This window comes from Populus alba, chromosome 8, assembly GCF_005239225.2.
Source record: "Populus alba chromosome 8, ASM523922v2, whole genome shotgun sequence".
Lineage (NCBI taxonomy): Eukaryota > Viridiplantae > Streptophyta > Magnoliopsida > Malpighiales > Salicaceae > Populus > Populus alba.
This window is the reverse complement of record NC_133291.1, coordinates 6,192,851-6,245,177: the sequence shown is the minus strand read 5'-3', so window position 1 is coordinate 6,245,177 and position 52,327 is coordinate 6,192,851. Positions and strand designations below refer to the sequence as shown.

At 34.9% G+C, this 52,327-nt stretch overlaps 7 protein-coding genes and 1 non-coding gene across 12 annotated transcripts; 4 read left to right on the top strand and 4 right to left on the bottom strand.

Moving 5' to 3' along the window:
* The first annotated feature begins 2,776 nt into the window (after positions 1–2,776).
* On the top strand, positions 2,777–4,515 carry LOC118062401 (ubiquinone biosynthesis protein COQ4 homolog, mitochondrial). Its single transcript, XM_035076132.2, has 2 exons — positions 2,777–3,145; positions 3,626–4,515. The coding sequence occupies exons 1-2, from the start codon at positions 2,963–2,965 to the stop codon at positions 4,130–4,132; spliced, it is 690 nt and encodes a 229-aa protein (XP_034932023.1). The 5' UTR covers positions 2,777–2,962; the 3' UTR covers positions 4,133–4,515.
* Positions 4,516–4,926: 411 nt separating this feature from the next.
* Positions 4,927–7,490, bottom strand: LOC118062403 (protein SPIRAL1-like 1). Of its 3 annotated transcripts, none has more exons than XM_035076134.2 (3): positions 7,334–7,490; positions 6,194–6,486; positions 4,927–5,241 (listed from the first exon to the last, which is right to left on the bottom strand). In XM_035076134.2, the coding sequence occupies exons 2-3, from the start codon at positions 6,452–6,454 to the stop codon at positions 5,161–5,163; spliced, it is 342 nt and encodes a 113-aa protein (XP_034932025.1). In that variant the 5' UTR covers positions 6,455–6,486; positions 7,334–7,490; the 3' UTR covers positions 4,927–5,160. The 3 variants fall into 3 exon arrangements, with proteins under 3 accessions (XP_034932025.1, XP_073267195.1, XP_073267194.1); XM_073411094.1 differs by having other exon boundaries at positions 6,194–6,456; positions 7,334–7,477; XM_073411093.1 differs by having other exon boundaries at positions 6,194–6,461; positions 7,334–7,468.
* A 3,904-nt stretch (positions 7,491–11,394) lies between these two features.
* On the bottom strand, positions 11,395–15,170 carry LOC118062392 (putative methylesterase 11, chloroplastic). Its single transcript, XM_035076119.2, has 5 exons — positions 14,146–15,170; positions 13,119–13,340; positions 12,896–13,039; positions 11,980–12,111; positions 11,395–11,894 (listed from the first exon to the last, which is right to left on the bottom strand). The coding sequence occupies exons 1-5, from the start codon at positions 14,503–14,505 to the stop codon at positions 11,598–11,600; spliced, it is 1,155 nt and encodes a 384-aa protein (XP_034932010.1). The 5' UTR covers positions 14,506–15,170; the 3' UTR covers positions 11,395–11,597.
* Positions 15,171–15,308: 138 nt separating this feature from the next.
* On the bottom strand, positions 15,309–22,414 carry LOC118062381 (pre-mRNA-splicing factor ATP-dependent RNA helicase DEAH10). 3 transcript variants are annotated; one of them, XM_035076104.2, is made up of 13 exons: positions 22,167–22,411; positions 21,913–21,959; positions 21,721–21,801; positions 21,417–21,633; positions 20,594–21,008; positions 19,971–20,174; positions 19,422–19,582; positions 18,712–18,897; positions 17,800–18,031; positions 17,015–17,238; positions 16,718–16,852; positions 16,323–16,513; positions 15,309–15,938 (listed from the first exon to the last, which is right to left on the bottom strand). In XM_035076104.2, the coding sequence occupies exons 1-12, from the start codon at positions 22,274–22,276 to the stop codon at positions 16,330–16,332; spliced, it is 2,196 nt and encodes a 731-aa protein (XP_034931995.1). In that variant the 5' UTR covers positions 22,277–22,411; the 3' UTR covers positions 15,309–15,938; positions 16,323–16,329. The 3 variants fall into 3 exon arrangements, with proteins under 3 accessions (XP_034931995.1, XP_034931996.1, XP_073267168.1); XM_035076105.2 differs by lacking the exon at positions 15,309–15,938 and adding an exon at positions 16,125–16,242 and having other exon boundaries at positions 22,167–22,412; XM_073411067.1 differs by lacking the exons at positions 15,309–15,938; positions 16,323–16,513 and having other exon boundaries at positions 16,795–16,928; positions 22,167–22,414.
* A 4,905-nt stretch (positions 22,415–27,319) lies between these two features.
* Positions 27,320–27,391, top strand: TRNAT-CGU (transfer RNA threonine (anticodon CGU)). Its single transcript has one exon. It is a non-coding gene; the product is annotated as a tRNA-Thr (tRNA).
* A 3,216-nt stretch (positions 27,392–30,607) lies between these two features.
* On the top strand, positions 30,608–35,225 carry LOC118062389 (nuclear transport factor 2). Its single transcript, XM_035076115.2, has 9 exons — positions 30,608–30,962; positions 31,935–32,122; positions 32,493–32,787; positions 32,866–33,110; positions 33,195–33,363; positions 33,471–33,592; positions 33,682–33,747; positions 34,626–34,677; positions 34,771–35,225. Exons 2-9 carry the CDS (start codon positions 31,937–31,939, stop codon positions 35,004–35,006), a joined length of 1,371 nt encoding a protein of 456 aa, XP_034932006.1. The 5' UTR covers positions 30,608–30,962; positions 31,935–31,936; the 3' UTR covers positions 35,007–35,225.
* A 6,765-nt stretch (positions 35,226–41,990) lies between these two features.
* Positions 41,991–46,387, top strand: LOC118062394 (ninja-family protein AFP3). The gene is made up of 2 exons (XM_035076121.2): positions 41,991–43,116; positions 45,778–46,387. The coding sequence occupies exons 1-2, from the start codon at positions 42,477–42,479 to the stop codon at positions 46,197–46,199; spliced, it is 1,062 nt and encodes a 353-aa protein (XP_034932012.1). The 5' UTR covers positions 41,991–42,476; the 3' UTR covers positions 46,200–46,387.
* A 661-nt stretch (positions 46,388–47,048) lies between these two features.
* On the bottom strand, positions 47,049–50,910 carry LOC118062379 (LRR receptor-like serine/threonine-protein kinase RPK2). Its single transcript, XM_035076102.2, has one exon. The coding sequence runs from the start codon at positions 50,674–50,676 to the stop codon at positions 47,314–47,316; it is 3,363 nt and encodes a 1,120-aa protein (XP_034931993.1). The 5' UTR covers positions 50,677–50,910; the 3' UTR covers positions 47,049–47,313.
* Positions 50,911–52,327: the final 1,417 nt, after the last annotated feature.

Here is a 52,327-nt window from a genome sequence, read left to right as displayed (position 1 = left end):
ATCCAATGCGCGTTAACTAGTTTTTAAAATAATATTTATATTTATTAAAAAAACTAAAGTGCCCTTAATTAACTTGATTGTAATCATAAAAACATAAAGAAAATACACACAAAAAACCCTTGGATACCATTTAAAGATTTTTTTGCTTTCAAATGTAATTTAGTTATTTTGTTGTGTTTTAAAAAGTTGAAAATTCAAAAAAGCTAGACGTTAATTAAAGGAAATTATGTTTTTTAAGACCAATTTAGTTATTATATTGTGTTTCAAAAGCTTGAATCTAATAATAATTAATTAAACATGTCAAAAGATCTCATTACCCAAAAAAACAAGATAATTCATTCTTTTTAGAATGATAAAATGATAATTATATTGTGAAGATGAATAGTATTTTATATCTAATGAGCACACTGAATTCTCCTTCTTTTTTAGTTTTTATTTTAATATATTCTAGATCCATGACGTATTTAGTCATGAAAACATACATAAATAAATTTTATACACACATTGGTCTTGTTTTCCTTCACTGCTCATATCATCCACCGTGATCTCTAGCTCGTGATTTTCCATCTCCAAGGAGATGAAAATGGAATATTAATATTTCCGTGTGCCGTAATATTCAGTGGTTTCTTGGAGATAAATGGGAAGTAACCCTTTTTATTAATTCTCGTATCAAAAGTCTGTGTGTATTCCTGATTTCTTTAACTTGTTTTCCATTAATTTATTTTTTCAGAACAAAACGAGAATGGAACTGGACAACAAGGAGCAGCCCGAAAACACAAGTTTCCAGCGGAGAAACGATATACCACTCAAGTTTCTTTTACCTGCTCTTTCTTTTTATCAGACTATGAAAATCTCTTAGTTTCTTTTATTTTTATATTATATTATTATAAATAAATATTATTTTGGTAGAATAAATAAATGAATTAGAACATGTTATTAAAAAATAAGATTTCACTCAGATTCGAGCTTATGGTTATTAATATAATTAATATTAGAGATTTATATGATAGTTAATTTTAAAACTTATAAAATTAATCAAGATCTACATCAAATTAATTTAAATATTTATATTAAAAAAAATAATAATAAGATTCCACACACGAAACTAATTTCTTCCCCCAGTGGCAACTGTCACGCATCAATTTAAGTTTTCAAGAGAGAAATTAGTACAAATTAGCACATTATTTGACTTGTGCTAGCCAGGACTTAATTTCTTATCATTCGCTCCACGTGTTTGATTTTCAGATTAACCTCCACAGCTATAAACCACAACTCATCCATTAAACAAGCAATGCCCATAATAGGCCTCTCAAATGCGAATCATCAAGGAAAAAGTCAAATAATGACAAGAATATAATCCTGATTATAAGATGTATTCAAGGCACATTCGATTTGAGAGTAAAACAGGTTCAAATTCAATTAGATTTCCCCGAACTCCCTCTGGTTTGGTCGGGCCATCAAGCCCAGGTCTTGCTACCAGCTTATGCACCGACTGGCCTTCGGCTAAGCCTAGCTTCCAGAAACAGCCCATAGCCCAAATTGAGGTTGGCCCAACCAGGTTTCGGCTTGTGGCATGGTGTGTGCCCAGACATTCCAGACCCACCGCCAACACCTGGCAATTCCAAGGACCTTAATATATTTTTGTATATTACTCGTTGCTACTTTTAGTTTTGTGAAATTTATTTTTATAACAGTTTTATTTATATTTTTTTTATGTTTATTTATTAATTTATTTTTATATTTCAACACCTAAATAAAATATTTTAATTCAAATTCTTGAATATATCATCATTCTTATAATTTAATTTATCTCTTTCCCTTATTTTTTATAATCTTAATTTTTATTAATATTAATAATATTACTGTGATTTTATATCATTTTATAGTCAAAGACTCTTAATCTCATGTCAAAACTTTACTGGCAAAATGAAAATTGCTATAAACTTGTGTTTGTTTGAAGTAAGATTATGTTTGGTATAAAATGATTTAATTTATTTTTTGACATTTTACTCGTTGGAAAAGCCATATATATATATATATATATATAATTGAATTAGAAATAGTTCTTGACTCAGATATTAAAAGTTTGTTACAAATTTGAGTTTAAATATTGATTTAATAAAAGTTAAGAATTTTAACTTTTAACTTGTAAATCCCGACTTATATTACATCTCATCGTTAAAAAAAAAAAAACTTGAAATCATTTTTTCCAAACACTCTTCTAATCTAAAAGTTATTTCAACTTATCTTTATCATAAATTATTTAAAAAAAAAAAAACAAATGTCAAATTATAAGCTTAAGGTAAAAAGAAATCATTTTTCTCAAGTCATGTCAAGTAAATAATAAATGAATTCGATCCACTTTTATAGTAAATAGAAAATTAAGAAATCAACAATGGACCTTGAATCTTTTTGAAATGACGTATAAAAAATACGTGCCTTTGATATTGAATCGTGGTATAAAAAAGGTTGTTCTTGAATAGATAAAAATAAGTTGAAATGACTTTTATGTTAGAAGTATAATCAGTAAAAATCACTCAAAAAAAACTTTTTTAAAAAAATATATTTATAAGAAAATAAATTAATTTGTAAAAATCATACCGGAATCTTTTTACTTCACTGTATATGACAGAGAACTCTGCTGAAAAAACAATACAATAATGTTGAAAAGAGAGAAGAAAGAAACGATAACAAAATGCAAGAAGAGTAGAAGGTGCGAAAGGATTAAAGTGTGTGTATCCGCATGAGGAAAGTCCAGGAACATGCAGGCAATCAAAAAAAAAAAAGCCCGCTCCTGGGCTTGAAAGAACATCCAGGAAGGCCCACTCCCTCTTCTTTGATCCACCTCTAATTAAAGAAAACCACCGTCTTCGGTCTTCCCCTTCCTCCTTTCCCCTTTCTCCTCTCATACATGCGTGAAGAGTAAAGTGTATATATTTTGTATCTGGGAGAATAGCAAGCAATGATAGGAGGAGGTAAAATCCGGCTGAATAGTTGGCAACAGGCGGCGGTTGCGGTTGGTTCCGCTGTGGGTGCGTTGTTAGATCCACGAAGGGCGGATTTGATAGCGGCGCTTGGAGAAACAACTGGAAAACCTGCTTTTGAAAGAGTTGTTGAGAGAATGAAAAAGAGCCCTGAAGGAAGAGTGAGTCTCCTTTTCTTCCCGCCCACATTTCATTTTTATTCACCATCCGTTTCCTTGGTAGTAGTAGTTTATAATTACTGAATTAAATTATTAATCAGTAAAATCCTGAACACATTTTTATGCGATCCAATCTTGTTTAGTTGTGAATTATTCATGGCCGAAACTCTTTTTATGCCAATTAATACATATATATTGTCAGGCAAACTGAATTTGACAGGATCTCTGGGCTCTTCATTTATCATGAAGATCCAAGTGATTTCTTTTAAAAAGCTTTTAGGGAAGCATGTCATGGGTGAAAAATGAATGTAGCTTTGCAAGTCTTACGGGATTAAAAATTTTTTTTGTATCTTTTTTGTTATGACCGTGACTACTTTCAAATGGATGAACAGGCAGGCACCTGATGATTGAACTTCGTATTACATCATAAAGAACCCACCTCACTCTTTTTTTTTTTTTTTTCATTATAATTTTGAATGATAGGCAGTTCTCTTGGAGAGACCTCGTGTCATATCTGCTGAAGTGGGGCATGCGTGGGATTTGCCAGCCAATACATTTGGTGCTGCCTATGCAAGATTCATGGGATCCAGGAACTTTTCCCCGGATGACCGTCCACCAGTGCGATTCATGGAAACGGAAGAGCTGGCATATGTTGCAATGCGAGCCCGTGAGGTGCATGATTTCTGGCACACCCTTTTTGGCCTGCCCACCAACTTAATCGGCGAGTCAGCGCTCAAGGTGATTGAATTCGAGCAAATGTACCTTCCGATGTGCCTGATGTCTGTTGTGGGAGGCACAGTTAGATTTACGGAGAAGCAGAGGAAATTGTTCTTCCAGCATTACTTCCCATGGGCCATTCGAGCTGGCATGCAGAGCACAGATCTCATGTGTGTGTATTATGAGAAGCACTTTCAAGAGGATTTGGAGGATGTCCGCAGAAAATGGGGTATAACTCCCGCTCCCGCTGCTCCGATTCAAAATGTGCCTTGACCTGCAGCATTTGCAGGTGCTTGGGTGGAGGGTTAATGCATCTTTCTTACAACCACCTCGCCGTGTAACTGTGTGTGTATGCGAGATGTACAGGAGGAGGTTTTTTGGAATAATAAAACGAGATTCACAGCGAAAGGCTTCTCCAATATCTTCGTCTTTCCCCCCCAAAACTCATGAAGGACATCTTTAAGCATTGTAGAACATGCACGCTTTCTTAGGCAAGTGAAAACCCAAAGAAATGCACCCTTTTCTTGACCAAATACAAATGCAACTTAATATTAGACCAGGGGGTCTCATCAACTGAGTTCATGGAACTCTTCTCCCTTTTATTTTTTAACAATATCTCACAGAATTCAAGATTTGGAGAGATAATTGGATTCAAACATGGATTGGTATTGTCTGATGTTAGTTATCGTATGTTCGGTCTTGTTTTTACAAGAATTTTGATTACTTTTGGGCAACAAGCACCGCAAACCTGGTAGTGAGTTGTTCTGCTTCAGACAACTTGTTCTCATTGCTCACGAGCGGCAGTTGTCGTCCATTGGATCAAGAGAGGCCAATAATAATGCCAACTGCTCTCAAGTTTTAATATTCTTCTCATCTTATAATTTTATTATTCCATTGTCAAAAAGGACACGCTTAAATTGAGATTCGTCCCACCGATGCATTGCACGAACCATACCCCCTCGCAACACTTGGTATGATACCTGGAGCTATCAGAGGAATACGTTGGTACTGTTCTAGTAATCCAAAAGAAACAACAAAAAAGACCAGTAAAGGAAGTGAGAGAGAGATTAAAAAAATAAAAAACACTGGCTGGGGTATTAGAAACATACAGATGCCCAGGCATCTAAATCCCACGATCTTGATTGAATAGTTGAAACAACAAAGATAACACCTATATATTACACCATAGGATCCCACAAATTTGCATGGATTATATTGAAGATGAAAGCATGGTTTGATTCAAACTACGGGTTCACAAGGATTGACAAACAGAACTCCATATGAAGACATGATGGCATGTGTCAGTTGCTACCACCACCAAAGAGGTATCCCAAAGAAGATCCACCACCAGGAGCAGCATGGACCTTGGTTGAAGGTCGATCCTGAACAAAAGAAACAGTTTTTAGGTTGTTAACAACAACTACAAGAAACACCATTTTGTCTTTCATGAAATACAATTCAGTTATAAGGAAATTGAGCAAGTAGCTTAATTGGCTGTTTAAAGAAAATTCCAGAAATAGTTTTTAGAGCACCGTAGTTAATTTTAGCAATAGCAAATCATGTAGTTCAACTCCACCTTCTTTCAACTTTCATAATGTACCCATTGAATCTAGTTCAAATGAAACCACAAGAATACATATAGCTAACATTGGTCAGAAACATGTAGATTGGAAATGCAGAATGCCAAGAGCATAATTGGAAGTAGTTCTTGCTCAGTTCCTATGTTACCTCACTCTAGGAATCCACACCCAACCTCGAAACAAATGGTTAACTGCCTCTATCCTACCCATCTAGCCACTTCTGGGTCCCTATTTTACAGACGGCTTGTATGAGTATCTATTTCTCAAGCCTTGTCCATTGTAAACCATGAACAATATCTGGTTACCCATTATCCTATAACCCATGCATTGAGAGAGACAGAGAACTGCTTTCATAAGCTTGGATATGCCTAGGGCTAAGAATAGGAGCCCTATCTTCAATCAATGCAGAGGTACTCTGACTCCAAGGGACATCTAAAGGAGGCATGGAAAACCACAAAAAAATCACCCTGCTGGAACTTGACCCAGAAGTATTATTCATTCTTCTTGGGCAACAAAAATGCAGCTTGGTAGTTACAAGGACAATGGCATGCTTCCTTGTATATTTATGCCTCTGAGACAGTTCCTAATCATTCACAGGATATTGCCTATCCATTTCCAGAAGACAGATGAATCCTTTAGAGATCTCATCACAGATAACAGTGGCATGTCATGAATCTAAGCAAGTTTTATCCACCCAAACCAGTATGGACAACTGATACAATTGCACCCAGAGCAAAGGTTTGGAGAATCATACCGTGATGAAGTTGCCAGTGTTCTGACCATCTGCCCTTAAATAGTTGTTTGTAGAAGTACTGTTGATACCAGCAGGAACCTGCTTATTGATATCTGCTGGCTGAGGAGCTGCAGCGGGTTTGGAAGGAGGCGAGTTTTTTGCAGGCAGGCTCTCGCTTGGAGCAGCTTGGGCATTGTTTGTGCCAGGTTTTGGAGCCTCTCCACTCCCAAACAGATAGCCCAATGAACTCTGCCCTCCACCAGCGCTAACTCCACGACCCATATCTAAACTTTACGGAGAAGGAAATTTAAACCCTGTTTCCCAAGCCAAAAACAAAAGCAAAACGCCAAAATGAACAAAGAATGAAAATAAAAAAGAAAATAAATTCTGGGAAATGGCATGTATCACAATATGGAAAAAGAATGATAACAAAAGCATCATGAATAACCCACATCACCTACTCTGATCGCAGCCTGGTAACTTAAAACATCTAGAGACCCATTAACCAATTTCCAAATTGCCAGTTGAAATCAACAAGTTCACCATCACTCTTTTAAACAAACAAACACCATACTTTAATTATTTATGCATTCCTATTTATACACCCCCCCACCCTTCTCAATCCCTTCCTAGGTAGCTAGCTAACACTCACGTCATAACAAACGCGATTGCTTACCACACATAAATACACGATGAAACTAGAGCGCGCAAAAAAACCCAAAACAAAAAAACAAACAAGAATTATGCATAGGCACACCTCACAAATCAACAACCAGACCCAAAACTTAAATGAAAGCAGAAATCACAAACAATTCAACACCAATGTTCAGTGATTTATATCAATCTAGATCCCCCAGAATTCGGGTTGAATAACACCACAGACCATGAAATCCTATCCAAAATTTCGATTTTTTTTTGTTTAAAATACAGTGATACGAAAGCCAGCTAAAACAAGAGAAATGTATGAATCAAAAGCCAAGAAAAATAGCAGATCTTAACAAAACAAGTCAATTATCAACCAATCAACAAGTGAATTTTCAAAATTAGAGAAGAGAATAATATGGCATCTAAGTGAGAGTGGTTAAAAAGGAAAACTCGGCAGCATCGATTCTGTATGTAAGTAAATCTGAGATCTAAAGAGTAAGGGTTTCGCGGAGATACCTTTGAAAGATTTCGATCTGATCTGCGGAGAGAGAGAGGAGCTGCAGCTCAAACAGTAATGGAACTGCTGAAAGAGTGAGGTGGAGAAAGCGATAGGTAAACGTTATATTTATAGACTCTGGATAAACGTTTCGATTTTTTAACTAATAGACAAAATTTAAAAATTGATAGGCCCCTGTTTATTACTTTTTCTTTTCTTTATGTAAGTGGACGTTTTATTTAAAAAAAAATAATGATGCTAAGCTTTTTTATGATCTATAAGTTATTATTTAGGTTTGAATAACTTTATAAAAGACTTTTAAAAAATATTTTTTTGTGTGAATATTATAAATAAAGTTAAAAGATGCGGGGAAACAATGTTTCCTCGCATCCATCAGCATAGTGTTGTTTTTTTTATTTTTTTTGTATTTTAACTTTTTTTTTTGTTATTGATTTTTGTTTTAGTTTAGTCCTTATATAATGTATTTATTAAAATTTAGAGAAGATAATTTATTTTAATTTGTCTTTATATGGTTATTATAATATCAAAAAAATATCCTAACATTAGGTTAGCATCGAAAAATATCTCAGCATCACAATATGGTCTATTTTTAAAAATATTTAGTTAAATTAAATTTTTAAAAAATAAGTTATCAAACTTTGTGAAGTTAATAACCCGGTTTGCGAGCTTTGCAAAATAATCCTAGTTGCTCCTATTTGCGGGTTTAGCGGGGTACCTTTTTTTTTTTCTTTTTTTTCTAATTGAACTCATTTATTAAGTTTTAGAAAGTCCATAGGTTGTTGACGTGTATGAAAAGTTTAATTTTTTTATAAATTCATTTTTTTTAATTTCATTTCTTTATGTTAAACTGTCTGATAATTGAGTTTTATAGTTTAATTTATTTTATTTTCTATGAGATTATCATAATCTTAAATAAAAAGTCTCAATATTGGATTGACGCTCGATTTTGCGATCATCTATTTTTTTATCATATAGCTAAATAAACAATACTTTAAGGGGGGGACAAGTTATTAATTCTAATGGGGTATATTTGCGGGTTTGCGGGTTTGACGTGTTAACCGGGGTTATACAATTTATGGATTTAGTGGATTTACTCGTCAAATCTAATATTGTTTTTTTTTCACTTTTATTCAATATTAAATTGGTTGAAAAAAAGAATTCATAGTTTATTTTTTTCTCCTTTGTATGGGGTTATCACAATTTTAAATAAATGTGTTTTTAGGGTTAATACTCGATTTTAAAAGTATCTAATGTTATCATAAAATTAAATAAAAGTAATTTATAAAAATAACAAAGTTATTAAATTCTTTGAAGTGCATGACTTAGATCGTAGGGTGACCGAGGTCGATTCAATTTAACATCATTTCAATATAAAAAAATTATCTTCTTAAAGTTTTTTTAAAAGTTATGTCATGTTTTTTATGTTCATCTAAGTTGTCTTCGGATATATTAAATTGAATAATTCAGCTCTCGCTTATATCATACAATAAGCTATCTTTCTTTCTTAGAGAATCAACTTACATACAATTTAATTCCAAATTCAAGCTAGACAAGAAATCAGGTTAGTAAGTTTTAAAATCAAACTACTTAATTGGATTTTATAATATTACCAAAAAAATCTTTATACTCAATATTTTTTTTTAAAATTTAGAAAAAAAATAGTCCGATCTATATTGGAGCGCGGACGAATGTACTAATATCAATTTTAAAATGAATGCCTTGTTGTATAAAAGAATAATTTAATTTTAATACTTTATAATTCATCATTAAAAAAATTCAAAAAATAAATTTGAACTTAGTTAAGTCTTCTCCTATATTAGTATAAATCCCATTTGATTTGTTTCTAATTTTGCTAATGAGTCATAGCTAAATGGTATACTGTAGATAGTCACCTACCACACTTGTTACTATGTTTAATAAATTTCATTTATTTACCTCAATAAAAAAAATCTCATGATTATATTTGAGAGTAGATATCCAATATACGATTTTCTCTTTGATTTATCAAATGATCTATTGAGTTACATACCGCAAGAACGGAGTTTTTAATTTCGACATCTCATAATTAATACATACCGCAAGAACGGAGTTCTCATAATTAAATTTTTATAGACTTAAAAATCATGGATGCAATGCATGAAATAGAGATACTCTGTGAGAAAATGCTGCATACATGCACTCAGATTGTAGTATAAGAAATTGTTTTTGTGTTAAAATATTTCTTTGTTATTATAAACATATATTTCTTTGGTAATTGGAAAACATATTGTGTGTTATTATAAACATATATTTCTTTGGTAATTGGAAAACATATTGTGTGAATAAAAACATTTTGTATTAACTATGAGAAGTGTAGCTTAACTAATCAGATCATGAGTTTATTCTCTGGAGATCATTAATTTGAGTTCTACAAACTTTAAGGCAATTAGAAGATTACATGATTGTTAATTTCAGAGCCTATAGAATTAATCAAGGTATACACAAGTTAACCCGAACATCTATGTTAATAATAATAATAATAATAATAAAACATTCTAGGCTGGTTTTACTCCCATTCACTCTATTTTTATACGATATCGGTACTTATTTTATAGTGATTAGATTTTTTCTATCATCTTAATTGAAAGCTTCATGATAATAAACATAAAATTAAATAAAACACAAAAGAAACCAATTAAAAAATATATTTTTAAAAGATTTATGTATAAACTTTGAAATTCTCGGATCTTCTTCCTAATTTAGGTTTGATTTTTTTTTTGTATAAACAGATATAACATCGCCAAAAAGTTGTAAATTCTTGTCATTTTTATTATTGAAATTTATTTATAAAACACTATTTTATGTGGATATTATTATAAAACATTGCTTATATCACTAACATATTTATCCAACAAATCAATAACTTTATTTATTTTGAAAACACATTTTCATTTAAAAGTTATACTCGGATTATATGATGTTTAATTAAAATTTTGCAATGTTCAATTGTTAAATAAAAAATTTATAGAGTTGAACCCTTCTTTCACTAGGGCTCAACAACAATGGGGTCAAAACAGTGAGCATGACCTATTTTTGTTGGGTATTACTATCAGTAGGACCCAGCAAATGTGGGCCTAAATAGATACCCAACTACTAGGTCGTTCTGGCAATTATGATTTAATAATGTTGGATCCTTCTATCAAACATTATCCAATGATGCTGGACCCAGATGAATATCCAGTTGTTAGGTCCTTCTATCAAGACCCAAGTTTATTGGGTCTGGCATTGTTGTCAGATATAATGATAGTTGGTTTGGGTGCCCAACAAGCCACAACTGATAGGCCTATCTGTAGCAGGACCCACTGAAGTTGGGATCTGCTCACTAGATCTCAGCAGCAGTGGACCCGAAGCTAAGTAGGACTCACTAAAGTTGGATTATGTTGTCATCAGGACCCAGCAGTGGTGGGCCTTGCTGCCAGCTTCATCAGCTAGTAAGACTCGCCTGTCAGGTCAACCCGGAACTAGGACAATTCGAGAAACACTCGGTAGAGTCCATTTTTTATTTTTTTTCTCCTACCTAGAAATCCTTCCTTTTTTATATTTTTCAGTTGTACTAACTCATTTTAAAGTTCATTATATAAATACTAGAAGAATTTTTTTTTTTAATATGGGATTTGAAGTCCTTTAGTATATATCCTCTATATTCACAAGAAAAAAGTTATATTGATTGGTTTAAATACTTCAACTTAGAAAAATAAGATAGTATCTTTTCAATGTGAGGTAAAAAAATATTTTGGGGTAATCTTTTAAACTTAATTGTTTACAACATGTATAACTTATATCCATATTGATTATTTCTTAATTTTTTTATATAAATTATTAAAATCTCAAATATTTTTTTTTCTAGTTTTTCCAGTTTGACCCAAGTCAACCCGTGTAACCCAAGACCCGATTCCTTGGCCAGGTCAACACTCGAGTTGGATTTAATAACTATAATTGTCATGAAAATATATTTTTTAAACTATTAAAATACTTTAAAAAAATTACATAAATAAAATTTTATAAAAAAATAAAAATATTTAACCCAGAGCGCTACTCACATACTAGGGCTCTGTATTACACATGGGGAACGATTACTGGCATATGCATGCACATCTTCTTTAACAATTTATTGGCTGGTTAACTTTTACCACGTATGGCATAAATGAACCATGCCAAATTCTCCATATCCGAACCAGCTGCTCCAATGTACATGTCTTCCCGCAGCCTTAATGTAATGCGAATTTAGATACTTTTAAAGATATGCTTTGATGGAACTTGTGATATCTCGACTAGTATCTTATGCAGCGCCTGGGGCTTCGAAAAAAATGGTGCATGATCAGAGCCCTTAAGCTCGAAAACTTGTGTTGGTGGATTTGATTTTATCATAGACTCCTGTAGAGGGACATGCAGGGCACAATCTCCTCGAGTTTTAATGTAAAACCTTGGAATGGAGCCGTAGTTGTTGCTTGAAAGAAAGAGCTTCTCTACAACCGGTGCAAATGGGATTGGCCTCATCGATACTGATGCTAATGCTACATCCTGGTACACATAAAACCCTCATCGTTGAAATTCCAGCCGCTAAACCAGAGATGTAATTTTTTGATATATATGGAACTATATGTACCTTGGTGGAACTCTGGTTGAACCACGAGTCCCTTAACAATGTTTTGTCAATGACTATAGCGGTCGGAGGGTTATCCTTTCCATTGGCATAGATAAATGTCTGAGGTTGTCTTGTCAGGTCACTGAAACCTGTCTGAAATAGGCATTGAATGATATAGTATTGTTAGTTCAAAAGTGAGCCAGTGTCATTAACTCATTGCACTGTTCCTTATGCACTTCATCTAGACTCTGTTTTTGTTCTCTTAAAAATAGTACAGCTAGAAGGCACTCATGGGTCCTAGTTCTGGCAAGCAGCAATTGCCAGCTTATATTCTTTAATAGCTTCTACCAACATTGCACAATCTAATGCAACGCTACAATTTTTAGGGCTGGGTTATTATCCAACGTACATCAGAGGGTTTGGCCAGATAAATATCTACCAACTACTGCCTAACTTCATTCACTTGGAAGCAAGCAACTAGGCTGTGTTTTTTTGGTGAATTATACCTGTGACCGCAGCAGTGATATATGGTCAACATAGTCAAGGTATATTCTTGCTTAAAATCAAAAAATGTATCACAATACTAATTGTGAACAAACATCGTTCATAAGGAATCACTAAAGCACTGGTTCTCCATGGGTAGCAGCTGTATATCATATAATCTTGGGAAATAGATTCTTTGTTATATTTTCATGGCCAGACGAGGTTCAGGGAAAGACAGCAAGATGGAACAGCCAAAGGATAAGAGAATAAAGAAGGACCTGAGAGGTGCATATTACTTGGGAGGAAAACTTGTAGGCCTCGAGAGTTAGAGAATGTGAAGGAGAGAACAATGCTGTCATAATTATTAATGGACCAGAGTTGCTTAATTTGATCAGTTTAATGTCATCCTATAAGCCGTGCCTTTTCCAGTTGTTGTATAAAATAGAGGGCAAACCTGTTGAGAAAATATATCAAGGGCACTCTGCCCACTAGACAGCATTGTTGCAGCAATGAAAACAGCTTTAGCAATTTTAGATGGAAACAGCTCCATCACATATGAAATACAAGCACCCCCAAGATCATGACCCACCAAAATCACCTGCATTTTTAGACAGAAGAACTTAATTATAACAGTCTCTTAAATAAATCATCATTTATTGAAAAGGGAGAGCACAAACCTTGTCTCCTTCACCAAGCTTGTAAAAAATATCAGAAAGTGGCTTTACATATTCGGCAAGATTTCTAATGATGTTTGTATCAGAATAATGGATACCAGAGCCTGTTAAGTCCACTGCATCAGCTTTAAAGCCAGCTTCCTCTAAAAGGGAAATAGTTTTATACCAACACCATGCACCAAAACCACCTCCATGAACGAGAACAACACGGTTCGTTTCAAGATCCTACCAGATAAAAAACGAATAGTCAGTATAATTAGTAGAAAGTGTTATCGAGATTTTAAAGTCCAGGTCAACGGTAATCTTTTTGCTGAAATGGAAAAGTGTGGCAAGGGACTCAATTCTAACGAGGTGTTTTCATAAAAGTAACGGTAACTCTACATCCAATAGAAAATAACCCAGCCTGATATGAATCTGACCAGTTAAGATTGAATCTTATAATGATACTTAGAGTTCAAAGGAAAAATATGGTAAAAAATGAAGAGATGCCTGGAAGTTTTAAATGGCGATCTAATTTGAATATTAAACCCATTATTTTTAGTAGAGAAGCTGAGAAGGTCGCCCAAGCTACTGCCAGGGGCAGGTCCATGTGGGAAACAAGACTTGGCGAACCCAATTAACCAGGCACTATTCGTAGAACGTATGGAGTTGAGGCACAAAAGAATGTTCGACGAGGGGCCTATTAGATCACCATTCAAAGTCATGTTAATTTGTCGTTGTAAAGCTATGTACAGGAACTATATTCATAAGAAAAATCTACTGGGGGTACTGATAAAAAAAATGCATTTTAACCACCAATGCTAATTAGTCCGGCAGTACATTTTCCCTTTAAGTTGTTGCCTCTTCAAACGAGGACCAAGAACATCCTTAACATGGTTTCATGATCATGCACATAAGTAGTTTAATCATTAATTGGAGATCAAATGGAAAATATATGAAAGGAGAATTTGAAACCCATTATATGTTCATGTATCAAATATTTGTTACCATTAATTTAAAAAAAGAAGAGGAGGAGGAGGATAACAGCAACCTGGTTAACAAGCTGGTCAGGCCTTGTTAACAGAGATTCGGAATGAGACCGTCGCCTAGAACTTGAGCTCCTTGTAAGACCATGCTTCTTTGAACCTGAAGAAGGATATACTACAGATTGGGATCTAGGAAATGGAAGAGAATTACCATTATTTCTTTGATGATGGTTAAAGAGCAAAGCTGCAGCAAGAGCTTGCTCATCAAGCCGGCCATCGAAGCTCACTGCCATCTTCTTTTTATTCTCTGAAGAAGAGAGTGAAGACAGGAGGCCAGCTCTTCCTTTGAAAGAGGCTAGCAACTCGTGTTTAGAGGTTTTTTCTCTCACCCCTTCCGTTGAGATGCATCCTAATGCATTTCCCATTCCTCCCTATTTCACTTCTTTCTTTTCTTTTATTTTTTGCGTGGATGAGTTACTCGCACATATATACAAACACAATAGGCACATCCATGTGTGTAGGATAATTGCTGCACACAACGTTTTATGTCATAGTTGAGCTCACGTTGCTCCTTACTGTAAAGGGTGTCCGGTGACCAGAAAAACTTTTAGTATATAATGAAAAAACTAACTGAAAGAAATGACATTGACAAGTTGATCCTTCCTAGATATATCTAGAGAGGAGACCTTACCCTTTGAATTTTAAAAAAATATATATGTTTAGTGATAGGAATGAATTTTAAAACAAGAATTTTGGCCAAGACTGGAGAGGTGTGTCGTTGTAAATCATTGTCCAACAAACACCAAGAAAAATTATTTATTGAAGGAAAAAAGAAACGGCAAGAATAAGATCCTTTTGAGCTTTTTACCAACAACCTTGCTGGTTGAATAACACCATATTGTTCTGACTCTTTAGCCAGAGCTTGGAAAACGGAGTACAGAGGCCTTGACATGAGATAATCACCAGCTTTTTTCTGTTTTTTTTTTTAACGCTCTCCTTGGTTCATCATCAAAGTTTCTTAGTGCATTTCCTTTTATCCCCGCTGCCCCCCCGATCACAAGCAATTTAATTCGTTGAGAATCTATCAGTTTGTTAGGTTGTATGAATCCTTCCCAGAAATTCACAAACGAGAGTGGTTTTCACGTCCAGTGCCGGAGATTTCACGAACAGGGTTTGCCAATTAGAGGCTCCTTGTGTAAAGACTACATGGTGCTCAGACACTAAAATATGATGAGCAATTCAATCAATTGCTTAGAATTTCATTTATGAAAAGAAAAGTTGTTTCGTTTAAGATACAAGGCCACCAGGGTGGCCTTTTGAGTTGTGAGCGCCAGTATACAGTGGCCATTTGGTGATATATTTAGATGATTTGCCAGAGAATAACTAAACCTTTACTTTCTGACTTGCTTGGGGATCAAAACTGCACTCCTCATGGCCGCCAACGCCTCTCCCCGGCCAACATTTAGATGAAAAACCAGCCACAAATTTAGCCACGTCTGTTTAGATGCTGTTTCCAACAGTCAGGCTTTAACATATGAATCCATAATTTAATAAAGGACGACTGAAGCAGCAACTTTCCCAAATGTTCACCATCAAGAACTGACAACCACCTCTTCGCAGAGATCCTTGTTGAAAGAGAAAAGCCAGAACATTGCAGATGGAAACTAACGGGACATGCATGGTGTAGAAGCCCTCCAAAATTCTAGTCATCTGATCAAGCAATGCTGAAATGCATACACTCCGAAAAGACTTTATTATAAAGTCCACCTTGTGAATGCATCCTATCAACAAAAAACCATAGAGCCACTTCTCCTCAAACACGAGTCACAGCAATCCTCCTCTAGTTGCTATTTCCCAGCTACAGTATGAAAATCAGGCCATCAGGCTATATAGAGATTCAAAACTTGGAAGCAAAGGACAGCCAAGTTCCAATCTCCAAAAGAGTTTCAGTCAAAGAGATATTTTAGAAGTCACAGACCCCATCACTGGTATGGTTACCCAATGTGAAAGGGTGGAAAACAAGAGACTTAATTAGCAAGGAATGGGAGTGGCAACCTTACAGCACTAAGAGAAAAGTAGCTTTTTACATGCTCAAATGCAGAATTTTCAGAAATTCACCATAAGTTGGATAAGTGCAAAAGACTCGGGGATAGAACAATTAGCTGCATCTAGCAATAGCATTACATCAAATGACCAAACAAAATGAAAAGGTAAGTAAAATATTAGTTGATAGAGTTCATACCAAAACTTCAACCCTGCATTGCATAATAGTGAGGAGCAAGCTCAGTCAACCACAAATAATCAATTCTAGTTGTGTTGCGAATGTACTTCTGACTTGTTTGGACTAGTTCATCAAAAATTACACACTCCACCTTTGACTGGTGCAGCACAGAAGTAGGGTGGATCTGCACTACTTGACCACTTGCTAAAGCCCTGCCATTCATTTCAGCAAATTTTAGGGTCTTGATGCAGGAGAATGGAAAGCGAGACATCACATGAAAAGGGATTTCAAGACAAGGTTGGATGCCATGACCAACTCGCCAAAGAATGGTTAACAAGGGAGAATAATAGAAATACAAAAGAATCCTGAAGGAACATGCAAATGGATGTCTGAGCTTATATAGAGAAATATAATACCTGTATGTTCCCTCAGGTTGCTTCAAAGCTGCATTAAGGAAAAATGAAGCAGCAAGGCATCTACGGAATTGAAGAGTGTCATCTCCACAAGAAGAAATAGGAAGACCCATCTGTTCAACATGTCCTCTAATCTGACTGCAGTGGAAAATGACCTCTTAAATCAAGATTGCTAACTAATAAAGATCACAATAGGTCAAGTCTCAAGAATTTCCTGAACATGGAATCCATATTGAAATTAAAATTTACCAGAAAGTAAAGTAACCTAAGGGAAAAGAGGAAGTAGAAGGGGTAAACAACCTGTGAATGTCACAAGCATGCCTCAGTGAGCGACTATTAATAAAATTTTCCCTGCACCATTTTCTCAGTATCTTTTCATTTTTTCCTTTAATATTTTTCTCATTTTTCTCTATACCAAGCTCCATCCTTCTCTTCTGTAAAAGTTCACCAGCAGCGCGATAAACATTAATCAAAGTAAGGTGGTCACCATCTGGACTTGCGAAACACTTTTTTGCAGTTTTTGCCTGCCAAGAGAGAGAGAGAGAGAAAATGCTTTTTAACATAAGGTTTTACCAGGTTTGGGTAGGCAGCATAATATGATGCAAGAATAGAAAAAAGCCAGTCCTAAGTTCCTAACATCATATTGACAATGTTTGAAGAGATTCAGAAACTGCAATGGTCCTTTAGCAATGAATAACATATCACACAGAAATCAGAAGTGCTGGAACATTTAGAGCCCAGAAAATATATGTATATAAAGAAAAAGGTATAAAGATATTAAAAAAACAATCAAACTTCTCATCAGGTCATCTGCACTATTGAAAACTGCCTAGATCAGTGTTCCAGTCATTCCCTGAACACCTAGTCTCCCATTGACTCTGTCCACATAATAGCTAATTCTTGGCCAGTTTTTATTACACTCATCAATGATAACTTAGCTAGACAACACCAGACAATGATATGAACAAAGTTATCGTTGGATGCCATGGTGAAATAACTTAGCATTTGACTTAAAACAGATGAGGAACGTTGTCCAATCACTATTCATCTTAGAAACATATAATAAGCAATTGAAAACCACATACCTCTTCTGACTTCTCACGAGGATTATAAAAAATAGATTCCACAGAGAGCATTGAAACAGCTATCAACATTTCTTCCAAGCAGTTGAACTGACTAGCAAGGATGAGAGCTTTGGAATAAATAGGGTCTAAGGGAAGCCGAGCCATTTGATGCCCAACAGGATCCGACAACTTACAATCATCTGTCAAAGCACCCAGCAGAAACAGCTCCTCCAACGATTTTTGAATAGCTGCCCTGTTACATTCAGCAACAAAGGATTACTGATCTGTTTAAAAAATGCAGGTCCCTTGAGACAGTACATAGGAAACAACTCTATTCAACCAGACAGCTTCAGTAATTACAAGCCAGATAAACATCAATAAATAAGGTCATCTACCACAGGCATGAACCAAACAAGAATATTATCTCTTACCCTCACTATACACAAATAGAAGGCCAGCCAGCCTGGATTAATCCAATTATAACATCCAACACTCAGCATCTAGACCAGCAAAACAATCAATTTGTGAAGTTTTTAACATCTTAAAAATGTTAGGTATATTCCCAAATGGTTATTTATACTATACTATACCATACTATACAATACAAATCAATCGGTAACTTGACCTCAGGCTCTACCAGTAAATATGACCTGAATTCAAGTTCAACTGAAGGAGACTTGAAGATGCAATAAACAACAGAAGAAGCCCCTAAGAGGAGGCTGAAGGGGATGGCATGAGAAAGTGGCTAAACTAAATCTTTATGGAAAGAAAGACATGGCCATAGTCAAGCAGAAAAACATCTGGGGAATTTCCGTCTAGGTTAAAATCTTAATGATGGTAACTAATCTACAATCATCTGCTACTAGCAACACATGCAGAACGAGAATGGAGCACCAAATCAATGGAACTGTGAAAAAAAATCTGAAGATTCACCTTGATGGTTTTTCCAGGAAATCAAATCCTATAATATCATCAACGCCTAGAGCCTTGAGCTGCAAAATAACATTAGAGAGGTTGCACCGTTTGATCTCTGGCTTTGTTGAATCCTCAAGCTTCTCAAATTCACTCTCTGGGTAGAGTCGAAAGCACTTCCCTGGTCCTTCACGGCCTGCACGTCCACTGCAGTAACAAAATGTTTGTCAATCTTGATTATTATTTGATCAAAAACACCATTTGATAGAGACAGTGTGTGTGTGTGAAATAATGTTCAATGAAAACTAAATAAACAAAAGAAAACAAATATCTATTTCTAACCATTTAGATAATTAATGCATTCAACCAATTCTAAGCTTCCAAACATGCAAGTTCATGTAAAAGATGGCACACGCACTTATAGAGAGGGAAGGGAGGATTCACCCAATGGCATAGGACCAAAATAAAAAATCCAAGGAGATGGTTATAACAGAGCATGGATAGTTTCATAGTCAAAATAACCATGAAAGAAAATCACTCGGATGTTATAAACAAGCTTATGTATAGGCAGGCTGGATTACGGGTAACAATTTGTTAACAGAACGTGAATCATACAAATTTAAGAGGAATGTAGTAACTAGAACCGAATTAAATCTCGTTGAAAGTTGATCACTAAACTCAAACCGTTGCATTAGTCTCTGTTTCACCCAAGCATAATTCAGCATGCCTACCTCCTTTGAAGAGCCTGGGCTTTTGATGTTGGAATAATTATCAATGATTCCATCCCTTTGACTGGATCGTAAGAACGTGCTTTTATGAATCCAGGATCTATAACATATTTGACTCCAGGTATAGTCACTGATGTCTCAGCAATATTTGTTGCCAATATCACCTACAAAGTGCTATGATTAAGAATACTGAGTGATCGCACGGAAATCAAATCAGAGTTTAAGGCACATATAAAATATTAAATCCATTAAAGTGAAGCATAGAGATCAAAAGCATCTAGAAATACTGTATTACATATGAATTATCTGTATCCATTCACTGTACATCTATTTCCGTGTGTTTGTGTGTAGAGATGAATTATAATGGATATATAAATAGTAATTATGTTTACCAGTTAACATAACTAGCCACTAAGATTCATGTATTTCATATTGTTTTTTAGAGATGATGCCAGTAAACTTCAGATTATTATCATCACTGTGGCTGTCAATTCCAAGTGCCACCAATTCAAGTGCTATATAGAGGATAGCTCACGAATATCATTAAGCTACCTTACGATGTCCAGCTGGAGCTGGCATGAAAACTCGCATTTGCTGTTCTGATGGAAGAGATGAAAATATTGGAGCAGTTAACAACTTTCGACTTTCTTCTGGTAACTTTTGAAGTTGCTCCTGTACAAGCCTCTCAACACCTTCAATCTCTTCTTGCCCAGTTAGGAACACAAGAATATCACCTGGGCCCTCCTCCAAGTGGATCTAGCACAATTAGTAGTAGCAATATAAAAAAACTGCACAATGAACTTAAATATTTGTGAAAGAAAATCATAATGGTCTGAGGACTATTTATAGCATTCGAGTGTTAGTTTACAAATCAATCACACTCGGGTCAATTGAGGGAAAAGGAATTTTTCAATTTTTTTGTGAAAAGTTGGAAAAAGATTGATTTCCATCTTCCACATAGAACTATTCTAGAATAGAACCGAAGAACTTGATTTCAGCTATACATGTGGCACCAACTAACATGAAAACCTGAGTTGAATATGAAAAAAATGGAGACATTAAAAGGTTTGATAATTTGAAAATTTTGGTGGTCAAAAGTGAAAGTCAAAAAGCTTGAATGCAAAGTCTCAGAACTGCAAAACTTTAAAAGATAATGAAGGTTGATGGATAATGACCTGGAATATGGTAATCAAGGCTGCATCTACATAATCTGTCTCCGCATGAAGTGTATAAAATATATCCACATGATGCTGACGGCCTTCAACATGAACAGCTCTGGCACCACCAAAGTACTCTGAGAAAAGACGTGCATCCAAACTGGCAGACATGATTATTAACTTCAATGGAGGAAATTTCCTTTGGCACTGCTTGAGAAAATTGGTGCATTCGGCTCCTTTTTCATTCTCCTTTGTTATACCATTGCTGGCCTTCTTATTATTGACAACAGCATGGTCAATGACAGATTTCAACCTTGCTCTCTGCACATTTTTCAGCAAGCCCAGTAACACATCAGTGTGGACAGTTCTCTCGTGAGCTTCATCAACAATTATTACTGAATACCTAGAGAGATATGGATCCAATAATGCTTCCCTGTAAGTGCATCAAGAATTACATCAGCTCATTCATATTGCAACGATCTGAAATCTACTATCTTTGTCATCTTCAGCCTACAGATTCATCATTCCTCTCTCAAACACTTTGCTCTCTCAACATACCCATAACATAATGTTTGCAAATGCCCCATTTACAAATGAATAAGAAAATATTAAAAAATTCTCTGACCAGATCATTATATGAACACTGACCCCTTCACATGACAAAATGAACCAGTATCAGCAATCAATAGCACACAGCAAGAAGCACCTTTAACCCTAACCCTTAAAATATCTACACAAACTATCAAAGAGTACAAGACTTTATTAGAAAGCTCCATAAAAATGAAACAATACAACATTTTTAACAACAAAGGACCTAAAACTTAGCAGACTTGGTGGTTACCTCAGCAACAATCCATCGGTCATGTACTTGATCCTTGTTGAGCTGGAAGTCTTGTCATCAAATCTAATGGAATATCCAACCTTTAGACCCAACTCAACACCACATTCCTCTGCAACTCTTTTAGCAACCGTGACAGCCGCCACACGCCTAGGCTGTGTTATCCCAATAACTTTTCCATTGGGACAGAACCCAGCATTAAATAGAAACTGAGGCAACTCTACAAATCATAAATAAATAAATTCAATTGATAAGAGATTTAGACTCACGTCAACAAATAATAGTACTGCAAAATTAAAGAACTTACGGGTTGTTTTTCCGCTTCCAGTTTCACCAACGATGATTAAAACGTCATGGTTTTTAACCTCCTGGACAAGTCGTTCCTTAACTGGAGAAGTGAATTTGTTTTTTAGGAAAGAAAAAAAAAAGTCAGAGAGAAGCATTGATATGTTCTATCTGACCTGAAATATTTCTAAAGGTATAGGAATTAAAAAAGCACCTGAAGCAATCGGTAGAGACTCTCTCTGTTTTTTAAGTATTTCCCTCCTGCATTGCAATACATATTTCACTTCGGTTTCAGCCAGAATTTCAAAAATAGAAGAAGAAGAGGTAATAACTTCAATTAGCTCCTAGAAATTTAAATTCAATGAAGATATTTCGAGATCGGAAGTCAAATTGAATCCTCTTTCTTTTCCCTAATTTGCTAACTTGGAAACAAATTCATAACAAAAAAAAAAAGCGTAGAGAGAGGACCTGGAAATAGCATCGGCGGCGCAGCGAGGTTGATTGCAGAGCTTGAGGACCGGTTTTTGTTTTCGAGTTTGTGTTGTGTTTCTGGGACCATTCTGCTCCATTGAAGGCATCTCTACCTAGTATCACTGTGAAAAAGAGAAAAGGTAGAGCTCTTAAACCCTTCGTTGCTCAAATACTCCAATAAACGCACCGTTTGTTTCTTTTCAGTTTTTACTAGCCGTCCTGTATAAAGAGGATAATCTGCAGAGAGAGAGAGAGAGGAGCTGTTGGGTCCAATCTAGACGCAATTCGTTTTGGGTACGGACCCCCTTCTGGGCCGGTCTGGACCCAATTCATTTTGGGTCCAAGAGAAGCCCATCTCTCTTATGGGTCCGGTCTGGACCTAGTTCTGGGGGCGGTCTGGACCCACTTCCTCATGGGTCCAGTCTAGGCCAAGCTCCTAGACAAGATTTGGGCTGGGCCCAAACCCAGTAAATTATATTGTGTAATATTTTCAAAACAATATAAAAAAAAAATAACAAACAATTTTATAAGAATATGTGATTTTATCACAAGTTTTTCTACCATTTTTTATCAATATCAGTCTATATTTTTATACTGTAAAGATGTAAATCTAGTATTAAAATACCTAGTTTTCACCAAAACATTGCAAAAATTACAAAAAACAAATGTCTTATTTTTGCATACAACCAAGTATCTAAAAAAATCATATTTTCATTCAAAAAAAATTCAAAATATGTGTTAGCATGTATTTTGGCTTTAATAACCCGTTTATTAAAGTCACGAGAACTAGGCCAATATTTGAAAATACCCAAAAAATATTTTGTTTTCTTTTAGTATCTAGGATTATGAATTTATACGTCAAACGTATTCCTAATTAAAAAAAAATCATTCTCTTGTTGATATTAGAACGGTTAGGCTTTACCCTACAAGATAAGAATCTTTTCGCCAAGGAGAGCTTTTCTCAAATCAAAGATAGACCAACAAATAGAAAATACGACAATGCCTTACATTTCATCAGACAATCAAACAATGCAGCATGCCTTACATAAAGCACATTTGGGGTATTAATATCTTCCATCTACATAATCAATCCATGTACTCGATCTCTGAGACCAGCTAGGTTTTCTAGTGACCAAAATATCAGGTAGCGACTCTCATTTTGTCCATGCACTAACAAAAAAACAAGGAATCCTTTTCTCTCTTATTTTCCTGATTTTTACAGCATAACAAAACCTGAAAGTGGACGATCGTCGCGACGCCGCACACGTGTGACAACATTTATGATAATAATAATAATATTAAACTTGTATAGACTAAGTTTTTATAGAAATAATATTTTTTAAATAATAATAATATATTTAACTTGTCTGTCCAAGTTCTTATATTTTTTAATCTTAAAAAAATATATGGTTTTTATTTTATAGTGATAATAATTTTTTTTTCAATATTAATAATGTTTTTTTCAAATTTAATAATTATTATATTTATAATTTTAACTATAATAAAAATAATAATATTTATAATACAACTAATAGTATTTTTAATATTAAGAATATTAATAATAATATTTTTAATATTAATATTTTTAATTATAATAAAAATAATGATATTTATAACACAAATAATTATATTTCAAAACCTACGATCCAAGAGAATTGGGTCATGATGCAAGACCCATTAGCCTTGGGTAGGGGTGATTATTTTTTGTTCAGTTTGGTTTTTACTTATAAAGCTAACCAAACCAATTTTTTTTAAAAAAAAAAAAAACTAAAACTAGTTTAAATCGACCAGTTTTCGGTTCAGTTTTATTCGGTTATTTTATGATAAAAACATGTTCCAACCGACTGGTTTCAATTTTGTTTAGTTTGACTCGAATTCCGTTTAATTTTCAATTCATACAACTCGTTTAAGTTTAGGTGATTGAAGATGGTTTGCTAGATCTAGATTGGGGGTGGCTGATTTGTTACATATGAAGATGCAGATTTAAGATCTACAAGATAGTCTATGGGGACTTAGGGAGCCTGAGAGAGTGAGAGTTGTGAGGACTAAGAGGGGGGCAGTCTCAAACTTGGGGAGCCGATGGGGACCTGGGGAGCTTGAGAGAGTGAGAGTTGAAGATCTGAAGATGCAGATTGAACAAATAGACGTTTAAGGTGCGCCTCGAGACCATTTCACCACTAATCTGTTTGTAGATGATTTGATATAGCCAATGGCCATATGAGACTCTAAGTGTGTAATGATGGTCGATGGTGACTTGGAAGAGCTTGAAAGAGTGAGAGACTGAGAGTTGTGAGGGCTGAGAGGGGGGCGGCTGTGTTGCAAATGGTTTGATCTAGCCAATGATCATCTGAGTGTGTAGCGATGGTCGATGGTGACTTGGGGAGCTTAAGAGAGCGAGAGACTAAGAGTTGTGAGTGTGAGGGTTGAGAAGGGGGTGTAGAGCAACACTGCTCTAGGGTTACAAATAAGAAAGCATTTTTCTATTTATAGTACCTTTTGATTTGAATTAAATCGTTTTGGTTCGGTTCAATTTTATGGTTTCAGGTTGTTGAAACCAAACTGATTTTTTTTTAAATATTCTAAACGGTTTTTTTTTGTGGTTCTGTTTTTTCGGTTATTGTTTATGGTTTAACCGTTTTTTTATTTTTTCGCTCACCCCTAGCCTAGGGTCCTGATGTCTCACCCAATAGAATTGGGTCATGACGACAGACTCAGTAACCTTGGTCCGAACTCCGAATCCAGAGCTTTAGGTCCAGTCTCTAAACCCCGGAGCCTTAGATCAGGTTATTTGCAAGACCCAAATGATTTGGGCCTGCACAAGTGTCCATGCCCAAACAACTTGGGTTAGACACCCCTTCCAGCTCTAAGTTTCATAGGTCTGGAAGGGGATGTCTTACCCAAATTAATAATAAGAACAATAACAATAACAATTGATTTTACCATTAAAATCAAATCTGTCTTTAAAAAAAAACATTATGGTTTTTCTTCACGGGTCTGGCTCTAACACCCAGGACATGGTAGTCCATGCGTCAAGTGCCAGCAGCCTGGGTCTGTAGCCCTACCATGCCCACCAAAAATGGAAGTGATCATTTTCTCTTTGACCATCCATTCAATACAAAATGCATCCCAATGAAAATATAACCTCATCCTCCCCATGCATTCTTTGAAACTCTTGGTGGCAAGGGCAGCTTTGCCATTACACTGCTCCAATCTACAGTATTTTGTGTCTAGATAAATAGTAATAGGAGCACCCTACCACGCCCCACCAAAATTTGCAGTGACTATTCTCTTAAACCATCTTTTCAAAATCAAATGCATCCCAATGAAAAGACAACCCCACCTTGTGAATTTATATTTTTCAATTTCATCCCTTGATGTTAGATTAAGTGAGAATTGCGTTTTACGATTTATTTTATTTTATTTTATATGAGGTTATCATACTCTTCAAAAAAGTCTTGTTATTAGTTTTACGCTCGATTTTGCGATCATCTATTTTTGTTATCATATAGTTAAAAAACAATAGTTTAGAAAAAAAGTGATTGTTCCCAATGGAGTTTACTACCCAGTTTACGGGTTTAACGTGTTGACTCGGGTTATCCAATTCACAAGTTTAATGGGTTTACCCATTAAACCTGGTATAATTATTTTTTATTTCACTCTTATTTAATATTAGATTGGTTGAGAAATTGAATTCATAGTTTATTGTTTTTTATTTTATACTTTCTATAAGGTTATCACGATCTCAAATAAATTTTTTTAGGGTTGATGCTCAATTTTGAAAGTATCTAATGTTATCATAAAATTGAATAAAAGTAATTTATAAAAATAAAAAATTTATTATATAAATCCATTGAAATTCATGACTCGGGTCACAGGTTAACCGAGGTCGATCCAATTTGGCATCGTCTCAATATAAAAAAAAAATATCTTCTTAAAGTTTTTTTTAAAAGTTATGTCATGTTTTTTCCAGTCATCCAAGTTATCTTTGAATCCTTTAAATTGAATAATTCACATTGAATTAGCTTACACATAGTTTAATTCAAAACTCAATCACATAAAATAATAAATTGATGAACCATACTTGCCTAATGGTTCCAAGAAGTAAATAAACTTGGCAGGTAAAGTTTCAATATATAATCTATTTTATTATTTAATATGTTTTATTAAGTCAATTTGAAACTTGTATAAATTTATATTATTTTATATTATTAATTAATTTTAATTAGAAGTGAAAATAAAGATAGTGAGATTGTTGATACTCGAAAGAACTGTCGGAACAATACTAAACCCATGTCCAGCAATATAGCACGTGCCTCCGTGTCCATCGGGATCACAAGAGCAGCACTTTGCTAGAGTTTGCATGGCAACTTCACCATCATTTCTGCCACTCTCCTCGTGAATTCCTCCAAGTATTTCACCTTCGAAATTGCAATACTAAATCAGACTCAAAATTAAAACAAATACACAGCAAAACGTGCAAAACAGAAACGATGGGAAAAAAATAGCACAAAAGTCAAGCATTTACCGTCATAAATTAGCGCATTCCTGGAGGAATCAATAAATGGCTGAATTATAGGATTCAGTCCCCTCAGCTGCAATGTGGCGCCAATAAATTGCAGTTCGCCAACTTAATTCCCCAGTTGTGTAACAGTTTTGCCATTGGAACAACTCTGGAAAAAAGACTGGTCGTTTTCTATTTTACCGTCCTCGATCACAACAGACACCAATTCTCGGTCCTCGCCAGAGCTCAAATTTTTATTATGATGCTGAAGTATAACCTTCTTGCTGCCTAAGCTGTCGGGTCCTCGTCTCCGAAGAGCTGGTTTAAGATCATCTACAGAAAGCGAAACTAACTGGTGCACGGAAAATCAAAACACAGGTAAATTTAAAATAAACAGATAAAAATTATTGTTGATTAAAGATATTTAAGAGATTCTTGCTTACTGCCTCGGGAGGATTATGAGAATGGATGATGATAAGTCGATGCACAATCAAGGCGATTCCACACATCCTACTATGTTCGCTGCTTTGCTCGCCCTGCAGCCTGCAGCGGTTCTTTGCTTGGCATAGGTTTTGGAGGGTTTCAGGAGATTTTCCTTTAGTTTCTCTCCCATTTTTGAAATTAAAAATTCATCTTCCCATCGGCAAAGGCTTCCATAGCATAGTGGTAGTGCGTTCGCTTCGTAAGCGAAAGGTCGCGAGTTCGATCCTCGCTGGGAGCTCTGGTGTGAAGGGATGCACTAACAGCTACCCTGGACTTGTTATTTGGTTTTGTTTCGACAGTTTTTTCCCAGTCTCCGAAGTTTTTTTTCCAAAAGCCCATTAAACAGTTGTCCCGGACTCAAACCTCGAAGATCAGGTTCGATGGGTCAAGGTCTCCTAAATTCAAAAACTTTCCACGAGACGCATGGAAAACTTGTTAATTCGAGACTCAGTGTAAGCTCCCAGCTTTTGAGATGCAAGCTATTGCATGAGGATCTATGCTAGACAACAAGAGTTTAATTATTAACAATGGAATATTGAAACAAATAATGGTTATTTCTAACGATCCAGTAAAAGAAAATGAAGTTGAGAACAAGCAGAAGCGCAAATAAAGATTATTACCGATTTTTCTCTTAGTGTTTGAAAACCATATATGTTCATGATGTTTAATGCATGGATCATTCCTCTGCTGTTGACCTTTCTCGTGTTTTTTTTATTATTTGTTTTAGGGAATGCTTGGTTGAATTCGTTTTAGAAGAGTGAATCCATGTGCATGCAGAGAGATGCTGCCAATTCAACTGGTGGGCTGTTGTCAGGTTAGAGGCGATGCTAATATTTTAAAAGTGGATCTTTCCGCGTGCTCAAAGTTTGTGATTAATATTGTGTGTTTTCATTTCTAACTCCTGTCATAAATAATTTTTTTTTTTACTTCCAATAAGCTTCGTTGTTCACTAGCTAGACTTTGCTGAAAATGTGATAGGAGACGAAATTATCCATTTCAAGCTCCACTTTGAAGTGTGGACAAAAATTACATCATCACGCTAAAATTTGTGCATATGTGTATGCAAAATGGGAGTAACCGCTCCAAGTTCAGACAAAGCCCCCGCATCACGGGACGGGATGGCAAGTTACTTGTAGAAATGGGTTTTTGAGAGTACAGTAGTATTTGTTTTTTAAAGTATAATTTCTTTTTAATACATTAAAAAAAAAATTATTTTTTTTAATTATTTTTTATATTAGTGTACTAAAATGATTTAAAAATATCAAAAAATATTAATTTAATAAAAATAATTTTTTTTATTTTTTTAAAATATTTTTAGAATACAAAAATAAACCAGTTAAAAAACTATACCCACGCGTAGTTATTGCTGCGTGCCAAGCTTCCGCGTTTCAAAAGAACTGGAAATGCTGTGTTTGCCATAGAATGCCTTGACGACATCTCTTCCTGGTAACTAACACTTCACCTGTAATTCTTCCCTTCAAACAAATACATATCAATGAATTGCTCTATAGAATTATGCTATAAACTGTTAACAGATTTTCAAAGCTGTTAGGTGAGCTTCGTTTACTAAATGATTTTTGTAATGAGCATCTTGAATGGAAGATAGAAAGTGAACTCGTGTTCCTCCTGGAGACCGCATTACCCACCACAATGCTTTCAGATTTAGTGTAGTGTTGTATAAAAGTTATTTTTTAAAGTATTCTTTATATTTTAAATTAATATTTTTTTATTTTCAAAACATTACTTTTAATATCAAATCACTAAAATAATTAAGAAAATAAATAAAAATAATGACTTTAAGTACAAATATTTATTATAAAAAACTCATTGTTAGCCCCGTAAACAAACACATCTTTGGTTGTATTTGGACCATAAAAAATATTCAAAAAAACATCCTTATTTTTTATTTTTATTATAATTATTATTATTTTATAAATATTTTTAATTTTATTATTATTAATATTTTTGATATTATAAATATTATTATTTGTATTATTATTCATATCATAATTAAGAAATTTAAAAATCATATCATTAATATTGAAAAAGAACCATAGTTTTGACTTGAGGAGTAAAATTAGAAATTATTATTATCATCGTTAATAAATTTTAAGAAAAATATTATTATTATCGAAGAAAAATTATAAATTGTATTTGAAGGGATTAGAAATTAAAAAAAACTTAGGCCAAACAAAATAATATTATTATTCATATCATAGATATTATTAAATTCATTAAAATTATTAAATTTGAAATCAATTTTATTGTTATCACGCTGTATCGCAGTCAAATATTTTTTTTTTATATATAAAATTATCTATGTTTGTTTTTTCAATGTATCTTGGTAGTTCATAAAATATAACAAATTAAAAAATATATTTTCATGACAACCATAGTTATCAAACCTAGTCCACAGGCTGGCCCGACCAAGGGATCAGGTCTGGGTTACACGAGTTAACTCGGGATTGAACAGGAAAAATATAAAAAAAATATTGAAAGTTTTGATATTTTATATGAAAAAATAAATAAATAATTCATATGGATACATGCTATATATGTTATAAAAAATTAAGTTTAAAAATTATTTCAATTTTTTTTATCCCATATTAAAGAAACATATTTTTTTCTCATGAACATAATATATATATATATATTAAAAAGTTTCAAATCTAACATTAAAAAAATAAAATAATTTTTTAGTATTTATATAATAAATTTTGAAATGAGTTAATAGCAAACTAAAAAATTAAATAGTTTTATTATTATAAAACTAAAAACGATGCAGATAACCCTTAAAAGAATAAATATTTTATTGTTATAAATTGCACAATCTTTGAAATTTTTAAAATTTTAAAGAATTGCACTCCTAAAAGCAGTGCAATTCTTTAATTTTTTCAAGGAACAGCGCTACTCACATTACAATCCTAGAACTTTTAATATTTTAAAGAATTTCACTACTTGATAGCTCAATTTATTTAACAAAAAAATTATAGGTTATGTAATCATTTGTAATTACTCTATAAAAGTAGTGCATCTATTTTGAATTTGTATTTTTATAGAGTTTATAATATTCCTGGTTTATTTCTCCAATTAATTTTGAAAGGAGCTAGTATGAAAAAACAAAATCCTGAATTTCGGCTCGCAATATAAATTATTTCATTATTTATTCCATTCCCAAAAAGAAGTAGAAAAAACAGCAGCAACTCGCAGACCGCACGTATAAACCACACTCCTTAACTTCCACGCAACCTCTCTCTCTCTCATATTTGCCCTTAACGCGTTGATTCCACGCCTCATACCTACCCTCATGCAATAGTACTCACTCGCCCAATAATCACCACCGTCAAATCACGCAACCCAACTCAATCACAGCCATCAAACTCGCTGGATCTCACTATACCTCACGTGACCCTCTATTTTATGGACCCTCTTAAAAAATAACCGGAGGACACGGCAGTCAACAGTACAACGTAATACAAGATTTCTCACCCGCCGCGCGCCCACTCTACTTCGTTCTCAAGACAAAAGGTAAAAGAGAGAGAGAGAGAAGGAGAGAGTTGGGCTTCCTCCTCATACGTCGAAGTCCGCTGAGCGACAAATAAATACCAGTCCAGCCCTAATAAAGTATAGATTTCTTCCCCGTTTGTACCTTTCTTCTCCAGCAACCGCACCGTTGCGTCTCTCTCTCTTCCTCTCTATAGAGATAATAATAACCATCTAGCGCCGCAAGGCACAGTCAGTGTAGTAGATTTATTCATCATCTCTCTCGGCGGCGAGGGAGAGAGATAGTTTACTGCTGTTTTAACAAGGTTAGACATCACTTAATCCTGCTTTTGTTTGATTGATTGTGATGCTTTTGGATCATCTGCTGTTTCATTGAGTGGTTAAATCATAAGGATCGTTAAATTAGGGGATTGCATTGCTGTATTTGTTTAGATCTGGCTGTTATTTTTTTTAGTTTTTTCTTAATACAGATCTGGATTTTTTTATTGTATCTGAGTGGCTACAGTTTGACTTGATCGAATGTTTTTTTTTGTTTTAGCTAATGGTTGTTTATGTTCTTTTTAGTTTTATTTTTGTTTAAATTATTTGATGGACTGGTTCTGGCTGTAAAGTTTGGTTTTTTTTTTTGCCCAACACAACTAGTCAAAATCTTAGCTTTGTCGCGAAGAAAACAGTACTGGGTATTTTATTGGAAGATGCAGAAACATTATCTTTGTCTTATATTGATTAGTGTTGCGGCCTAATCTGCTCTTGGTGTTATTGTGTTTCTTATTTCTTGTTTAAGACCCAGTTTTTGAATAAATTGGATGTTAAAATGATAATGCCAATTGGGCTTTCTACTTTCAAGCCCCATATTATTCTCTCTTCCTAAGCTTACGGTTTAGGGTTCAGATTTTGAGATAATGAAATTGGTTCCGCATTGGGATTAGTGTTTGATGATCTTATGTAACCTCTTTCTTTCTTTTCTTAAGAAAACCGTTGTTTGTTATTTGCTAACTTTCATGTCATTCATGTTGTGGACTATGATTCCCTAGCATTTTTTGTGAATGCAGTATTTATTTGTGATTATGGTTTGCCGCTATGTTTGTGCTGGTATATGTTTTGTAATTTCACTTTCTGTCTAATTTCAAGTATCATGCTTAATATTCTTTGATGTTGAGTTTCTTATTTTTGTCTGCTTTGCTTGTTACTCTCCATTCATTTATATTTATATGTAAATTTACCTTGGCTTTGATTTAAAACCTTCGTTAGTGAATAGTATGTGTTTATTTCCACAGAGATGGCAACACAGGTGGATGAATCTACCGTCAAACTTAACCCAAAAGTGGTGGGGAATGTCTTTGCACAGCAATACTACAACACCTTATCCAAGTCTCCAGAGGTGCTTCATAACTTCTACAATGATTTGAGCCTGATCAGCAGGCCAGGCTTGGATGGTTCAGTGTCTTCTGCTTCAACTTTAGAAGTAAGTTCTGTGCAACAAAAATTTTATAGTTTACCTATGTAGCTTGTTTGTTGATTTTAATAACTCCTCAGCATGCAATAACAGCACTAGTCATGTAAACTCAGTCACACTGAAGCTATTCTTTTTTGCTTTGATTGTTTTCCATTAATCCCTCGATACTCATTTTGTTCTCTTAAATTGTTTTACCTTGTGCTAGTTCTATGAGAAAATGTTGGTTCTACCACTTTCTGCCATTCTATTTTCCACCGAAAACAATTGTGGACTAGAATTTTTCCTGCTTACACCACTGTTTTACCCTTTTTTTATCTGTAACTTTGGCTTATGCTGTGGCCTTCCCTGACAAAGAAATTGGAACCTTTTTTGGGTGCAGGAAATTAAAAAATTGATACTTTCTCTTGACTATAAGAATTGTGTAGTGGAGATACAGACTGTTGATTCTCAAGAATCTTATGAGAATGCGGTGATGGTGATAGTTACTGGTTTCTTTGCTGGAAAGGACTGTGATAGAAAAAGATTTACACAAGCATTCTTCTTGATCCCACAAGATGATGGGACAAAATACTTTGTTCTGAATGATATTTTTAGATATGTGGAAGAATCAGAGAATAAGAAAATTAGTGATGCAGACAATATTGCTCCACCTACACCTGTTACCCCATCCCCTGGTAGGTTTATGTATGGTTTTCATTGTTTTTTTTGTTACTTTAATGCCCAAATATTTACTATTAACTTCGTAATTACAGAGCCAGCCTCCGTTCCTGATCACACTGTCACTGTCAATGTCAATGTATCAACCAATTCGGAGGAGGGTGGGGTTCAAGCTAAAGAATCTGGCGATCCCTTGGACAATTGGGAGATTCCCACTTCTGAGAAAGATATTGTTGTTGAGAAAGAGGTCGTTGCCACTCAGAATGATGCTCACCCAGTTTCTGAGGCAGTTGCTTCTAGTGTGCAGGAGGATGCTCCCAAGAAGTCTTATGCATCAGTTGTTAGTACTTTTTATATATATATATATATATTTTACAAGAATTGTTATGGAATATAATTGATTCTTTTGTTCTTGTTTGTTCAGGTAAATGCATTGAATCTCAAAACACAACCATTTCAACAAAGGGTTTCAGATGTGAAACCTGTGAAACAGTCACGTACAGCTGTACCATCCATGGCTTCTTCTCATCAAACAGGTTCTCCTCGCCCACCCGGCAACAATATTGTGGAAATCAACAAAAACAGTACTGCAGGTTTTTATTTTTATATATTTTAGTTTATGTTTGGGTTATTACTTGGGATGGAGTTTGTAGCTTTTCTTGCATCTTTAAACCTCTTTTGCTCAATTTTCCTGTTTCAGTTGAGGGTTACTCCATCTTTGTTGCAAATTTGCCTATGGATGCTACTGTTGGCGAGCTTACACAGACTTTCTCAAAATTTGGGGCTATAAAACCTAATGGTGTGCAAGTCAGAAGTTATAAGGTTGGCCTCGTGTTTATTCTTGTAAATTTGTGTTGAAAATTGTCATCTGAAACAATATTTATGTGTTTATGTTCCCCTTCTCTCTACAGCAAGATAAGAACTGTTTTGGCTTCGTGGAATTTGAATCAGCTAATTCTGTGGAGAAGGCCCTTGAGGTATTGCTGTTTTTTTAACTTTTATGGAAGAAAGTCTTTTTTATCTCGAAATTGTTTGCTAAAATGCTGGATCCTACATTATGGTGTACAGGAAAAATTAATTTTAAGTTTAGAATTTCTGTAATTTTATTGCTATTTAGGTCTCATGCAAAATTTTTTGTAATATTTGGATTTTATTAATTTGGAATTTCTATGTGAGTGGCATTTATTTCCAATTTTATTCAGAACTCTTTTAGGGCTTTATTGTCTCTAAACAAGCACACTCTTGGTTATGCTATGGAGGCCATTTTATGATGACTGGAAGTTGAGAATCTGTCTCACATTTAGAGGTTTCAAGAAACATTCCTGCGTGGCTTTGTCTTTGGGTTTTTTTGGGTAGGGTACAAATGATTGTTCCTTCAATAACCTTTTGCTGCCAGGCAGGCAGTTTATATTGCTTTGTTAATATCCCAAAGTCTGATCTCAGTTTCATTTGTTCATTTCAAATGCAATTACTTTTGCTGCTCCTCTTTTGATGGAAGTTTTTGTGGTACGTTCAGATAATGTCATTAAACATTATGAACTATGTTCAATAACCTCTGTTGTTCAAACGATGTTCATCCGCCAACACTTGTTTGATGAACTACTTATTAGAAGTATAAATTCTATTATCATTGTGCAAAGTTCTCTCTACCTCTGTCTTGCCATTATCTGTAGTGCTCTCCCCTGGGTTGTAGTTTGAATCTGAAACCCTCCTTGGGATAGTGTTACTTAACCTCTTCTACAATCTTTCTTGCTGGCACCTCATATTGGTAATCCATGCTTGAATGTATGTTTAAGGCATGCACTTTCCACAAGTTGCAAGTTCTTCTTGCGTCTGAGATTGTGTGCTATTTCAGGTCTCTACTGTGACAATTGGCACTCGAACAGCACATATTGAGAGAAAGAATGGTAAGATGAGTTGTTGATCCATATAATTTAGCTGTCTGTGTTTTTGTCCCAACAATTGGAGAGTACATACAACTGACTATGGTGTTTATGCAGCCAAAACTGATGGTGAAAGGTACCCTGTAAGAAAGGGTGGTTTTAGGAACGACAATTTTAGGAACCGTGGAAACTTTGGTGGAGGCCGTGGCTATGGCAGAAATGACTTTGAGAATCAGGGTGGAGTCTCTGGTCAAGCTCAGGGCACCGCCGGACACAATGGAGAAGCTAACAAGAAAGTTTATCAGAATGGGTGGGCTAGAGGTCCCCGTCAAGCTCAAGCTGGGAGGAACTAGGCCATCTTTTTTTGCTAGAATTATGTTTATTACATTACCCCCAACTCACAATTAGATAGGAAAGATTTAGGCTTGCCCGAGGCATTTTTAGTTCTTCGATAAATTTTGGTATTATTAATTTAGTTGCTCTTGGGTGTCAGAAGAATGGAATATGCAGGGCATTGTGTTTTGCATTTTTTTTCTTAAGAAATTATTTTAAAGAAATTTTCTGGTGTTGAAGATGTGGTTTCACAAAATGCTTAAGTTGCCATATGCCTATTTGAGTGGAGCATGTAAACTTCGTCTGGTCAAAGTAGTCCCGTGGAAGATAATGCCAATTCTGTCACCGCCTTGTTTGATCTGCTTTCTGCCAGACTCGAAGAAACTGCTGCAAGCTTCCTTTGTCTGTACATGCTTCAATCCCCACTAGTAGGAGGAGCCTGAGAGACTGCTTGATCTCCCTCCATATCTTATTTTTCTTTGGATATTATTTCAACTCGTGCCTGCCAACAAGATCTTTGGCGCCCCTGTTGTTTGCATCAGGTAGGCATCGCTTCTGCCACTCCGAATCCCATGATAGCTGCAAGTGAAGGAGCTATCCACGTCCTTTTGTCACTGTCTTTGGTCCATAGCATTTCTGGGAATTCGTCGGATGATCTCTGATGTGCTCTTCTGACTTGGTTTTCTTTCTATAAACCTAATCTATTAATTTATTCTCCAAAGATTATCCTACCCAAAGTCTTGACAACATGTTTTATTTTTAAACTAATCTGACTTAAGAAACGATTAACAAGAAATATACGAGTTGACAAGGTGAGTGCATCAGAGTAGAGCCGATGGTCAAGGGATCCCAGGATTAAAATAATAGCAATCCACTACTTAAATGGTTTGGTCAAAAAGATTCCATCGTCATGTCATTAAGCATGTAATTAGCTCTTTTAAAAGCGTTGTATCCTGCGGTTTATTTGGTTTAATGGAACGAAAGTTAGTTGCCGGAATAAGCCATTAAAGATTACTCTTCATAAATGGATGACTTCACTGTCACGTGCATAGGCAGGAGTGATAATTATATTTTACTCTCAGTTCGCGTAAGAGCACGTGAGAACGAAATACGTGTTATATAAGTTTTTTTTTCTAAAAAAAATATTAAAATATTTTTTTATTTTTAAAAATTTAATTTTTAATGTAACTCATCAAAAATCTAAAACCATAAAAAAAAAAAAAATCAAAAGTGTATTCTCACCGCAATTCCAGAAAAATATCGAAACAGTACCAAAAACTTACCTTTTGGTGTCCCACTCACCCTACCCATGATCAACATGTGGCCTGCAAATATGCCGGAGAATCTTAAAAACTAGTCCTCAACGTCAATGACGTGTCCTGGAAAATCACCCTCGAAGATCTCCTACCCCACATGCTCTTCTTTTTCGCCCGTCCTTTTCTCGTCTTGTCATTAAAAATGCCCATGACCTAATAATACAGTGACAAAAATTTTTGCCTGCAGTCGATGGAGGTAGAACTTGAAATTTTTTGGAGGAAGTACGATGATATGACTGTAGCTATAGATGAGGCCATGAACAGTGCAGTTGACTTTGTATTCAGGGATTGAATTTTTAAAAAAATTATATTAATTATCTTAACTTTTTAGTTAGATGATAAAAATTGTTTTAATAAAATAATATGGGAAACATACTTTTTAGATCCGGGAGCTGGTTCGGTTCAATATCCAAGTTTTTATGTCATCAAGTTATCCTGGTTAATTTTTTAAAATCATTAACCACTTACAACCAGGTTTTTTACTAAATCAATCTATTAAGTTGGATTTCAAATAGACATGCTGGGGCAGATCGGACTTCACAACTATGATTATAGAGGTTTTTTTTTACATAGAATGAAACATAATTAGTAAAATTAGGTAAGTTATTTTTATGTGTCTCGCTGGGCTAACTTGGGTCAGTCCGAAAATGGAAAAATTAAAAAAAAAACTATGGTTATAATTTTAATATCTCGAATGGATAAGTTTTTAAATAGTGCATGTGGACGCGAACTATATATAAAAGAAAAAAAACATATATTGTAATATAGTATAGTTACCCCATATTAAAAAGTTAAAAAAACAATTCATATCAATTTGTGCTGTAAAAAAAATATATAAAGTATAGCATATTTATCACACATCAAAAAACTCAAGAAACAAGTACATGTGGTTATCCCATATCAAAAAAAATTTTAAAAACAATTCATAGAAATGTAGTCATAAATAGTTATTTTATATCAAAAAAATAAAAAACAAAGCATATAAAGACAGGCTATAAAAAATACAGTGGACATGGCTATAAAAAAAACATAATTACAATATAGTTATCTTATATTAAAAGGTCAATAAATGATCAATGTGGAAGCAAGTTATATATAATTATTCCATATAAAAAATATATTTATAAATAATTCATATGAAAGTAAGTTATACATAATTATTTTATTTCAAAAAATTATTAAATAATTCATATAAAAATAAACTATATAAATTATTAAGATCTCAGATCAATTCATATCATGCCAGATAACGGGTTTCATTGCTTTAAAATGAACTAAATCCTCACAGATGATATTTTGGTAAGTTATATGTGGCTGGTACGTGTACAAATGATAATATTACTTGGTAAATCAAATCACACGTCTAATCTTGTATGTATACTTTTATATAGTATCTCTACACAAACATTATCAGAAAAAAAAAAATCCTATACAGAAGATATCCGAACAATAAACAAACAAACTCAGAAATTCTGCTTTTATTTTTTATTTTTCCAAAGAAGAATAGCAATGCCAAATCCAGCTGTCATTTTTTACGGAGACCGGAAGATGCCAGTGATTGGTTTGATCAACTCACCATTGTCCTCGAGCAGATGTTGGTTTTCAAGACGGGAAAGGACGACTAGTTTTGATCTTATTTACGTGTCAAACTTAAAGGTGCTTAAAAAAACGATTTTTTTTTTTAAAATAGCAAAGGTTAAAGAAAACAAATTGTCAAAATAACACTATTTTTAAAAAATTAAAAAATAGCATGGTTCGGTGCATTTTATGATTGAAAAAAAAAACACAATATTTAAATTTATCTCTTGTTAAAAACATGACATTAAAAAAATATATATTAAATAGAATACACAGATTATAATTGCCAGAAAGGATTGAAAAATAAATAAATAAATTTAAAAGACAAATCAAAACCAAACATTATTAATATTATTAAAAAAAACTCAACAAGACTAATTCAATAACACAAAAAAACACTCATAAGATGCCACCAAAGTCGGTCACTTAAATAATTACTTGTTTTCTAAAACATTTATATGTGTAAAGTTTTAATTTATATCTATTTCAAAGTTTATGAGTGAATTTATTTATATCTTAATTTATATATCATTTCCGATTCAGATGAAAAAAAATAGTATATCATAATAATTTCTTATAAATGATCCAAAACAGGACACAAAAAAGTATCATAGGTATTATGATAATATCTATTTAATTTATAGTTTTTTGTTGTCTTGCATCAACTAAGTTAATTTTTATGTAAATAATTGTATAAACTTATCCTATCCCTTTTAACTAAACAGAAAATTTTCCACCAAAAAACCTCAAAGAAAAACAAAAACTAATTTTTGTTCTTTACAAATATCAGAAAAACAGCTTCACTAAAAAAAAATATCCTTTTTTCACATTAGCACTTTAGATTGTTGCTCGTGACTTGACGTTTCTAATGCAATCCGCGATGTCATTAATTATTATTTCTTTGATGTCTTGCGTTTTTAGGAAATTCCTTTTTCATAAATTTCGCTTAATTGAAACCTCGTATGGTGTTGCATAAAACAAACTACGTGTCACTTTTGCCATTACCTCAGGGATCTAAATATGTACATGTTTTGCTATGACACAGAAACGAAAACATAAAGCCTACTACTTATAGCTAACCAGGCATTTATCAGATCATGGACACCCACGTGTCATGTCAGCAACGTAGAATGAAGAGATATTTAAATTCCGGATAAAAAAAAAAAAGTTAATTCAAACTATAGATTATTTTAAAATTTGTCCTTGAAAATAACAATCAAGTGAACACTCTTCCCTTCTTCTATGGCCGGTGCCTGTCTGAGAGTAAAGCATCAGCAATAAATTCAACTGCATGTGTAGAGATTAGTGTATCATTTGAACTAAACATTTTAGAATTAATTACATAGTAAAGTTAATTAGTTAGCCTTTAAATCTGTTTAGAAGTGTGGTGGCAGTTACTTTTTAAAAATACTATTCACTTAAAAATATATTAAAATAATATTTTTTTATTTTTAAAAAATTATTTTTGAAATTAACGCATCAAAATAATATAAAAATACCAAAAAAACTATTAATTTGAAGTAAAGAAAAAAATAAAAAAAATTTAAACTTTTTTTTTAAAATACTTTTAAAACACAAAAATAAACAGATTCTTTATGGTTTAAATAATTATTGTTTTATTCTCACCATTTTGTTCATGCTTTGCATAAATATTTTAAATTAATCTTGAGTAACTAGATCAGATTGCAATTTCTATTAATGAAATCATTATTTGTTTAGGAAATATGGTTTTAATAGGAAATTTCATTCCTAATTTGTTTAGCTCTTTTTCTCCAAATCCACTTGATCGTTAAGTTAATAATTCTTTATAATCACTGTTATTTTAATTTTAATTTTAATTCTTTATGTTTTTTTAAGAATTCTAATCTTTAGTAATATTTTTAGATTAGGCTGAACTAATGTTACAACCGTTAACTACTCGTATCACGGTTTGTGTTGAAAATATAATTTTATAATAAATTTTATTCCTAATTAGCCTAGCTTTTTGTTCAGGATTTCTGAATCGTTTCTTTATCTATTTATTAATTAAAAAAGAAAAAACAAGCAAAGAGAAGGAAAAGTTTGATCACAAGATAAAGTGTTTTCATGAAAAAATAAAATAAACAATATGTATATAAAAGATGGGTGAGAGGTAGTAAATATGAACCCGATCCGTAACTTGTTACAACCTCCAAGCCTGTTGCAAAAATAAGATTACGGATCCAGCATTTTCAATATAAAACCCCGGTGTGTATGAACTGAACAAGAACTTTTGAATTTGATTGACATCATCAAGGTATTATCCGCTATATTAAATTCTAAATTTAAAATCCCTTAGATTTACTAGAGTAATAAATAAAAATCTAAGAGTAGTAAATAAAAAATATAACTTCGGGACTCTTAATTTATATTTTCTTTATTTTGCATTTTTTAACGTTAAAATAAAAAAAAAATATAAACAATCCCATCTTTTCCCTTTTCACTCCAAATTGATGTTCGTATTTTTGTACGTATTTCTTCTTGTATTTGTATTCTTTCCGTTCTAAAGACGACGATGATTTCCCTGACACAATCACTGTGTGCAGAGCTAATTTAAAATAAATATCTTTTTTTCAGGAAAAACACAAAAGCATATTCACAATGCATCCGAGCTGTGTGTGTCTGGATAAGGTCAAGCGTGTAATGTCTCTAGTTTTAATACATCTAGATCCGAGGCAATTGAACCTGAAAATGACACGATTCAAGCTTGTCTGAGCAGATATAATTGCCACGTCAACATTTGTCAGGATCCTCTCTAGTTCTTCTTCACACTACATAAACAAATGAATTTATTTATTAGTGGTTGGTATTTATATATCAAAGTTTCTACTATACTCGTACCTTATTCAATATTTCCTGCTCAATATTTTTTTTTTAATATTTTTATTGAGTTTCTAATATCAACTAATCAAGTATTGTTTATAATTTAACATAAAATTATAAAAGAATAATGTATTGAATATAAAACTACACGTGTCATGTAAATGTCAAGGTGTGTATACACGTATATTGAATTCAAACAATATAAATATTATATATATAAAATTAACATTGATGAATATATTATATTCACCATGCATCAATTAAGGTAATCATCTCAACTTATTTAAATTGGTTTTAAATTAATATCTATCTAATTTTAAAATACATAAACATTTCTGTTCAATTACAATGTATTGCGCAACCTAAAAGACTGTTTGAAAAATAAAAAGACAAATAAAATGATCCCTTGTTATTTTTATTTATTAAACGACAATATCCCTCTTATTCCCTGTGGAACTTAAGAAAACCTGGTCTAATGCTTTACTTTTTGATCCTTTGCATGGCTGAGATAAGTATTGAGTTAGAACTCGTTTGATATTTATTTTTTGATTATTTTTTATTTAAAAATATATTAAAATATTATATATATTTTTTAAAAATATATTTTAATATTGCTATATCAGAATAATCTATAAACACATAAAAAATTAACAAAATAAAAAAATTAAATATTTTTAAAAATACTTTAAAAACACAAAAATAAAAAGCAACTCCAAGTTATTTTAGTAGAATATTACTAAAAAGTACTGAATTAATATTTTTTATTGATTTTAAAATTTTAATATTAAAAATAATAAAAATTATTATAATATATTTTTAAAAAAATAGGATACACCCACATCAAGAGTAGCAAGACAAAAGAAAGCCGCATCTTTCACGAGTAATAAGCACTCCTCCTGCAACTTGCTTCCTATCCACGTGTCGAATTCCCACACACCTAAACTGACAAACACATGGACACTTTTTCTAGCGTCTGTAACATCTCGAAACGTGTCCTCTGCTCTAGAATTAGAAAGGCCACTTGTTTTTTAGGTTCATTCAACACGGACCTCAAGAAGACAACGAATTAATTAAATAATCAGTAAAAAGGAAGAGATTTGTGTCAGTCACAACCACGTGTCGCCCTTCTCCTCTCATGATCGCCACCTGGCTCTCTCCCCGCTACCTTCTTTTCCTTGTCTTAACTTGAAGGGCACTTTCGTCCTTCAACAAGTGCAATATTTTTTCAATTAATTGCTTATTTCTTTCCTTCTTTTCACGATTACCGCCCAGAAGCACCCCATCTCCCTCACTCCCTCTCCCTCTCCCTCTCCCTCTCCTGTTTTTCCTCATCGATTTCAATTTCTTTTAATCTTTGGCTTCTGTTTTCCTTCATTTTCTCGGTACTAACTATGTTCTTATCAAAAGAAGAAAGAAGAAGACATCAACGTTTTAGTAGCCTTCTCTTTGTTATTATAGTTATTATTATTAATATTTTTCGCTGGCGAGTGTATGCAATGCAAGTTGGGTTTTAATTAAAGGGCAAAGCTTTTGTCAGATAACCCCAAGAGAGAACTGTAAAAGAAAACAACTAAAGAATTAAGACTTCCTGACAAATGGGTGTCTCTAAATCAGATCAAAGAATAAACACTTCAACCTCTCCTCCTCCTCCTTCACGTTCTGTTTCATAGGCCCCAAAATACTTTCTAATCCACTGAAAGCTGTCTTAAAGAAGCAAGAAGTAAAAACTTCCTCTGTTTATAGAGAGGCAGCATCATGGGAGAAACAAACGAGAATAGAAATAGGAGCAGTAGAAGTAGCAGAGTAATGGAGAGTCTTTCTTTGGATATTAACAGGTACCCAAGAGATCTATTACAAAGATTCATGTCAAGTGACGCGCAGCAATATCAAGCAGCAACAAGTGATGGAGAAGAAACAGAGGAGATTGAATTAAATCTTGGTCTATCACTTGGTGGAAGATTTGGGGTTGATAAGTCTTCAAAGAAACTAACGAGATCTTCATCAATAGCTGGTTCAATACCATTGTTGAGAGACTATGATGCTTTAACCACTCCACCTGCATCTTATCCTCTTCTCATGAGGACTTCTTCTTTGCCTACGGAGACAGAGGAGGAATGGAGGAAGCGGAAGGAAATGCAGAGTTTGAGGAGAATGGAAGCCAAGAGAAGGCGAAGTGAAAAGCAAAGGAATTTGAGAGGAGAGTTGAGTCTGGAGGAAGTCAAATTGAATAAAGGGAATTGGGTGCCGACGTGGGCTAGTAAGCAGAGTGGTGCTGTGAATAGAGGTAATAATCTGGCAGGGCAGCAACAGCAGCAGCAAGCGTCACAAGGGTCCGTGGAGTCTCAAGGAGGGAGCTCTTCTGGATTATCAGAAATGGTGAGCAAGCCTGTTCAAGGTACCCTTTTTTTTTTTAAAAAAAAATCTCAACCTTTTGGTGTCCCTTTTTTTTGTTTTTCGTGGTTTTTTCGGGAGTTTCTGGATTGGATTGGAATGAGTGGCTTTATTGTTTGGTGTTGTTTTGGTGGTGGATTTTGGTCTGGATGCTAAATCGATCATGTGGATGCTGTGGTGTTGGATAGGTCGGTACTTTTGTTTGGATTTGATGCTAAATCTTGGATGTTTATTTGTTTCTAAACAGAGCAAATCTTACTCAACTAATTTAAGTAGTATTAAATTCTATCGTTGGAGTTTCTTTGGTTTCAGCAATATTTCGCGAAAGAAAATCATAGAGGTCCAAAGAATGAGAGGATCATGCTTGTTTAAATCCGTGCAATTCTGAGATGTAACTAAGTAGAGTATTAACTCAAGGCCCTCATTACTGATTGCTGCTATACATGGGAAGCAAGCAGATTGCATTCGCATGTCTCTCATGAAAAAGGCAGTGGGTTTCTTGCATCTGTCTTTGTGTCAGAACTGAACTGGGTTTCTGCAGCATATGAAGTCAAACTTCATGGATACTTACGACTGGCTTGGCAATGAAGTTGAAACTCTGTTTCAAGCTCATTAAAATGCTTTTTGTTGCACCCAAACACAAACGGGCACTTATTTTTTCTATACAGAATAGCTAAACCCTCCGTGCTAGGATACTGCGTGTAGCATACGCAGGCAGATCATGTACTTTGGTAATTATTATAACTGGAAGGTCACATTCGGGTAAAAACCATTGCAAAACTCTGGTTGTTTCTGGAAGGCTTCTTTATACTGACCAACTTCATGAACTTGCAATTCATTTTGGTCACCTTCATTGGGCACTCAAGTTTTTCAGTTATTTAGTTCAGGTGCTTGGAGAACTAAGAAACTCAGTTTATGACTTACTAGTTTAGTTCTTAGTTGGCTATGGTATCTACTTGCTCATATTAGATTCCTGGGAATAGGCTCTTTTTCAGCATCATCTTTTCTGTCAACGAAGGCAGAAGAGATGCACACTTCTACTGCGGCGTCGATGTAGAAAGTGTTATCATGATTGCCTTAAGAAGGAAGGGAGGAGGAAACGTGAAATGGAATTTGTACGCATTTGCTCATATAAAATGGAGTGAACTTCCTATTGCGTATGGGTAGTTATTAAGTTGTGTTTTCCAAGAAGTAGCGGATAGATTCTTTTAACGTTTTAAAACTATGTTTAAATTATTAATATTTCTTTGCTTGCCTGCTTGTAGTCTATACGATGGAGATGGTCTATAACTTTAATAAATGAGTTCACAAACCAAGCATCTACTTGATTGCCTGCCATTCCATGGAGTCTTTAATTATTGCATCATAACTATTCATTACAGTGTCATTACTCATTAATGCGTGGGCAGTGGATAGATGGCAGCTCAGGATTAGGCTAAAGCGTCGTTTGCTTGATCAATTTTCCTTGTAGATCTATCCAGTTTACATCTCTAACTTCAGTTTTTTCCCTACTCTTTATTTTTGGAAAGTGTTAAATTCCAAAGGCTTAATCTTGTTCGGTATAATGCTTCTGTGTGTCTGATGGTATAGATTTTCCCTAGCTCAGAAGTTGGTCCTTAGCCATCACCAAGTTCGGATTCTTTCTTTTATCTATCCTCCTTGCAGGTCCATCCAGTTTCAATCCCTAAATTCAGTTTTTCCCAACTCTTAATTTGTGGAATTTTTTTTTTGGTTCCAAAGGCTTAATCTTGTTCGTTATCAAGCTTCTTTGTGTCCAATGGTATAGATTTCCTTTAGAAACAGAAGTTGATGCCTCAGTTATCACTGAGTTCGGGATTGTATTTGTCAAAGCTTTGCTGCTTTGCAACTTTAAGAAAGCAACTGGTGAATAACTAAATCCAGGTTTTCTGGGTGAGTTAAGGAGGGTGTTTCTCAATATTACATGCTCGACACACTCAAAAGGTATGGAGAGGATGAATTAACAGGTTGATTTCTGAAAGTGTGGTGCAATGTTTTCGGAAGCTTGGAAATTCCGTCTGCTTGAACTGAAAAATTTTCAATTGGCAAAGTGAAAACCATTTTTGTGGGTTAGTCGGGGACGAGAGGGGCAGGATGGGTCTGGCTTCCCATGTAAAGTGATGAGACAGTCTGGGGTGGTTATTACATGGAATTTTCTTAAATCAGGCGATTACTGATCCTTGTAGTTGTCACAAATCATCCTCGAAATTGTTTCTGTTGCCACAGTAACTGGGTTATGTGACCTTAATTGATTTGATCAGATTGAAAACTGTTCTGTAGCCTAGTCAATTATGCAATTTAACTTTTCTTGCTGTTACTAAGGATCCCTGCTTTTCACGTTACTGGTTTTGCCTGCTAGACTAATGCTACTTCCTTTCTCTTTATCTTCTTACCTTCTTTTTTTGTTTATCTTTTTCTATGTTTCCCCATGGGATACAGTCAAATGCCCTTTAAGTGAGTAATTGCATGTAGTTGACAGAGTTTCTTTGTGATCCTATAGCAATCGTACAACTTAAATGCCTCTGTAACCGATACAATGATACTGGAAAATTGTAATTAATCTTGAAATTACTGCAAGTAAAGGGAACGGGAAAATGGATAAAAGGCAGATGGTTTTTGTCTTCTCATAATCTCTTGTGCATTACAGGATCAAGCAGTGGCGGTGAAGCCCGAAGTCCCACAAGTAACCAGTCTTTGCAGGAACGAGGCAGTCAAGAAGATTTAGATTCTTCTGGGACAAAGAAAAATGAAAATGCGTGCAGAGCCTCCAGTACAGAAATGGAGAATTTTTCCAAGAAGCTTGATTCTGCAGAAAATATAGGGAGGGAAATTGGGACCAATGCAATGGAAGATATGCCTTGTGTGTTTACAAAAGGAGATGGTCCTAATGGGAGAAGAGTGGATGGCATCCTGTACAAGTATGGCAAGGGCGAGGAAGTAAGGATCATGTGCGTCTGCCATGGCAGCTTTCTCTCCCCCGCAGAGTTCGTGAAGCATGCAGGTGGCAGTGATGTTAATCACCCTCTTAGACACATAGTGATAAACTCTTCTGGTCCGTCCTTTGTGTAATGTAAGTCGGTGTTTATGTCATCCTTTAAAAGAGGAGTAGGGATGTGAAATAGGAAGAGAAAAATGAGAGAATATTAGGAAAATAGTTTACGTTTTTTTATTTATTTATTGGGGGGCCTTGAAACGGAAACCGAATATGACCCAGCTACTTTTCATCTTCCAGAAGAGTGTTTGAAATGTTTTTTTGAGGCTGCATGTTATATTTATTTCCTTATTCCCCCATCTCATATGCTGGGAGTGTATTTTCCTATTTCCTAAGCTGACAGTGTATGCACAAATGGAGGAAGGGAAAACAAGGCTTGATAGTTCAGATCTGCAAATGGGCTGTAGCTGTGCTATGCAGATGAGATAACCGGTGAATATGTTCTTGCAATCGTCTTTATCAAAAAGAGAGAAAAAAAGAAAAGGGCAGGCCGCAGATTAATGATGTCTATCATGGAAAACTAATTCGAAAAAGGGATCGCTTCTCCTCGAGGTTTTTTAGCGGATCTCTCTTTCCAAAACCGAAGGCATTGTATTTAAACTTTTGCATGCAATCGCAAGATTCTTTACGGAAGGACTGATAGTGTTTCAGCCGTGAAAATGTAAATATACCCTGTATGACTAAGTAGATGTCTATTGGTCTTTCTCTGTAAAGTTATCTGTAATGTTGAAAATAAACTCATGATATAATTGAAAAGGATGAAATGACAGAAAATGAAGCCAAATCTATTCAGAAATCTGAATCTATTTGCCTTCCCTGAAACGAGAGCAGCAATCTGTATTAAAAATGATTGGAAGGACAGATATGGCCATGCCACAACAAGAGGGCGGAGGACAGCAAACACCTTAAGTCCGTAACAGTCACTCGGAGTAAGCAGCCACAAAATTATCGATGATTTCGGATAGATACATGTAAAAGTACACTTTCGATGGAATTTTTGTTATTCTTGGAAACAACAATTTTCCTTAGCCTAAAGCAAGACGGGTATTTAGACATGAATAAATTCTAATGAAAACCCCTACTTCGGTTCAATATCTTAAGAGGTGTTTTACAACTATGATTTTCTATTCTCATGTGATATCTTCTATGCTAGGATGTACAGATAGGCACCTTCCACCATCTTGATTAACGCTAGGAGGGTTGAATTCTCTTCAACCGTTGAACAACTTGCTTCATCGTAGGCCTGTTTGAGAGGCTGTCAACTGTACAAGTGACGGCCAAGTGCAGCATATCTACCAGATCATCATGCGGACCAGAATCCCATAGTCCAGTATTGAACACCTCATTTGCTTGACCATGTCGCAATAGCATGCATGCCCAAGAAACAATATTAAAACCATTCTCATGTGAAGAAAATGAAGGATCCAACGGTTTCTTATCTGATATCAACTCAAGTAGCACCACACCATAGCTGTAAACATCAGCCTTCTCGGAGACACGACAGGTCATAGCATATTCCGGGGCAACATATCCAAATGTTCCTGCTACACCAGTTGTTGCATGGGTTTCAGAGGTTCCCAAAAGCCTAGATAATCCAAAGTCGGACAAGTAAGCATTAAAGTCATTATCCAGCAATATGTTATTGGGCTTGACATCACGGTGCAGAACACGAGGAGCACATTGATCATGAAGATAAGAAAGCGCCAGGGCTACATCCAAAGCAATCTTGTGAAGAATCTTCCAACTAACCTCCCTTGTCGATCTCTCTTTAATGAAATCTTCCAAATTACCTCCTGGCAAGTAATTATATATGAGGAACATCTCTGTTTCGCTGGCATGGTATCCTATCAAAGTAACAAGATTGGGATGCTTCACCCTCCCAAGGGCCTTTATCTCAGCATCAAATTGTTGAACACCTTGAAACCTTCCAACAGCAAGCTTCTTTATGGCCACTAGGCTTCCTGGAGAAATTTCAGCCTTGTAAGTGGCACCAAACCCTCCATTCCCAATGCAATTGATCGAGTTGAAATTCCCTGTTGCTTTTACAATATTCTCATATAATAATGGAACACCAATGTCAACAAATGTGGTAATTTCCTTGGGTTCGGAAACCTGAACCCTGGCCTTTGGGATCCGTTTTCTTGTGTAAAAGAAGAGAACAACCAAAGCTAGAAGAACAGAAACAATGGCCGATGCAGATGCTACGGATGCAATCTCAATTGAATTAAATCCAGATTTAGACCCTGGTGAAGAAGTAGCATTGCTGTCTGTCGAATCAGATGGAGCAGATTGGAGGAATCTATGGCATGGGTTAGGATATGGATTTCCAGGGGCATTGCCGCAATTTGCCACTTTACGAATCAAGGGGAATGGCCCAGACAGGTTATTTAAGGAGACATTAACTGTAGATAGTGATGCTGCCTTAGATAAACCAGAGGGAATCTGTCCTGAGAAATTGTTGTTGTCAAGCAAAAGAACAGTTAGGTTTTTCAAAAGCACAATGTCCTGTGGAATCTCACCGGACAGGGAATTTGAAGAAAGATTTAACACTTCAAGAGAACGTAACCTCCCCAAGCCAGAAGGGATGGCACCAGTCAGGTTGTTGCCAGACAAGGAAATGTGCTTCAAGTACTTCAATCGATAGAGTCTTGCTGGAATTTGACCCCACAGTCTGTTACCACTGAAGTCAAGGGTGATGAGGGATCTCAAATTCCCAAGACTGTGTGGAATATACCCTGAAATTTCATTGTCAGAGGCATCCAGAAATCTAAGAGATCTGCACATTGCACCAATATTCAATGGAATAGGACCTAATAATTTGTTTTTGCTAACATCAGCAATCATTCCATTTAATTCACCACACTTTCTAAATAAGCTTCCAGGAAACAATCCGGTGAGCATGTTCCCAGCAGCAAGAAAGGCATAATCAATCAGCTTCCCATATCTCTCTGGAATAACTGGGAGCCAACGGATTTGACCAGTAAAGTTGTTTCCGCCAAAATTGTGAATCACAGCTAAACTAGCAGGAGCAAAAGGCAAATGGCTTGCAACGCGAGTTTCATGTGTGAAGAATGGTACATATCCTGATAATGGGTCGTCAACTTGGACAAGATCTGAGTTCAAGGAGGGGGAACACACGTTATAATCAAATCTTGGGATAGGGCCTGATAAGAGGTTGTGACTGACATCAAATACTGTCATACAAGGAACTGGAAGATTCCTATCAAGCTCCCCCCTTAGCCTATTCGAGCTCAAATCAAGGTGATACAGCTTCTTGCATCTCACAAAAGCTCCCTTTATTTGTCCATAGAAACCGTTCTGAGCTAAGTTCACCATCTCCAAGCTCTCACAGTCACCCCAACTGGTTGGAAGCTTCCCTTTCAGAGTTGCTCTAGGTGCCCAAAGTATTCTCAGCTTTGGAAGGGCTGTGACCTCTGCAGGAAGAGATCCTACAAAATGATTATACTCAACACCAGCAACACGTGACAATCCAACTAATACCTTTCCACTCTTATTTCTCTCCCCTGGCTGTGTTTCGAAAAGGTTTGAAAGGATAAGAACTGACAGCTCAACACAATTTCCAAGTTCAGCAGGGACTGCACCATTAATGAAGTTTCTTGAAACATCAAGAACTTCAAGCCGCCTCAGCTGACCGAACTTGCGAGGAATGACACCCGTCAACAAATTCGAAAACAACAAAAGTATCCGTAACTGTTGACAATTTCCCAAAGTAAGAGGGATCCCACCAGCAAGAAAATTCCCAGACAGATCAAGATGCTCAAGGTACCGACAATTGCTTCCCAAACCACCAGGAACAGTCCCATTTAGCTCATTATTAGCTAAATTAAGCTCCCTCAACTTTAAAAAACTAACAAAAAACCCGGGAATAGATCCCGTCAGCATGTTGCCAGCTAAATTCAAAACCTCCATAGACACAGAATTGGACAGAGAAATTGGAATCTCCCCATCAAGTCTATTAAAACCAAGATTCAAAACCCTCAAGTTCTTTAAACCAGCAAATTCGTCTGGCAATTTCCCAGTAAACAAATTGCCTTCAAGATCAAGCACTTGTAATTTATCTAAACCCCATATCTCCATGGGAATTTCCCCACTAAACTCATTATAAGGCAATGATAAAACTCTAAGCTCACTAAATTTTCCAATAGAAGGAGACAACTTCCCCTTCAGTTTCCCATCATGATTAGAACATGTTCTTTTAGTCCCAAGAGCAAAAAAAGGAAACTTCAAAGACCTTGAACAAGGAGGAACTTTAGAATTACCTCCATAGCCATCCCCACCAGTGATATTCAGTGAGACAACCCTGGATTTGGAGTTGCACGTGACACCAAACCATGAACAGTGACTGGTCTTGTCGCTGCTGTTAGGGTTCCAGCTTGAGAGAATCCCATAAGGATCAAAAACAGCGGACTTGAATTCCAACAGAACAGATTTATCGGGAAAAGCTTCATCACCAGAGACAAGAGAGAGAAAACAGGAGAGAGAGATGAAGAAGAAGAAGAGAAGAGGGGTTTTTGATAACAGATTGCATTTCATTTTCTCAAGAAACGAAGAGAAAATAGAACCAAGAGGGAAGCAAAACCCCAGAAAAAAATGAAAAAATGAAAAGGGATCCTTTTTGTGCTTGGGGTGAAGGCAAAACAGTGATTTTCAAAGACGGAAGCGTGTTTTCTTTTTCTGGGCTGGCTAATGGAAGAAGGCAAGGAAAACTCTCTCTCTTGTTTTGTTTATTACTTCTTTAGCAAGCACGACTTGAGAGAGTTCGTTTAAAGTCTACCAAGGGCAAGGAGGGAGGTGGGGAGCAGAGCAGAGGACTTTGCTGGTGAGGGTGGGGTCCACTTCTGGTCAATTAATGCATCAAGCCGTCAACACGTAAGGCCCGGCACATTGGTGGGTCCCATTCAAAAGTTACTGCGAGGGACCCTCCTTCGTCTTCCGCGTGGATGATGGCCATTATCGTATTATTACTATTATTTTGGGTTGTTGCTTGAACTGAATTTAAGAACTAGTCGTCGTCGTTTCATCAACGAATAGAAAATGCCTGCCTCTTGTATTTCTTTTCCTTTTTTACAATATTATTGCATTTGAGAAGCCCCCCTGTTTTTAAAATAATTAATAGCAATAAATAAACTAAAAAAAATACTCTCTTCTTTACCTACTCTATATGTAGAATCGATAAAAAAAAAATGAAAAAGTAAATTGTATGGAAGAAAGAATATAAAGCTGTAAATGAAATATATATATTGCTGAAAGCCTTGGAGAAACTGAAACGGTGTATAGGCAGCAGGAGCAAGTCAAAGAGCTTCAATGAATAAGTTGTTATATGCTAATTCTTGCCCTACAAAATATATATAAGAAATAATCGATATAAAATCAACCTCAAACAAGGCAATCATCCATTAAGATCGATATAAAATCAACCTCAAACAAGGCAATCATCCATTAAGATATTAGCTCTTAATATAATATCCATTTATTGTTATAAAGACTCTACTTCCTTCGCTAAGATCAAACAAGAAAACTCCCAACGTCATCCCCAGAATTTCGTCCGGTTTTAGCCACCGGTTGCTAGCTACCGTTTGGAATATCAGTGGTCGGCCTCCTCCAAGAAAAACCCACTACCACATCTTAACACAGCAATGATATATATGCACCCGTTTCATTTTTCATTTTTATTTATTTTTAGCATAACCAGGGGATATTTCTAGTGTCCAAGCTTCATGCATGAGCAGCTTCCAAGGTCATCCAGTCGTAATCAATGACAAGTGCGGTGCTCTCTTGAACGTATCCAAGGTGCAAAATACAAGGGGCCTTTGTGTTTAAGAATGTGGTACCCTATATAATTACCAATCAAGAATTAGGAACCGCTACCTTCAATTAATTTCCACACATCGAATAAATGCTGGTCTTAGCTGTCCAGCTGCTTAAAGCGACAGCCTCTCCAACAGCAGATTTTCCATTATATAACTATTCCAAGTCCCGCTATCTGGAATTTTAACTACCCGAGGGGCCAGCGCCATGGCGTGGATTCACATGACTCTCTCTCTCTCTCTCTCTCTCTCTCTATATATATATATATATATATATATATATGATAGAACATGGCGAAGAATAGAACTACAGAGCCACTTTACTTAGCTGTCATCATATTAATGACTTGGAAAAATAAAAAAGCTAAGACACTATC

What these genes read in the sequence shown, in the direction of transcription:
- LOC118062392 (XM_035076119.2), bottom strand. Translation starts at nt 14,505, where the DNA reads ATGGGAAATGCATTAGGATGCATCTCAACGGAAGGGGTGAGAGAAAAA. An exon ending in TTGATATATTTTCTCAACAG is followed by an intron (nt 12,112 to 12,895) that starts GTTTGCCCTCTA and finishes TGCCTATTTCAG; the next exon opens with ACAGGTTTCAGTGACCTGAC. An exon ending in TCAACCAGAGTTCCACCAAG is followed by an intron (nt 11,895 to 11,979) that starts GTACATATAGTT and finishes TATGTGTACCAG; the next exon opens with GATGTAGCATTAGCATCAGT.
- LOC118062389 (XM_035076115.2), top strand. Translation starts at nt 31,937, where the DNA reads ATGGCAACACAGGTGGATGAATCTACCGTCAAACTTAACCCAAAAGTG. An exon ending in ACCTGTTACCCCATCCCCTG is followed by an intron (nt 32,788 to 32,865) that starts GTAGGTTTATGT and finishes TCGTAATTACAG; the next exon opens with AGCCAGCCTCCGTTCCTGAT. An exon ending in TGCAAGTCAGAAGTTATAAG is followed by an intron (nt 33,593 to 33,681) that starts GTTGGCCTCGTG and finishes TTCTCTCTACAG; the next exon opens with CAAGATAAGAACTGTTTTGG.
- LOC118062401 (XM_035076132.2), top strand. Translation starts at nt 2,963, where the DNA reads ATGATAGGAGGAGGTAAAATCCGGCTGAATAGTTGGCAACAGGCGGCG. An exon ending in AAAAGAGCCCTGAAGGAAGA is followed by an intron (nt 3,146 to 3,625) that starts GTGAGTCTCCTT and finishes TTTGAATGATAG; the next exon opens with GCAGTTCTCTTGGAGAGACC.
- LOC118062379 (XM_035076102.2), bottom strand. Translation starts at nt 50,676, where the DNA reads ATGAAATGCAATCTGTTATCAAAAACCCCTCTTCTCTTCTTCTTCTTC.
- LOC118062394 (XM_035076121.2), top strand. Translation starts at nt 42,477, where the DNA reads ATGGGAGAAACAAACGAGAATAGAAATAGGAGCAGTAGAAGTAGCAGA. An exon ending in GGTGAGCAAGCCTGTTCAAG is followed by an intron (nt 43,117 to 45,777) that starts GTACCCTTTTTT and finishes TGTGCATTACAG; the next exon opens with GATCAAGCAGTGGCGGTGAA.
- LOC118062381 (XM_035076105.2), bottom strand. Translation starts at nt 22,276, where the DNA reads ATGCCTTCAATGGAGCAGAATGGTCCCAGAAACACAACACAAACTCGA. An exon ending in CCTTGATTACCATATTCCAG is followed by an intron (nt 20,175 to 20,593) that starts GTCATTATCCAT and finishes TAATTGTGCTAG; the next exon opens with ATCCACTTGGAGGAGGGCCC. An exon ending in TTCCTGGAAAAACCATCAAG is followed by an intron (nt 18,032 to 18,711) that starts GTGAATCTTCAG and finishes TGAATGTAACAG; the next exon opens with GGCAGCTATTCAAAAATCGT.
- LOC118062403 (XM_035076134.2), bottom strand. Translation starts at nt 6,454, where the DNA reads ATGGGTCGTGGAGTTAGCGCTGGTGGAGGGCAGAGTTCATTGGGCTAT. An exon ending in ACACTGGCAACTTCATCACG is followed by an intron (nt 5,242 to 6,193) that starts GTATGATTCTCC and finishes TCTTTTGTTCAG; the next exon opens with GATCGACCTTCAACCAAGGT.